The sequence below is a fragment of the Octopus bimaculoides genome, chromosome 1, assembly GCF_046866305.1.
Source record: "Octopus bimaculoides isolate indiv1 chromosome 1, ASM4686630v1, whole genome shotgun sequence".
Lineage (NCBI taxonomy): Eukaryota > Metazoa > Mollusca > Cephalopoda > Octopoda > Octopodidae > Octopus > Octopus bimaculoides.
Window position 1 is genome coordinate 948,278 of NC_142928.1, and position 72,089 is coordinate 1,020,366.

Genomic DNA, 72,089 nt, shown 5'->3' on the forward strand with positions numbered 1-72,089 from the left:
CCATGTGGTTCGTAAGCAAGCTACTTAGCACACAGCCACTCCGACACTTATATATATATATGATGAGCTTCTTTCAGTTTCCGTCTACCAAATCCACTCACAAGGCTTTGGTTGGCCCGAGGCTATAGTAGAAGACACCTGCCCAAGGTGCCACACAGTGGGACTGAACCCGGAACCATGTGGCTCGTAAGCAAGCTACTTAACACACAGCCACTCCTATGCACATATATATATATATATATACACACACACACACACACACACACACACTTTTCCATCTTATTTTGTATTAAATACGAAAATAGAACACGGTGTTAATATGACATTAGACGATTAAAACAGAATTATTAGCGGATTATACGGAAAATAGAAATAAAGTTTTGTATAAAACTTTATTTCAACTGGTTTATTGACACTTGAAATACCTTTTTTTGGTGTTTTTATTCCCTGCTAATAAATCTGAATTCAATTATTTCGTGTATTATACGAATACGAAACTCTAAGCGCGAAAAGGGAAGTTGGAAACTTCTTCTAAACATGGCGTCTGTCCAACGGATTCAATTCGTTTGAAAGAGTTTCTCTGCAATATTTAAGCTTTGGAAGGAAAGAATTTCATTCATACTCACTTTTTAATGTCTATATATTAAGGTAAAGGAAAAACATTTTGAAACTTTCCGTTTGAATAAGCCTTGTTTATTTAATTCGTAATTTTTGCTTTGTTTTCGCCGTAACTACAAAATTGTTGCCCTCCCCCGCCGACTTTGGAAGTTCATAACTTCCAGGAAAATGAATATTGTTTCGAAATGTACAGACATCAAAGTATATTTGTAGAAAGTTTCACGGAAAAATATTCATTTTCATGGAAGTTACGGGGGATTTAAGTGGACTCTGTTGGAATTTCTGGAAATTGTCCCCCATTCCAAAACACTTTCACCGCAAATTTGGCTGGTTTTCTGTCTTTTATACCAATTCCTTTGGCATCAATTCTAAAAATAGCCAAACACATACTGCTGCTGTCCAAAGGAATTGGTATAAAAGACAGAAAACCAGCCAATCTATTACAGTCTGTTAAAGTCTGTCATACCGGCCATGATGAAATACCACGAGGTATAGAAAATACGTATTCGCCTTTATATATTTAATCCTTTATATTGAACACTCAATATTTCATCTATTCAATAAGACATATTCCATATATTCAATAAGACATTCAATACTTTATTTCATTGTACCATCCATTTTTATTTTATATTATATATTGTATATTCCATATTCTATATCCCACATTGGTTTTTCAGGAATATAAATAAAACATAAAAAACAGACAGAGTTGGAACTCTTTTAAACAAAATTATATATATATATATATGTATGTATATATATGGCATAACTACACAATCGTACCCCGCCGATTTTGGAAGGTTAGAACTTCAAGGAAAATGAATATTGTTTTGAAATTTCTACATGCTCAGAATGTCCATACATCAAGGTATATTTGTAGAAAATATCACGGGAAAATATTCTTTTTCTAGAAGTTATGACCTACCAAAGTCGCAAGTGATATATATATATATATATATATATGGCATAACTACAGAAACGTACCCCACCGACTTTGGTAGGTCATAACTTTGAGAAAAATGAATATTTTTTAATGAAATGGGGGTGGGGGGACAATATAGACAGCTATAGTAGAAGACACCTGCCCAAGGTGCCACACAGTGGGACAGTTTTTCTTGAGTTGTTGCTTGTCTACAATAATCTGATAAATTCGATTGTCATTGAGTTTTCTCTCGACACAAATATCTAATCATTTTCTCCGTACTAGCATGGGTTGTTTGTGTCATGTTGATATCTGTTTCAGCTTAATTCCTTCTGCAATGTTTTTCATAAAATACAGTTATCCCTTGGGCTTACACAGTATTCTGTTTCCTAGTTTCACTTTAGTACAATTATGCTCAAATATAAAAGTAGTACTTGCTTAAGGTTTTCATTTTATTTTGTTCGATATTTCAATATCATTATCATCGTCATTTAATGTCCATTATCCATGGTGGCATGGGTCGGACAGTTTCATCAGGGCTGGTTGGCTGAGGTGCTGCAGCAGACTTCAGCCTGATTTGGCATTGTTTCTACAGCTGGATGCCCTTCCTAAAGTCAAACACTCCATGAGTGTTTTGGGCAGGGGTGTTTAAAAATTAATTGATGAGAAATTAATTACAATGTATTGTCTTCTCAAGCATGGCATGTCACCAAAGGTTTCGATCATTAGTCATTGCCTCCGTGAGTTCCAACAGTCAAACATCATGCTTTACCACCTGGTCCCATGCCTTCTGGAGTCTACTTCTTCCACAAGCTTCTCTCAACTGATAGAGATCGGCACTTCTTCAGTCAGCTGTCAAATCTACATGCATCGCATGACCATACCAGCTCAGTCATCTCTCTTGCACACTACACCTGTTGCTTCTTATGCCTAACTCTTCTCTCAAAGCATTTAGATTTTATTGTACATGCACACTGACCATTGCACATTTAGTGAAGCGTGCTAGCTTAAATTCCTCCAAGCCTATACACGTCCTCTGCAGTCACAGCCCATGTTTAACTGCCATGTAGCATAGCTATCTGCATACAGGCATCATAAATTTGCCTTTCACTCTGAAGGAGAGACCCTTATTTACCAACAGAGGAAGGAGCTCTCTGAATTTGCTCAGCCTATTTATATTCTCGCAGCCACACTCTTGGTTCATCCACCTCTGCTACTAACTCTGTCACTTTGATAACATAAGTTATCAACTGTCTCTATTGTACTCTTCTGGCATTTGATGAAGTCCATTTTTTGTGCTTGTTGTACCTGTGCACCTTCCACATACAAAAAGTATTTTCCCACTTTACCTTCCTCTGATATTGCTACACCTTATGTGTTACACCAAGTACATCTTATGGAATTTCTACCTACCCGTTTCTTACAGATTGAGCATTACCATCTACCTGATTTGTCTACTTTCCTACTTATTAAGATTTCGGTTTTTGGTAGGTTAACTCTGTGGCCTTTCGATTCTAGACCTTGCTTCCCCACGAGAAATTTGTTCCCTAGTTCTGGTAGTGATTTAGTTATAAGAAGGTCATCAGTAAATAAGTCTGAAAACTGTTTGCTTTCACAAACACTTTATGTACACAGATTGAAGCAATGAGAAAAAAAAAAGGTCCTCAGTATACCTGAAACGTGAAGAAAAACATGGTGGATAACGAAACGAATAATGTATGGCTAATTGAATGTAATGTGATAAATGATAATATATGTGTGTTTAGTTGTAATCCTCTATGCCATCCCCCAAGTCTTTTGAGGGAAGCAAAGAAGACTGATAATATGTATTAAATGGTTAACGGAAATGTGATAATTAGTGTGAGAGACAGTTAATGGGGTGACGATCAAGGGGCAATGTGTCCGTTGTGCGTCAGGCTTTTGTGTCCGTCTTCACTATTGTGCAGAGCGACAAACAAGTGTGTCTCGGTCAGGTGTATTTCTGTATTGTAGCAATGTGCGCTGGAAACTGTCTGTGCTAAGGAAGCCATTGGTGTCCGTGTTGTTTGTAACGAGGCGCTTTATTGTCTCAATACTGACTTCGAGGAAATGCAACGGAGGTGATTCTGTGGTGCACTCCCCAATTGTGGAAGAAGGTCCTCTGTCCAATATCAGCTCATAGCTGATGCTATATATCACAAAGATGTGGCTTAGGGTGGCGATAAGTGCTGGTGCGCCATTCGATGCTTTTTTCACAATGGTTTTCCAGACCTGTTGGGGCATACCACCATTATGTGTACCAATGAGGTTAGGCTTGACAAGTTGAATGTCCTGGTCAAGACCTGCTTTCACTTCCTCTTGCCAAGGAGCCAGAACTGGTATGATGGGTGACTGGTTTAGTTTTGGGATCTGCTATTAAGCAGATCGGTGTGCCAGACATCTTGGGGAGTTGCTGATGGTCGCAGACGTTGAATGTGCTGGAGCTGTAGTATTATAGCAGCCATTTCTCCAGGTGAACACGTTTTTCCTCAGTGGTCGGGAATGGTAGTGAAGTGTGAGGAGGGGTTGTATTTGTTGTAGGTGGTAGGCGCATACATTCTGTGTCATTGTCGCAGATGATCAATGAGGCTTGTTAGTACCCCACAGAGTGTTTACAGGCCAACTTGTGGTGCAATCGGTTGCAGGATGGAGTACGTTGGTCATGTTGACTGGCTTTTTGTCATAAATAAGTCTGACAACTGTTTGCTTTCACCAATACTTTACGCAGATTGAAGCAATGACAAGAGGGTCTTCAGTATACCTGAAATGTGAAGGAAACAGATGATGGATAATAAAACAAATAATAAATGGCGAATTGAATGTAATGTAATAAATGGTAATATATGTGTGTTTAGTTGTAATCCTGTAATCAGCATAGAGGTGTTCCTAGGGTCTGCCTGTATGACTATGATATCAACAAAAGTCAAGTACAGAGGTTTATATTTGGTTAGGTAGTTCTCCTACCTAGTTGTTTTACCAGAAATATAGCATCACTGGTGCTTCTTCCTGATACAAAACCAAATTGCATCTCATCTCGATTAACTCTCTTCCTAATCAGTTGGCCTATGATCCCCTCTGTGACTTTCATCATCTGAAGAAATTAGCGCCGGTGCAATCACTATTTTTAAAGCACACATCATGCATATGTTAACATAGTATCAATGAGAAAGTGCTCGATTTTTTAAAATTGAAAATAGAGTCCAATATTACAAGAGATCGATGTCTATCTATATACATACATATATGCGGGGTAGTCATGTACTTTCTCTGCAGCAACACACCTCTATCATACTACAGCTGAGGATGAAGCCACCTCTCTCACTACTAGCAATCTACTCTGCCTTGAAATTTACTTGGTAATTTTACTAGTGTCAGTGTTACCAAAACTTTTACTCAGACATAGAGAACCATGTCAAAACACACATTAGAGCTAAGTGTAGTAATTCGTCTCAGATCATGTGAAATAGTCCAACCCATGACAGCATGGAAAACGAATGTTAAATGATGATGATGGTTACACATACACATTAACTGTATTTCTTATTTTCATTGCAATAATTAATTTGTATTATAAATAAAACATCAACTTCATTTCGCATGATAATGATCAGTTTGAGGACTTGTGGATGCAATGTACTGTGTGAGTATAAGGACAACTGTATTTAGTAAACAAGTGTATTTCATGTTTCGACCCCTTAAAAAAAAAATTGACCCTCAAATGTTGTTGTTTGATATTTTGCTCGTTGTTTGCATATCATGTTTTGTATTATAGGGGGCAAATTGCCAAAGGTAAGTGGTTTTTCTTATTTTGTTGAGGGTTTGTTGTTAGGATTGGGGTTCAGGACTTTAGACCATATTAGGGGTTAGCTTGGGGATTTGTGAACGGTTTTTAGAGAGATTAGTTAGGTAAGAGATCAAAGTTTGAACTAGGGGTTAGGCTTTGTGGTGATGGGGAGGGTAGAGATTAAACAGCATCAGTATTGAAGATGAAGGTGTATTGTGAGTGTTGATCATGGTTTAATGTTGGGTTTAGCAGTGAAAGACAGGGATGAGGGCTAAGGTGAGTGTTTTGTGCGATCATGCCTCATCCCCTACTAGAATAGGAGAAATATAACCACGGAAAGCATCATATAGTTTGTTCTTCTATCGTTAACCATAATTCACAGGACATCGTGGTGTCCAGGGCAGGTAGGGGTTACCCATAGGACACGTAATGCCACACATCTGCAACATTGCTTTGCTATGTAGACGTCACTACCAATCAGAATGCCTGGCAACAGGCAGCTTCAATGAAAGTATCACCCGACAAGGTCCGCCGCCCTATCATCACTTGATGTCAGTCGTGCCTGGCTGAGAGAAGTCTCCTATGGAAACAGGGCCTGGACCAGCGTCAACGAAACCTGGTCAATATGAAATTGATTGCCGCTCACATCAGCTCTATAGATCTCGGTGCCGTGACCCTACAAATATCTGGGACTGCTCCATCATCTGCAAAGTGCACGTCCCGTCTATTTGCGTACATCATTCCTTCAAGTGACAAACTTGTTTTTCTCCAAGGACGTGCGCACCACTCTCGTGTTAGTTATCCCCACATCTCCAGAACTGGAGAATGGTGTGTCAATGTAGGCATTCCGATGGAAACATTTCGAAACTCTGTTATCTGCTTCTTATTGACATGGATTGGAAAAGGGAAAAACAACCTATACTATTGCGTTCTGTTGTTTGTTTAGACACAGATAGATATATGTAGCTTGCTTACCAACCACATGGTTCAGGGTTCAGTCCCACTGCGTGGAACCTTAGGCAAGTGTCCTTCTACTATAAGCCGCGGGCTGACCAAAGCCTTGTGAGTGGATTTGGTAGACGGAAACTGAAAAAAGCCCATCATATATATATATATATATATATATATAGGTGTAGGAGTGACTGTGTTAAGTAGCTGCTTATGAACCACATGGTTCCGGCTTCAGTCCCACTGTGTGGCACCTTGGGCAGGTGTCTTCTACTATAGCCGTCTATATTGTCCCCCAACCCCATTCCAAAACACTTTCACCGCAAATTTTGTATAGTCAGAATCTCCATAGAGACAGACAGAAAGAAAGAAAGGGTGGAGAGGGAAGGGGAGAAGAAAGAATGCAAAGAGAAAGAGTGAGAGAGAAAAGGCAACAGGGAGGAGGAGGTAGTGGAGGAATAGAGACAGACGGTTCCAGGTTCAGTCCCACTGCATGGCACCTTGGGCAAGTGGCTTCTACTATTGCCTCAGGCCGACCAAAGCCTTGTGAATGGATTTGGTGGACGGAAACTGAAAGAAGGCCCACCTATATATATATATATATAGGTGTAGGCGTGGCTGTGTGTTAAGTAGCTGGCTTACCAACCACATGGTTTTGTGTTTACTTACACGTTTATATGTTTGAGAGGGCGAGACAGGAAGAGGTAGAGAGAAGGGGTAGAAAGGAATAGAGGTAGTTAAAAGTTTCCTTATGACGGCTTCTCTTCACTGCCTATCATCATCATCATCATCATCATCGTTTAACGTCCGCTTTCCATACTAGCATGGGTTGGACGATTTGACTGATGGCTACACCAGGTTCCAATCTGATTTGGCAGAATTTCGACAGCTGGATGCCCTTCCTAACGCCAACCACTCAGAGAGTGTAGTGGGTGCTTTTACGTGTCACCCGCATGAAGACCAGTCAGGCGGTACTGGCAACGGCCTCACTGAAACTGGTGTAGAGTTTCTTATTAGGATTGATTGGGGTTCAGAATTTAGACCCTATTACGGTTAGCTTGGGGATTCGTGAAAGGTTTTTAGAGAGATTAGTTAGGTAAGAGATCAAAGTTTGTACTAGGGGTTAGGTTTTGCGGTGATGGAGAGGGCAGAGATTAAACAGGATCAGTATTGAAGATGAAGGTTTATTGTGAGTGTTCATTATGGTTTCAAGTTGGGTTTGTGGGGGCACAATGGCCCAGTGGTTAGGGCAGCGGACTCGCGGTCATAGGATCGCGGTTTTCGATTCCCAGACAGGGGCGTTGTGAGTGTTTATTGAGCGAAAACCCCTAAAGCTTCACGAGGCTCCGGCAGGGGATGGTGGCGAACCCTGCTGTACTCTTTCACCACAACTTTCTCCCTGTTTCTATGGAGGCACAATGGCCCAGTGGTTAGGGCAGTGGACTCGCGGTCATAGGATCGCGGTTTTCGAGTCCCAGACCGGGGCGTTATGAGTGTTTATTGAGCAAAAACCCCTAAAGCTCCACGAGGCTTCGGCAGGGGATGGTGGCGAACCCTGCTGTACTCTTTCACCACAACTTTCTCCCTGTTTCTGGCACCTTGGGCAAGTGTCTTCTACTAAAGCCCCGGGCCAACCAAAGCCTTGTGAGTGGATTTGATAGACGGAAACTGACAGAAGCCCATTTTATATATATATATATATATATATATATATATATATATATAGGTGTAGGAGTGGCTGTGTGTTAAGTAGTTTCCTTAAGAACCACATAATTCCGGGTTCAGTCCCACTGTGTGGCACCTTTGGCAGGTGTCTTCTACTACAGCCCCGGGCCGACCGAAGCCTTGTGAGTGGATTTGGTGGACGGAAACTGAAAGAAGCCCCTCCTGTATGTATATATATATATATATATATATATATATATAACTTGCTTACCAAGCACATCGTTCTGTGTTTACTTGCACGTGTATGTGTTTGAGATGGCGAGAGAGGAAGAGGTAGAGAGAGGGGGAAGAAAGGAATAGAGGTAGTTAAAAGTTTTCTTATGACGGCTTCTCTTCACTGCCACCCGCACAAGAGCCAGTCCAGAGGCACTGGGAACGATCTCGCTCGAAAATCCTACGAAGGCCAGTCAGGCGGTACTGGCAACAGCCTCACTGAAACTGGTGTAGAGTTTCTTATTAGGATTGATTGGGGTTCAGACTTTAGACCCTATTAGGGTTAGCTTGGGGATTCGTGAAAGGTTTTTAGAGAGATTATTTAGGTAAGAGATCAAAGTTTGTACTAGGGTTTAGGTTTTGCGGTGATGGGGAGGGCAGTGATTCAACAGGATCAGTATTGAAGATGAAGGTTTATTGTGAGTGTTCATTATGGTTTCAAGTTGGGTTTGTGAAGGCGCAATGGCCCAGTGGTTAGGGCAGCGGACTCGCGGTCATAGGATCGCGGTTTTCGATTCCCAGACAGGGGCGTTGTGAGTGTTTATTGAGCGAAAACCCCTAAAGCTCCACGAGGCTCCGGTCGGGGCTGGTGGCGAACCCTGCTGTACTCTTCCAGCACAACTTTCTCCCTGTTTCTATGGAGACACAATGGCCCAGTGGTTAGGGCAGTGGACTCACAGTCATAGGATCGCGGTTTTCGAGTCCCAGACCGGGGCGTCATGAGTGTTTATTGAGCAAAAACCCCTAAAGCTCTACGAGGCTCTGGCAGGGGATGGTGGCGAACCCTGCTGTACTCTTTCACCACAACTTTCTCCCTGTTTCTGGCACTTTGGGCAAGTGTCTTCTACTACAGCCCCGGGCCAACCAAAGCCTTGAGAGTGGATTTGATAGACGGAAACTGATAGAAGCCCATCTTATACATATATATATATATATAGGTGTAGGAGTGGCTGTGTGTTAAGTAGCTTGCTTACGAACCACATAGTTCCGGGTTCAGTCCCACTGTGTGGCACCTTGGGCAAGTGTCTTCTACTATAGCCTCGGGCTGACCAAGGCCTTGTGAGTGGATCTGGTGGACGGAAACTGAAAGAAGCCCGTCGTATATATATATATATATATATATATATCATCATCATCATCATCATCATCGTTTAACGTCTGCTTTCCATGCTAGCATGGGTTGGACGATTTGACTGAGGACTGGTGAAACCGGATGGCAACACCAGGCTCCAGTCTGATTTGGCAGAGTTTCTACAGCTGGATGCCCTTCCTAACGCCAACCACTCAGAGAGTGTAGTGGGTGCTTTTACGTGTCACCCGCACGAAAACGGCCATGCTTGAAATGGTGTCTTTTATGTGCCACCCGCACAAGCCAGTCCAGGGGCACTGGCAACGATCTCGCTCGAAAATCCTACAGGAGCCAGTCAGGCGGTACTGGCAACGGCCACGCTCAAAATGGTGCATCTCATGTGCCACCCGCACAAGAACCAGTCCAGGGGCACTGGCAACGATCTTACTTGGCTTGCCGGGTCTTCTCACGCACAGCACATTTCCAAAGGTCTCGGTCAGTAGTCATCGCCTCGGTGAGGCCCAATGTACGAAGGTCTTGCCTCACCACCTCAGCCCAGGTCTTCCTGGGCCTACCTCTTCCACGGGTTCCCTCAACTGTTAGGGTGTGGCACTTTTTCACGCAGCTATCCTCCTCCATTCTCACCACATGTCCATACCAGCGCAATCGTCTCTCTTGCACGCCACAACTGATGCTTCTAATGTTCAGCTTTTCTCTCAAGATGTTCAGCTTATATATATATAACTTGCTTACCAACCACATTGTTCTGTGTTTACTTGCACGTGTATGTGTTTGAGAGGGCGAGAAAGGAAGAGGTAGAGAGAGGGGGCAGAAAGGAATAGAGGTAGTTAAAAGTTTTCTTATGACGGCTTCTCTTCACTGCCTATTATCATCATCATCAACACCGTTTAACGTCCGCTTTCCATGCTAGCATGGGTTGGACGATTTGACTGCGAAAACCCCTAAAGCTCAACGAGGCTCCAGCAGGGGATGGTGGCGAACCCTGCTGTACTCTTTCACCACAACTTTGTCCCTGTTTCTGTGGAGGCACAATAGCCCAGTGGTTAGGGCAGTGGACTCGCTGTCATAGGATCGCGGTTTTCGATTCCCAGACCAGGGCGTAGTGAGTGTTTATTGAGCGAAAACCCCTAAAGCACCACGAGGTTCCGGCAGGGGATGATGGCGAACCCTGCTGTACTCTTTCACCACAACTTTCTCCCTGTTTCTGGCACTTTGGGCAAGTGTCTTCTACTATAGTCTCGGGCCGACCAAAGCCTTGTGAGTGGATTCGGTAGACGGAAACTGATAGAAGCCCATCTTATATATATATATATAGGTGTAGGAGTGGCTGTGTGTTAAGTAGTGTCCTTGCGAACCACATGATTCCGGGTTCAGTCCCACTGTGTGGCACCTTGGGCAGGTGTCTTCTACTATGGCCGTCTATGTTTTCCCCCTACCCCCGTTCCAACACACTTTCACCGCAAATGTTTGTATATTCAGAATCTCCATAATAAATAATATTTGCATAGAAAAGTTCATTAAAAAATATTCATTTTTCTCAAAGTTATGACCTTCCAAAGTCGGTGGGGTACAATTCTGCCGTTATCTGCATGGTTTCAAAGGGAGATAATACTTAAACGCTTGTTATTTTAAAGTCATGGCAAGAGTTACCTCCCCTGAGAGAGTGAATTATGTTTTTGAATTGAAAAATATAATTTTGTACCCCACCAACTTTACAAGGCCATAACTTTCAGAAAAAGCCTTGTGAGTGGATTTGGTAGACGGAAACTGAAAGGAAGCCCATCGTATATATATATATATATATATATATATATATATATATATATATATATATAGGTGCAGGAGTGGCTCTGTGTTAAGTAGCTTGCTTACGAACCACATTGTTCCGGGTACAGTCCCACTGCATGGCATTTTGGGCAAGTGTCTTCTACTATAGTCTTGGGCCAACCAAAGCCTTGTGAGTGGATTTGGTAGACGGAAACTGAAAGAAGCTCATCATATATAAGTGTAGGAGTGGCTGTGTGTTAAGTAGCTTGCTTACGAACCACATGTTTCCAGGTTCAGTCCCACTGTGTGGCACTTTGGGGAAGTGTCTTCTACTATAGCCGTCTCTATTGTCCCCCACCCAGCATTCCAAAACACTTTCACCGTAAATTGTTGTATTATTGGAATCTACATCATAAATAATATTTGCATAGAAAATTTCATTAAAAAATATTCATTTTTCTGAAAGTTATGAAGCTGTGGCCCTCATCGAGAAGTGTCCGTTTCCATGTGTTTGCATCGGAGCGACTGTGCGAGGAGGACATCTCTGTGTTTTCTCCGAAGATTAACAATGAAAACCTCACCAAATGCCTGCAGAGCCTTAAATACCTCTATACTGACCTCGACAAGAAGAAAAAGATACGCTTCGACACAGAGGCAGAGTTCCGTTCCTACATGGTCCTGATGAACCTCAATCAGGGTGATATCCTCAGGTAAGTTGGGTTTAAACAAGTTAAAGCAGAATGAACCATTGATACAATAATGATGAGGTATGATAAGGATGAAACATGTCCTTGTTATCACTGAATAATTTTATCTTTTTTTGTTGAATCATGTTCTTCTTGTGGTTGTTGTTGTTATATAGTGAGCAGGAAAAGTGCTTCCAAGTGTTGTGTAATGAAACTGTAGATCCCTCCTGATAGAAAGTGGTTGAAGCTAGCCATTATAAATTGACCAGTGGCCGGTCGTCCAGAAGGGATCGAGAGTCAACAGTTCTAGTCAATGTCTTGTGGAGCTATCAGCGATAGTACGACAGAAGTTAGTGTATTGCTCTTCTGGTACGAAGAGATACAATGGTATTGCATGACTGGTAACTGTCGTGGCTACTTGCGTAAAAGAGCAACTACAGTACAATGGCAGTCACACATCCCACCAGTTTACAAAGATACACTCAAAGATTCACTGAAATGCTTCCAGATCAATCCTGACATGTGGCAAACGCAGGCACAGGATTTCCCTGCCTGGCTTAGCTGCACTGACAGAGGTGCCACCTCTTACAAACAGAATCGGATCGAAAAAGCACAGAGAAAATGTGAGCTGTGCAAGTCGAGAGCCAACTGCTTGTCTTCATTCTTTGCAGACCCCAAGTGCTTGACCTGTGGTCGTACGTTCCGGGCACACAGCCTGGTCGTCCACTGCAAGCCATGCTTTGACCCATCTTCTCCCATGTCACGTCCTTGGTCATCATTGACAACAAAGGATGGACATTATTATTATTAGGGGTTATAATTGTTGTTTAACCCCAGGTTGATCCTGATCCAGGCAGACCTATGATCAAAGATGTTCCAGCTGTGACCATCCCGTCTTTTATTCAGGCATAGTGTATCTAGGACTACATTATCCAGAATGGCTGCAATCCACTGTAACAAGTAATAGAGTAGAGACACACACACACACACATTTATGCATTTTTATACGTTTAACTCATTTCTGTTTCTTTCTGCCTTTTCCAGAGAAGTCCAAACTCTTTGACCGGAAGTAAGGACTTCCCCAGAAATCCACTTTGCTCTTCAGGTATACTCGGCCCTCAACAGTAACAATTACATCAAGTTTTTCAAACTGGCCCCTACGGCCACCTTCCTCAGTTCCTGCATCATCCATCGCTATTTCATGCAGGTTCACAGTAAAGCGTTGAGGATCCTCCGCAAGGCTCTCACCTTTGGAATGAAACCCGTTGCCGTGAGTGAACAACAATTGTTGCCTTTATTTGTTTGTTTATTTCCTTCTTGTGGTTGGCTGACCATTCAGCACCACCGCTTCTACTACCACCACCACCACCACCAACACCACACCACCTCCTGCACTACCACCACCATCACCACCAATACCACTACCATCACCACTACAACTTGGCCCCTTACCTTGAGTGCACCCTTACGACCATAGCAATACACCTCCACCACCACCACTACCATGTTCTCTCTCTTTCTCTCTTACAGTACCCCCTCAGTGAACTGGTACGTACCCTATGTTTTGAGTCCACCAGTGAGGCTGGAAGCTTCTGCAGGCATTACGGTTTCACAGTCGAAGGTTCGGACGTCCTCCTTGACCGCTCGTCATTTATTGAGCCTGAGGTTGCTCCGTGTCTGGTCCGAGCAGTGAACTTCATAGAATCCAAATGTACCCGACCAATTGGTGAGGTGAGTATGAATGGGCTTTGCTTCAGGGCAGGTTTAAGGTGGGGCTTGAGTTCAGGATGGAGTTTGGATTTAGGGCAGGGCTTGGGTTTAGGGTGTGGCTTTGGTTCAGGGCAAGGCTTGAGTTCAGAACAGGAAGGTGGGTATGAAAGAAGGGGAAGGTGTATATATATATATACATACATACATACATACAATGTGGGTACTGAAACGTTCCTGGCTTTAAGAGAATTATGAGATGCCTTGTTTGAGGGTCACCTTTCTAAGTCCTTTTACAGGGCTTACAAAAACTGAAGGACCCCTACAATAAGTGTGTGAATCTGAGAGGGAAATATGTTGAATCGAGTCATCTTCCTGTGTTTTTGTTTACTCAAAGCCAGGAACTTTTCAGGATCTCCTTGCATATGCATGTGTGTGTGTATGTGTGTATATAAATCTACATATATTTATAACGTGGATATTTTGAAGCATGACCTTGTATGACCTATCTTTGTGTCTCTCTCTTTACAGGTGATCAATGGAGGTCCTTTACAGCCTGTCAAACTCCCAAACCCCATAAACAGCTTTGACGAAGATGGCAACCTGAAGCAGGAAGCGCTGAGCAAGGAAGGTAACGTCTGTGGCTTTGGGTTTCCTTACATCATGTGACAACACATGGTGCTAGTTGTCTTGGCTCACTGTCACACTTCTTCCTAGTCTCTTGAGATATATATATATAGCAATTAGAAAATGGAGGAGAATATGTGGTACCCATCGACTTGCAGACAGTGTATTCCGTTGAGTTAACTTATTTTGTAACTAAAATGACAAAAACAACAACATACAAATGCTTATGACATACCATGTTATATGATAGATACTATCCCTTAGTGGGTTGAATCCTCAACCCCTAACTCTCTTGCATTATATATATATATATATATATATATATATATATATATATATATATATATATGTACATATATATATATATATGTATGTATGTATGTTTTTATGTATATATATATGTATATCTGTCTATGTATATCTTGACAGATGCTCACCAACTGAATCTGTTCCCTTCACCACATCCAACATCTTGTCATTCCAGTATTGCAGGCCCAGAAGGACTCTGTCACGATGGAAGCAGAACCATCCGAGGGTCCAGACACAACCCAACAGCTTCCGCCTGAAACGACGAAGCCAGCTGCTCCCTGCAACATGCAGCTGGCTGTTTCCTCAGAGGAGCCCTTATGGCAGGGATCCGATCTTGTGGCTTCCAATGCTGAAGTATCTTTTGACCCTGCACTGGACACTGGGCAACAGCAACTGCGAGAACAACACCAACAGAAGGCATCTAAATCAACAGCACTGTTACTGGTATGTAGAATCATATTTATGTGTGTGTGTGTGTGTGTGTTTGCAGAATTGTCAGCATGCTGGGCAAAAGTGCTTGGTAGCATTTCATCCATTTTGACATTCTGAGTTAAAAATCCATGATGACCCTTCTGTTTTTCGTCCTCTCAGGATCGATCGGGTAAGTACCACTTGAACAGTAAGGGTTGATAAAAATTTGATAGCATTTTGAAAATTCGATGGCATTTTATTTGTCTACTTTTCAAATTCCACTGAGGTCGACTTTGCTTTTCATCCTGTTGGGATTGATAAAATAAGTACCAGTTGAGTACTGGGGTCAATGTAATAGACTTACCCTCCCTCTCGAAATTGCTGGCCTTGTGCCAAAATTTGAAACCTATATGTATGCATGTGTATCATCATTTAACATCTGCTTTCCATGCTGGCATGAGTTAGGTGGTTTGACTGGAAACGGTCAAGCTGAGAGCTGCCTCAGGCTCTAATCTCTTTTGGTTTGGTTTCTACGGCTGGATGCCCTTTCTAATGTCAACCACCTTCTGGAGTGTACTGCATGTCATGTAAAAGGTACCCTGTACACTCAGTAAAGTAGGTAGTGTTAGCGAGGGTATCTATGTGTAGAGACCATACCAAAAGAAAGTAGCCTGGTGCCTCTCCTGTCCATACCAGCTCCTGGTCTTAACATCCAAGACCTGCCAGAATGGCAAATAGACATTAAATGGTTATGATGATGATGGTAATGTACACCAATTAAATTTTTGTTTTTAAAACTAAAAAGACAACTTTTTATATCGTTTCAGATCAAGGAAATTGCCAAGGATTTGTTTTCGGAGGTCATTGCAACATTTGCAAGAGAAACCTCACAGGAATTTTACCAAAAGTCTGAGCAGCTTCGAGATGTTGCTTCCGATGTCCAGCGAAGTCTTAGTGATGATGTCGTGAACAGAGAGATGCGGTAATTGGCATTTGTTATGCACACACGTAGATATATGTGTGTGTGTATATATATATATATATATATATATATATATATGCACACACACGATGGGCTTCTTTCAGTTTCTGTCTGCCAAATCCACTCACAAGGCTATAGGAGAAGACACCTGCCCAAGGTGCCATGCAGTGGGACTGAACCTGGAACTATGTGGTTGGGGAGAAAGCTTCTTACCACACAGCCACCCCTGCGCCCATATATATATATATATATATATATATATATATATATATATGTGCGAGTAAAAATAAATACAAAAAAGGTGGGGGTTTTTTGTATGATTGTGTATAGAGGAATATATTATTTTGCTTAAAAGAGTTCCAACACTGTCTGTTTTTTATGTTTTATTTATATTCCTGCAGAACTAATGTGGGATATAGAATATGGAATATACAATATATAATATAATATACAATATACAATAAAATAAAAATGGATGGCACCATGAAAGAAAGTATTGAATGTAGATGAAATATTGAGTGTTCAATATAAAGGATCAAATATATAAATATATAAAGATAAATATATAAAGGCGACTCGAGTTTCTGGGCTATTTCCCTTCGTCATGGCCGGTATGACAGACTTTAACAGATATATATATATCATCATCATCATCATCATCATCGTTTAACGTCCGCTTTCCATGCTAGCATGGGTTGGACAATTTGACTGAGGACTGGTGCAACCGGATGGCTACACCAGGCTCCAATCTAATTTGGCAGAGTTTCTACAGCTGGATGCCCTTCCTAATGCCAACCAGTCAGAGTGTAGTGGGTGCTTTTACGTGTCACCCGCACGAAAACGGCCACGCTCGAAATGGTGTCTTTTATGTGCCACCCGCACAAGAGCCAGTCCAGGGGCACTGGCAACGATCTCGCTCGAAAACCTTACAAGGCCAGTCAGGCGGTACTGGCAACGGTCACGCTCAGGATGGTACATCTTATGTGCCACCTGCACAAGAGCCAGTCCAGGGGCCCTGGCAACGATCTCACTGGCTTGCCGGGTCTTCTCATGCACAGCACATTTCCAAAGGTCTCGGTCAGTAGTCATCGCCTCGGTGAGGCCCAATGTTCGAAGGTCTTGCCTCACCACCTCAGCCCAGGTCTTCCTGGGCCTACCTCTTCCACGGGTTCCCTCAACTGTTAAGGAGTGGTACTTTTTCACGCAGCTATCCTCATTCATTCTCACCACATGTCCAAACCAGCGCAATCGTCTCTCTTGCACACCACTACTGATGCTTCTTATGTTCAGCTTTTCTCTCAAGATACTTACACTCTGACGGGTATGCACATTTACATTACACATCCAGCGGATCATACTGGCTTCATTCCTTGCAAGCTTACGCATGTCCTCAGCAGTCACAGCCCATGTTCCACTGCCATGTAGCATGTCTGTTCGTACACATGCGTCATACAGTCTGCCTTTTACTCTGAGTGAGAGTCCCTTTGTCGCCAGCAGAGGTAAGAGCTCTCTAAACTTGGCCCAGGCTATTCTTATTCTAGCAGTTACACTTTCAGCGCACCCACCCCCACTACTAACTTGGTCACCCAGATAGCGGAAGCTATCAACTACCTCTAGTTTTTCTCCCTGGAATGAGATAGAAGTTGTTTCCTGTTTGTTTACAGTGTTTATTGCACCTGAACATCTGCCACATACAAAAACTAACTTTGTAGTTAGTCTGCCTTTGATATTGCTGCACCTCTTATGTGTCCATAGCTTGCACCGGGTACATCTTATAGAGTTACTACCTACTCCTTTACTGCATACTGAGCAGGGCCATCTACCTGAAGGGGTTTGTGTTTTATCTACCTTCCTACTTATTAGGATTTTGGTTTTTGCTAGGTTGACTCTAAGGCCCTTCGATTCTAGTCCTTGCTTCCACACCTTAAACTTCTCTTCTAGTTCTGATAGTGACTGCGGAATTAGTGCAAGGTCATCAGCATAGAGGAGCTCCCAGGGGCAACCTGTCTTGAATTCCTCTCTGATCGCCTGGAGGACTATGATAAATAGGAGGGGGCTGAGGACGGAACCTTGGTGGACCCCTACCTCTACCCGGAATTCATTGCTGTACTCATTTCCAACCTTCACCTTACTGACAGCATCTCTGTACATGGCTCGCACAGCTCTCACTAACCATTCTTCTGTCCCAAGTTTCCTCATTGACCACCAGATAAGGGATCGGGGGACCCTGTCAAAGGCTTTCTCCATGTCAACGAAGGCCAGGTACAGAGGTTTATCCTTGGCTAGATATTTCTCCTGCAGCTGTCTCACTAGAAATATGGCATCAGTGGTGCTTTTACCTGGCACGAACCCAAACTGCATCTCATCTAAATTGATTCACTCCCTAATTAGTTGGGCTATGACCCTCTCCGTAACTTTCATAACCTGATCTAACAGCTTGATGCCTCTGTAATTATTAGTGTCTAAAGCGTCACCTTTACCTTTGTAGCAGTTTACTATGGTGCTGCTACACCAGTCATTGGGTATGACTCCTTCGTGTATCACCTGGTTCGTAATACGGGTGACTAGGCTGTAGCCAACACTGCCAGATATTTTGAGCATCTCTGCAGTGATTCCTGATGGGCCTGGGGCTTTCCCTGTCTTCATACTCTTAATTGCTTTATCTACCCTGGTACTATCAACTCGGATAGCTGGTCCCTCTGTTGGGTCGACATACGGCAGGCTCTCTTTCTCCCATTCATTCTCTTTATTAAGCAATCTATCGTAGTGGCATCTCCAGACCTCTTTCTTTGCAGCCTCATTTAGTGCAAGCGTACCATCATCCATGCGAACTCATTTCTCTCCTACAACATCACTATTCTCTCTCCTACACTGTCTTGTAACACGAAATACCTCGAGTCTTTGGTTCTCACGGCGCAGAACATTGGCAAATATTTTCTTATTTGCTTCCCCTCTGGCTAAATAAACCTGTCGCCTAGCTTCCCTTCTGGCAGATTGGTACAATTCCCTGCTACCACCGTTCTTCCAGTCCTTCCAAGCCTGTTTCTTTTGTCTAATAGCCCCGTCTACATCCTTGTTCCACCACCACGTTACTCTGGGTCGAGAGGGGACTTTACACCAGCCACAGATCTGGTCTGTGGCTCTCAACAGGTTGTCCCGCAGAAATCTCCAATTGTCTTCCACATTGTATGATGCTATATCCCCTTGTATTTCGTCAAATGCTTCAAGTAACTTGTCTCTAAGTCTCTGTCCATTTGCAGGGTCTTTAAGTTTCCATACCCTTCTCCCCCAGGCCAGTCTACTTCTGGGCACCCATATTGCCTTGATCTCGAAGTCGCTAATTACTAATCTGTGTTGGGGTGTACATTCTTCGCCAGGGAGGGTTTTGGCATTTATAAGCCTCCCTCTTTCTCTAGTTCTGGCGAGGATGTAGTCGATTTGGCTAGAGTGTCTGCCGGATTGGTAGGTGACTAGGTGACAGACAGGTTTCCTGAAGTTGGTATTGCAAACCATAAGATCGGTTGCATCACAGAACTCCAGCAGTCTGGTTCCCTCCTTGTTGTGGGAACTGAAGCCATAGCCTCCATGTATGCCATGGAAGCCTCCAGTACGACGTCCGACATGACCATTGAAGTCACCAGCCACAAAGAGAAGGTCTCTGTCTCTTGTCGATGAGGTAGTTTGCAAGAGGGTGTCATAGAATTGGTCTTTCAGCCCATCCGGGAGCCCCGGTTGAGGGGCATAGGCTGAGATGACAGTAGCTAGCCTATGATGAAGCACTAGTCTAATCTTAAGTACTCTGTCACTTACTCTAACGACCTCGATTACCTTATCCACCCATTTCTCCGCTAGAAGTATTCCTACACCCCCGACTCCGTCAGTATTCCCTACCCAGAAAAACTTGTACCTGTGTTCTTTGCCTGTGAGGAACCTCGCAGAACCTCCTTTCCATCTTACTTCTTGGATGCAGCACAGATCTACGCGTCGCCGTTCAAGTATCTCGATATATATATATATATATATATATTTTTTTATTTATTTATGGGTTTCAGCCAAGTGGCTGCGGTCAAGCTGGAGCACCACCGTGATTTTCTGTCTTTATGCTTTGCTCTCTTCACGTTCCTTGCATGGCTCTTCTCCCCCACCTGACATGGTCCAATCAAGAGTTTTGATGGCACATCTGGTGTATAAGAGAATTTGACATCGCTGCCCTAAACTGCGTCTCATTACGAGCCATTGGTTCGTCTGGTATCGTGGAGAGGAAAGCGTCAAGTTTTGTCTTGAAGACCTCCGCATCCATGTCTTGCATGTCTCTCAAATGTTTTGGCAGGGCATTGAAGAGCTGAGGTCCTCTGAAACCGAGGCTGCTGCAGTATTTCGTTCTTATGTGAGATGCAGTGGACGGCACCTTTGGCACCATGCAGTGGTGACCCGTGCGGGCATTCCTGTAGTACTTGATGTCAAAGTTTGGCACCAGTCCTTCCAGTATTTTCCATATGTATATTATTACATATCTCTCCCACCTGTGCTCCAGGGAGTAGAGACCTAGTGCCTTCAGTCGCTCCCTGTAGTTCATCTGTTGGACTGTGGCGATCTTTTTTGTATAGTGCCGCTGAATTGCTTCGAGTTCTGCTGTCCGCTTAACACTGTGTGGTGACCACAACTGAGAGCAATAGTCTAGGCGGCTCAGGACAAATGTCTTCCATAGAGTCAACATGACTTTTTGATCCCTTGTACGGAAAGTCCTCAGTATCCACCCTCCCAGTTGTCTGCACTTTGCTGTCAACTTGACAATGTGCATGTGAAATGATGCATCACTACACATGTTGATGCCCAAATCTCTTACTGCTTGTGGTTCTGGGATTGCAGTACCTCCAGGCCCTGTGTATGCCAGTTGGGAGGTACTTGTGGTCTTGTAGCGCAGTACTTGAAATTTTTTTGCATTGAACTGCATATTATTTTGCTCTGCCCACTCATATATTGCATTTAGGTCATTCTGCAGGCTTACAATATCATCAGGATTCTTTATTGCCTGAGATATCTTTGTGTCATCAGCATAGCTAGTGACAGTGGCTCTCCGAGTGACCGTGGGCATGTCCAGAAGGGCCACTATGAACAGTAGTGGCCCCAGAACAGTTCCTTGTGGAACACCGCGCGATATTTGTGTTTCCCTAGATTGTTCTCCATTGGCTGCAACTGTCTGACTTCTACCATTCAGGAAGTCATGCAGCCACTCTCCTAATTTACCAGCTATGCCAAGGTTTCGCAGCTTGTGACATATCAAGCCATGATCAACTTTGTCAAAGGCTTTTGCAAAATCGAGATATATCACATCAACATTTGAATGGTCAAGTAGCTGCTTCAGGACCCAGTCATAATGCTGCAAGAGCTGCGTGAGGCAGCTTCTACCTGGACGGAAACCATGCTGGGTCTCATTCAGCAAGTCATTTTCTTCTAGGAACGCAATCAATCTCCTTCTGACAATTCGTTCCATGACTTTGCTAATATGTGAAGTCAGAGAGATGGGCCTGTAGTTCCCAGCCTCTGCTCTGCTTCCACCTTTATGGATAGGACATATGGTGCCTTCCTTCAGCTTTTTGGGAAGTTTACCATTTGCAAGGAAACTCTGGAAGAGTATCCGGAGTGGTCCTGCTAATTCTTGTTTACACGACTTTAAGAGGACAGCTGGGAAACCATCGGGGCCAGTTGCTGAATTTGAGCTCATTTCATTTATGGCAGCTATCACATCTTCCTCTTCAATGTCGATGTAGGTAATGGATGCAGTCTTTTTCTGCTGAGTGGTATTGTCAAAGAAATCAGCAGGGTTCTTTATCTGCATGTGACTCGGAGGAGAAGTGAAGACACTCTTGAATTGTGTACTGAGCACTTCACTTATCCATGTGGGATCTGCAGTCAGTGAGCCATTAGGCAGGAACAGGGGTCCTATCTTATACTGCACCGTAGCAGTCTCCTTTGCAAATCTATAGAAAGCCTTGGGGTTTGTTTTTATGCTTTCTACTGCTCTCTTCTCCTTCTCTGCTCTCTCCTTTTCATGGGAGAGTTTAATTTTGTTTTCTATTTCTAACAGTGTTAGTTTTAATTTAGCCCTTTTCCTATCCTCCAGTTCTCTATTTAACTGGTTTGAGACCTTTGTTCTGTGTCTCATAAGGATTTTCCTGTCTCTAGGAATTCTATTGGCATGTTTGCTGGTCTTTCTATATGGCACGTATTTGGTGCATATGTCTTGTATGGTTGACATAAAATGACTTAGTTTGAGGTCATTGTCTTGTATAGAAAGGCTGTCATGCCAGTTTTGATTTCGAATCTCTCTGCGAATTGACTTCCAGTCCGCCCTGTGGAAATTCAGGTTGGCTTTGTTCATGCAGTGACATCCCAGAGAGGATGTGACCTTCAGGCCATTTAACATTTGGGAGGTTAAAGTCGCCTAGGAAAAGTATATTGATGTGTTGGTCCAGATTTGTCAGGACCTCTTCTACGCATCTGAGGCTGTCCTCAAATTTACCCTCCTGCTTTGCGGCATTTGGTGGACGGTATGTTGAGCATACAACTACACCAATTTGTTTTATGTGTACTATTAAAGTATCACATACAGAGTTTGAGTGTGATAGTAGTAATAGTGGTGTGACATCATCTCGGATGTACATTGCAACTCCCCCATGAATTCTATCCCTTCTGTCTATTTGGAGTACGGCATACTCTGGTATATTTATCCCCGCATCTGCTATATTAGGTGTTAGATGCGTTTCAGTAAGCACCATATATATATATATATATATATATATATATATATATATATATATATATGTATATGTATATATATATGTATATGTATATATATATATATATATGTATATATATATATATATATATATATATATATATATGTATATATATATATGTATATGTATATATATAAGTCAGTAAATAGTGGGGTTGTGTTAACCGCACGTGGAGAAATAATAGGAAAATGTAAAAAAGCCAGAATGCTGAACTGGGAGCATAATTTAATGAAGATTTTTTCTAACCGGTTTTCATTGCGATGAAGCAAATTATCAAGAAGGAGAATGAAAATGTTTTTTTACAAAGAAGTACAAAAAAGTACAAAATGAAGAAAATAATATATAAAACAATAATATATAAAAAAAATAAATATACCCATACATTATATTGTCTTTGAGCTTTTGTAGTTCAATAGTAGTTCATGTATAAATTGGTAGGAAAAATAAGGATGCATGAGAGTTGAGAGTTTTGTTAGGTTTAAAAAAAGGGTTAAAAGTTTGTGTTAAGCAGGAAATGTGGTGTCAAAACAGGAAGTGTAAGGGGAGACAAGTGTTTTTAGTTAGAGTTATGAACTCTTTTTTTCAAAACAGGAAGTTTGTGTCTGTTCATAGAGAAATAAGGTCACTGAGGGGTGTGTGTGTTAAGAAATGGTTGGAATTTCTCTATGAAAAGATTCTCCTTGTTGATTCTTTCTTGTGTGGAGATTCTGTCTTTACATTGATAGAAAGGGAATATAATGAATTTAGGGTTTTTGTTTCTGGCGCAAGAGTCTATGTGGCCACTGAGTGGAATTTGGCGGTATTGAGGGAGGTTTATTTGTTCCTTATGGACAGCTACTCTTCTACGTAATGGGAGGCTCGTCTGTCCGATATAGAAGTTTTGGCAACCTGCGCAAGTAAGGACATAAATGAGGTTACTCGAGGAACAAGAGAAATTGGTTTTAATTTTAAACTTTGTTCCTCGTTTGAAGGTAAATTCAGAGCCTTCAAGTAGGTAAGGGCAAGTAGGTTCAAATATTTGGTTAATATCAATATTTCAGAGCAAATGTTTCACAGGAATTCTTCCACATATTTGTAGAAACAATGTTATACATCTCTTTTAAATAATATTTTCGTTTAGTCTTTCAAACGTGGTAGATATTGAGGATGCTTCTTCTGTCATCTGATGTTCTGAAATTATAGAGGAAGAACAGTGTAAAATGTAGAGGCAACTTAAAGAATACAGATTCATTTCTATTGAGATAAACTGTAGAAACAAACATTTCTTTTAACAACTGAGCTGGATGCCAACAGTTCCATGAAGAAGTGGCGATCTCTCAAAGAAGCTGGAAGATGTGGAAGCAGGACACCCAAGAAGACATGGGATGAAGTGCTGCAGAAGTATTCAAACTCATCCTTCTAGTGGCCTAAAGCACTTGTGACCTTTCTTCATAAATTGGACATGCAGTGCCATGTTAAAGTGCCACTACATTAAAGCAACTGTCTGGTGGCGCATAAAAGTGCCTGTACAGTCCCACATAATAGCACTCAGTGAACAATATGGTTGCTAGCAGGAAGGGCATCCAGCCATAGAAGCCATAAGAAATCAGACAAGAGTCTGCTGCAGCCACATAGTATGCCAGAACTGTTAAAAACCATCCAACCCATTTCATCATGGACAACAGCCATTAAAAGATGAGCGGTTAGAAGTGTGTTTGGCGGGGGGGGGGGCGTATCCCTCCTTCTATAATGGCGAACTTTGTGCTTATTTTTTACCCACGTTTTGGTGAAATTGTTGTGTGACTGCTTTGTGCCCTGGCTTACCAAGTGAATTACCGAGTTGGCCAGGAGTACCAAGACGGCCAGAAGAATAGTTTGCTCTGTTTTTGAACTGTTTTCCTTTCTTCTTCCTTCCTTCCTTCATTTTTGTTTTTTGTTTTTTTGGAACTCTTTCAACTTTTGTTTTTCTGTGGACTTTTTTCCTCCAAAAACATGGCAAAAAAAGATGAACAACACTGCGTTGGAGTGGGAGATTATCGCACCCAAACAGTGGATAAAAGACTTTGAAGATTGGACGGTGGTGTTGAGGACTTATTCAAAGTCGTTCGACACCATCGCCCTCTTTAAAAAGATACAAAATTGAAAAAGAGTTGTCGGAGTATCTGCCATCTATAAAATTCATCTCCAGGGGGGAGGTCAAGTACTAACACTCTGCCGGCATGTCCCGAAACCCCATAGGTGGGAATTGTGCCACTGACAGAAGAAACTGTGGCCCCTTCCTATGTGATAGATGAGGAATTTCTAATCCTCTTTCACAAGGGAGGGGCTTTAGAGCACTTCGTAAAGAAGGTGAAAAAAAAAAGGGGCCGGAGGGAAAAGGTTCTGTCCTGCACTGAGGACCCTGATTGGCCTCTGCAGGTGACTGCTGAGGTCATAGGGGAAACTGACTTGTGCAGAATAATGAACTCCTTCCCTGAGGATATATTTAAATTTGTACTAAAGTGCCCCGACTTGACACCGTCCAGGGGCTGGAATGAGGCAGGGTGTGCCTAGTCGGGCAAGGAAGTAAGAAGCCTTAAGTTGTGACCCTTTTTTGAAAAAAAGGGTAAGAGGCTTAATGCCTCATTTTGTAAGGACGTAGAGTCCATTTGTGAATCAATGTTTGAGGTTCATCATCTCATTTGTGTTTTTTTAATTTTTTATTCAAAAGACATGGACATTAAAGGAATCAAGGAGAAAATTGAAGCCGGGGACATTGAAGGTGCGAAAAGCATGATAGAAAGATGTTCAGACAGAGTAAGTTGTTCCTTGTGTTGGCTTCTCAAAGTTGGTTATTTGTTGATCATTTGACAAAACAATTCGAAATCTTCCTAACTAACCACATGTATTTCTCCATAATATTTTCATATCTTTCTTCACCTCTTTCTACCAATTCCCACCGTTGGTAGTCTTTATAAATACTGAACCAAACCTGGAAGCATTCCAGAGTTGATGGAATGTGAGGGAGAGAGAAGCCCATCATCACACACCCTGCAACGGGTGTATTCTGGCAGGAAATATTGAGTCCAAGAGGCAGACGGAGTCATTCGTTGGGGGATAACTGTGTCAAGAAGTTCTCTTGCCACAGACAAGGATTTCCTGATGGCAGGGCCTACACGATTTCTCTTACAGAAGTTGTCAAACATTTGAAAATACTGGTGAGTCTCATCGGAATCAAACCCCAGCTTGATCTAGCTTTATACAACCGTGCTGGTGTTCATTGAATAGACAGAGAGAGATTTTCTCCCACTTTTTGTCTCTTTTAAGGGACAAAGATGATGGTTGTTTATGACTTTTTACTTCAAAACTGAAAAATTGATTGTCAGCAGATGGGATACTGTCTGCAAGAATATAGATCAGGGTTTCTCAAAGAGGGTAGTTACAACCCATGGGAATAGGCTGTGGAATGGAAAATTTTATAAGGACTGGGGACTCTCTCTCTCTCTCTCCCTCTCTCTCTCTCTCTCTCTCTCCCTCTCTCTCCCCCCTCTCTCTCCCTCTCTCTCTCCCCCTCTCTCCCTCCTTTGATATATTTCAAAAGCCTTCGCTTTCTTCACTTCAGATTAACCTAAGAGATTCAAACGATAAAACTTACCTGATGGCTGCTTCAGAAGAGGGCAACACCATTTTAATAAACTTGTTAATAAAAGCTGGAGCAGATTTGGACAAGAGAGACACAAGAGGTCGGACAGCTTTGTATCTGGCTGTCATGGAGTAAGTTCAGAATTCACTAAAATCTCCAGATCTGTTTTTGTTTCTAAATTTCTTCCAATTCCAGACAGGTTAAATATCCAAACACGCCATAGTAGTGACACTGTGACATGATGACAACATGAGACTAGCAACAACGTCTTATTTTTATCCATGTATCCAATTCATTATTCATTATTGAAGCATAAAAACTTTTTCTGAGATTTGCTGTCAAAACAAATTATTTTTTGATTCGGAGATAATCTTTGAACGGCAACAATTCTTAAGACTGACCCAGTGTGATGTAGCGTCCTCTGCTAATATTGATTCACCACTGGGCCATTGCGCCTCCTGAATATTGTATATACATGCATCAATATACACATCTCGATGTTTTTATTGTATGTTAGTCATATATATGCATGTGTGTGTGTGTATTTATGTATGTATAGAGAGAGAGATGCACACTCACACAGAGTGTATATATATATGTATATTTTTGAAAGCTTAATTTTTATTTATACACTGTTCGATGTAAATGTTTTACCAACGTCTGTGATGTTTGTCTTTTACTCTCAGGCATCAACTTCAAGCTGTGAAGATATTATTATCCCGGGGCAGCGATGTGAAAAGGAAGGACACCAATGGATTCACTCCTCTCCATTTGGCTGCAGGCAGGGGGAACAAATGGACAGATGTGCTCGCAGAATTACTACAAACAAAGGGAGAGACCGTCGTTGAGGTTAGTGACTATATATATATGTGTGTGTGTGTATGTCTATATGCATAAAATGTGTGCACATATAATGTAAATTGTGATGTGTGTATGTTTGTGCTTCATTCGTTTTTTTTTGTTTTTTATTCATGTTAAATTCCGAAATAATCCTACTCAACTCCAAAACGGTATTCTAGAAATTTTCATAAAAATTTATCCATTTTTCTGAAAAATAATGAGGAATCTAAGTGAACTCTTGAGAATTTTTACTAAACTCCTCTCCTGATCTTCAGGGCACGCTGATGTAGATACGTATAGATATATATATATATATATATATATATATATATATATATATATATATATATATGTATATATTGTACATGTCTATAACACCCACATGCGCACACACACACACATATATACAATTATAAATATAATTTAGATTCAGCTGAATTAGGGTCTTAAATTGAGGCACCTTACCAGTTTGGTAGAATTCACACAGCTCCTATATTATCATCGTCATCATCATCATCGTTTAACGTCCGCTTTCCATGCTAGCATGGGTTGGACAATTTGACTGAGGACTGGTGAAACCAGATGGCTACACCAGGCTCCAATCTGATTTGGCAGAGTTTCTACAGCTGGATGCCCTTCCTAATGCCAACCACTCAGAGAGTGTAGTGGGTGCTTTTACGTGCCACTGGCACGAAGGCCAGTCAGGCGGTACTGGCAACGGCCATGCTCGAAATGGTGTATTTTATGTGCCACCTGCACAGGAGCCAGTCCAGCAGCACTGGTAACGATCTCGCTCGAATGTCTTTTCACGTGCCACCGGCACAAGTGCCAGGAAGGCAACGCTGGTAACGATCACACTCAAATGGTGCTATTTACGTGCCACCGGCATGAAAGCCAGACAGCTGATGCTCTGGCAACGATCACGCTCGAACGGTGCTCTTAGTGCTCCACTGGTACAGGTGCCATCACGATTTCGCTTTCGCTTGCCCTAACAGGTCTTCGCAAGCCAAGTTTAGTGTTCAATGAAGGAGACGTTGGCATGGGTGCCAGTCTACAAATTTAGTTCGATTTCAGTTGCCTCAACAGTTTAGTGTCCAAAGAAGGAATGTAGCGCATAAGTGGGCTGATTTAATTACCCCTACCCCAATCATTCCACTTGTTTAAATAATTTGATTTTTTTCTCTTCTTTTTCTCTCTGCATTTTTTTCTTTTAATGATTCTCCCCCCACCCCGACCCTTCAGACAACCATTTTTAATGTTTTTATTCTTTTTCTTTGTCAGGTGAATCAACAAGATAACTCCTTTGGTGCCACGCCTCTCCACTTTGCCTGTTTCCAGGGACACACAGACACCGTTCGCCTCTTATTGAATCACAATGGCATCGATTCCAATGCGATGGACAAAGATGGTGACACACCTCTGCATCTGGCAGTTCGAAAGTAAGTCCCCAATGGATTTGGATTATCCAAATCTGTTTCTATTTCATTGAGTCAGTCATGTCATAATCCCACCTTGGGGTTGTTGTCATTCTACTCTCTTTCACACCATAATGTAACTAATCTATTTCATTAATTAATCATCACCATAATTGTTGTTGTTGTTATCTCACTAGTTTCTTTACTTTATCTCATCCTCCGTTACCTAAATGTCACAAGTTCAAATCCTCCCTTTTCTTCCTTTCATCCCATGCAGAACTGCATTCTCTTTCTCTCTCTCTTTTTGTTTCCCCCTTTCCTCTGACCCTGGGCTAAATACAGAATCATCCCCTTACAGTATTTACATTTGTCTCTTTATGTTCCATGTTCAAATCCTGCCAGAATATTTATTATCACCCTGGGGTCAACATAATCTGTACCAGTAATATCCAGGGGTTTATTTCATAAACTATCCTCCCTCTTTCCTCTTGTTCTTGCGCCTTATTACTGTTGGACAAACTACCTTGTGGTATTTATTTACGACTCTTTATGTTCTGAGTTCAAATCTTGCCAAGGTCAACTTATCCCTCCATCTCTGCAAGGTTGATAAACTACAATACCAGTCATGTACTGGGGTCCATATAATGAACTGTAGCCCTTCTTTCCCTCCTAAATTTCATGTTTATATAAGTTGTTCATTGTACCATATATACATTTCTGTGTTTACTCAGGTGTGTATATATCATTTTTGTACTGTGTAGAGTGTGTAAAAAAAAATAAATGCGCCCTTTTAAAGCCTAGCCAGGCTCATGGCCCCGGTTTCCCGGTTTCAATGGCCTATGTGTTCCCCAGCTGGACGGGACGCCAGTCCATCGCAGCGTTACTCATTTTTGCCAGCTGAGTGAACTGGAGCAACGTGAAATGAAGTGTTTTGCTCAAGAACACAACGCTTCACCCAGTCCAGGAATCGAAACCACAATCTTACGATCATGGTGCTGACACCCTAACCACTAAGCCACACGCCTCCACGTGTAGAGTGTGTAACAATTGCTGTAATTAGGTTATGGTAACTCAATTCCTTTTATTTTCTTTAATTACCTAATAATTATTAATTATCTCAATCTCTGTGATGTTTGTATTTTTCATGTTTTTCTTTACTCTTTCCATAACTTTCAGGCGACACTATGATGTGGTGACTTTGATGCTGTCCAAGGTTAGTTCACAAATACATATTACATTCACTCTCTAGTATTTCATAGAACTGTTTAATATTAATACCATCAAGGTACCAGTGAAATAATGGGGTTAGATTTAATCATCTGTACCTCCAAACCCTTTAAATTACATGTGTTGGGTCTGTGGAGGAACTGTATAGTGATCATGATAATGATGTTGGTATTGGTGGTGGTGACAGTCCAACTGGCCACCACCACTGACAATAGTATCTTTAAAACGATCGGATGAAACATTATGAAATTAACCAAACATATTTATCATGCCTCTAACACATGCACAAAGCAAGTTACAGAGGGTCAGAATAGAAGTTTGGTTTCACCGATAAACATGAAATGTATCTGAACAGTTTGATCCAGTCCTCAGTAGAAGACAGTTATGACACATTGGTATCCATTCTAATTTTCATTTTTTGTTTTTACTTCCTCAAAGAATTCAGTGAAACTGGATAAGAAGAATCATAAGGAAACGACACCATTGCTTGAAACCGTCTCCGAAGGCCACCTCGGAATGATGCACAGGTTAATAGACCGAGGTGCAAGCATAAATGTTGTCGATGGTGAAGGCAACAGTTGTTTGCACCTTGCTGTTAAAAAAGATGTGTTTGATTCCGAGGGCATTACGATGGATATTTTAGATGAGGTAAGATTTAAAATTGTTTGTGGATATTGTTAGTTGTCAGCTAATCTAAGACAGAATTAGAGAAATAAGTGACTGTGACTTTGATAAATGAATGAATGTGAATGTGATGACATGGTAATGAAATAGAAAGGACTAAATAAGGGGTTTATGATCTGCGCAGAACTAGAAAAGTAGATGAACGAGGTTGAAAAGAGAAAACTTCTTTTATCTGAGCATCTTCTGAGATTCGTATTTCTTTGGCAGAGGTATTAAAATCGAGTAGAGGAATCAGAGAGCGTGCGTTAATTTGTATAGGGTGTTGGTGGTGGAGGAAGTCCTGGTGAGGCGAGTGGTAATCGAAAGAGAGAGAGAGAGAGAGACAGAGTAAGGCACAGAGAGAGAGAGAGAGAGGGGTTGGAACACGAAGGAGCAAAATATTCTTTTCGGATTTGTGTAGCATAATTTAACGAAACAGCAAATGTTGATAATAGTGTATATATATATATATCATTATCATCATCATCATCATCGTTTAACGTCCGCTTTCCATGCTAGCATGGGTTGGACGATTTGACTGAGGACTGGTGAAACCGGATGGCAACACCAGGCTCCAGTCTAATTTGGCAGAGTTTCTACAGCTGGATGCCCTTCCTAACACCAACCACTCAGAGAGTGTAGTGGGTGCTTTTACGTGTCACCCGCACGAAAACGGCCACGCTCGAAATGGTGTCTTTTATGTGCCACCCGCACAAGCCAGTCCAGGGGCACTGGCAACGATCTCACTCGAAAATCCTACGGGAGCCAGTCAGGCGGTACTGGCAACGGCCACGCTCAAAATGGTGCATCTCATGTGCCACCCGCACAAGAGCCAGTCCAGGGGCACTGGCAACGATCTTACTTGGCTTGCCGGGTCTTCTCACGCACAGCACATTTCCAAAGGTCTCGGTCAGTAGTCATCGCCTCGGTGAGGCCCAATGTACGAAGGTCTTGCCTCACCACCTCAGCCCAGGTCTTCCTGGGCCTACCTCTTCCACGGGTTCCCTCAACTGTTAGGGTGTGGCACTTTTTCACGCAGCTATCCTCATCCATTCTCACCACATGTCCATACCAGCGCCATCGTCTCTCTTGCACACCACAACTGATGCTTCTAATGTTCAGCTTTTCTCTCAAGATACTTACACTCTGATGGGTATTCACAATGACATTACACATCCAACGGAGCATACTGGCTTACTCTTTTACTTGTTTCAGTCATTTGACTGCGGCCATGCTGGAGCACCGCCTTTAGTCGAGCAAATCGACCCCGGGTCTTATTCCTTGTAAGCCTAGTACTTATTCTATCGGTCTCTTTTGCCGAACTGCTAAGTGATGGGGACATAAACACACCAGTATCGGTTGTCAAGCAATGCTAGGGGGACAAGCACAGACATACAAACACACACACACACACACACACGCACACATATACATATATAGGACGGGCTTCTTTCAGTTTCCGTCTACCAAATCCACTCACAAGGTTTTGGTCGGCCCGAGGCTCTAGTAGAAGACACTTGCCCAAGGTTCCACGCAGTGGGACTGAACCCAGAACCATGTGGTTGGTGAGCAAGCTACTTACCACACAGCCACTCCTGCGCCTATATGTATGGTTATTAATTATTTTCAGAATCCATCAGACTCAAGGTAATTTAATAATACTTTCTGTGATAGGCACAAGGCCTGGAGTTTGTCGGGTGGGGGTACGTCGATCACATTGACCCCCTACATTTAACCGGTTCTTAATTTATCGATCGCATTTATTGTCAACTGTTGCAGAATTCAAAACAACTCCCTGTTTCCCATTTTCGATAAAGATCCCTATACTTCAGACTTCTGTGTATCGTTGTAATGTCTACTTTGGTGGAAAAAAAAACAAGACCTACTCTTGTAACCAACTACCACTGCTTCTTTTGGAATCTTTTATCAGACTAACAGTTTGAACAATTTATTAATTATAACGTGTCATTGTGCAACCTCAACTCTGACACCAATTCCTACTTCTTTTACTTTCCCTTCATCATTCAAAGATGTTTCTTGTTTAATTATGAAAACATAATTGCTATGTTTGGTTATGTCTGTGTGGTGTTGATTTTGTCAATAGGCGCAGGAGTGGCCGTGTGGTAAGTAGCTTGCTTACCAACCACATAGTTCCGGGTTCAGTCCCACTGCGTGGCACCTTGGGCAAGTGTCTTCTACTATAGCCTTGCACCGACCAAAGCCTTCTGAGTGGATTTGGGAGACGGAAACTGAAAGAAGCCTGCTGTATATATATATATATATATATATATATATATATATATATATATATATATATATATATATATATGTGTGTGTGTGTGTATATATGTTTGTGTGTCTGTGTTTGTCCCCCTAGTATTGCTTGACAACCGATGCTGGTGTGTTTACGTCCCCGTAACTTATCAGTTTGGCAAAAAGAGACCGATAGAATAAGTACTAGGCTTCCAAAGAATAAGTCCTGGGGTCGATTTGCTCGACTAAAGGCGGTGCTCCAACATGGCCGCAGTCAAATGACTGAAACAAGTAAAAGAGTATGTGATTTTTGTTTGTTTGTTGTGTTATATTTATATATACAATACCCTTCCCTAAATATTTCTTATGTTATGGCCACTTGGCCTCCTTTATCTGGCCACTTGGCCTCCTTTATCTGGCCACTTGGCCTCCTTTATCTGGCCATTCGTATTGAGAGGTTCTTCTTGGTTTGTTGTTCCTATATTTTGATGCTATTTTACATTGTTTTGTTATTGAATATATTGCAGTATTTGTAATTAACAGGTAAATATTTGCTCATTAAGTATCAATAAACTTGATGTTAATCAATAAGATTTCTCCTGCTCAATATAATGACAAATATGCTTAAAAAATATGTAATATTGAAAATAAAGTAAAAACAAATGAAAATAGGAAATGGTCTAAATTAGAGTTGATGTAGGAAGTTAATATTTTCTAATTGGTTTAATTACTGGATAAACAATCAATGAGGAAAGTTATTCTCTTCTAGTGCCTTATAATTTAACACACTCACCGGTAAAATTTCCACTTATTCCCTTCTTTATTTTTCTAAAATTATAAGGCACAAAAAGGGAATGACTCTCCCCAGAGATAACAGAATATGCTTCAACACACGAACTCACATAAAGAATCTTGCAAACCAAATCCCAAAACGTAATCTATGATTAGATTTATATGAACTGTTGTGGGGGCATCTGTTATGAATATTTGTGTAATGTCGTTATCATTTTATATTTCATCATTTGTAGTACTGCAATGAGTTGGACCTGAGAAAGGAAGACAGGCTCTCTGGCGTTGTGGTCGCGAGATATCTAGCCAGCCAGGGAGCTGACTTTTACTATAAAAATGACAAGAATAACACACCATTGGACCTCATTAAGGACCCAAATTTGAGAGAAAAATTACAAACATTTTTACCTCCAGTGTAAGTATTTCCTGGCAATGAAAAGATAAACCGGTATATTTTTTTATTTCCTAAATAATCATGTTTATATGTTTATTTAGTTTTAATTTATTATACTGTCACTAGGTTTTGCTCAAAGGCCACACAATAAATGATCTGTAGTTGTTAGGTGATCAAAGAAAAAAACATTTTGATTATATTCACAGAATTGGTTTTTATCAACAGAAGTGCCTCACTGTCAACCCACACCTAGCTCTCTTCATTCCCAATTTTAACGAGTTGTGACTAATTGGAAAATGTAGAACTAAATAATGAAGTGTTTTGAAATTGTTATTTAGAAATAAGTGGAATTTATCTGTCTACCAACATGCTTTTCTCAATCTTCAATGTCCCAATCAGTCATTATTATGAAAGATTTCATTAGGAACTAACCTACACTAAATGTCCCCTGAATAATATCTACTTCTACATCCACCGTAACTTGCCTTTTCCCCTTCTATAGTTGATTAAGTAATTTCCTTCCCAGTAATTACTGCTTGAGTTGCTTTGTATCACTAGCTGCTTTGCCTTATATCCGACCTTCTCCTTATGAGCATGTATATTGTTGTTATTATTATTATTATTTCTCAACAAAACACCCTGTACCTCGTTCTTCCATTGAATAGTGCTAACATAAGTATATTAACATATCACAGGGTAATGGTGTTTCATTTATCATGTTTATATTCTTCGCTTCAAATCAGTATGTTATTAATCTTAATATTTTTATAATCTTAAACAAAACACATATGTATGTATATGTATGTATGCATATGTGTATATGTAAGCGTGTGTGGGTGTGTGTGTGTGTATGTGCATGTATGTATATATACAGGAATGTATGTATAGGTGTGCATATGTGTATGTGAAGGTGTGTATATGTGTGTGTATGTGTGTATATATATATATATATATATATACTTCTGCCTCATTCACTACTAGTGCTTTATTTTCCCCTTCTGCAGTTAGCTAAGTTATTTCTTCTTAGTAATGCCACACAGGCTGTTGATCGTACCTCCGGTGACTTCAAATAAGTATTTCTATTCTTCTTGTAAACGTGAATATTATTATCATGATTACTTCTCCAATAAATATCCTGAACCCTGTTTTACCATTAACTAATGTTAATATCCGTATAATAATATATAATATATTACTAGGCTATGATGTTTTATTTTTATTCACTTTCTTCACTTCATATAAATATGTAATTCGTTTTCCTTATATAGTATATGTTTAATTTGAGGTTTTCCCGTAGTTCTCTCCCTTACTCCATTTTTAGACTCAGCAATTTTCCTCCCCACATTTCAATCATTCATTTAATTTAAACCTTTAGCATCACGTTTACAACCTCCTCCCTTTTTATCTCTATGTAAACAAACGTTTCTAACGGTCACTGACCATGTAACATCTTAGCTCGTAAGTTACCTCATCATTTCGTATTTGGCTTGCTTTCATATGTTTATTTGTGGATTCCCTTGAAGAGGAATATATGAGGAATTCCAGCAGCTCTTACTTCTTTGTAGAAGGGCTCTCTCATATATTTTGAAACATGTGTAGGAATTAAAGGAACTTTTATTTATATGCGTTTTGCTCCATTTATTATTATTATTCATATATATATATATGTATATATATATAATATATATATATGTGTGTGTGTGTGTGTGAAAAAGTGCCACACCCTAGCAGTTGAGGGAACCTGTGGAAGAGGTAGGCCCAGGAAGACCTGGGATGAGGTGGTGAAGCACAGCCTTTGAACATTGGGCCTCACCAAAGCAATGATTAGTGACCGAGACCTTTGGAAATATGCTGTGCTTGAGAAAACCCGGCAAGCCAAGTGAGACCATAACCCGTGGCCTATGCCAGGGGTGTAACCCGCCCACTTAGGCATACCTTTCTTTCGTTGGGCACTAAACTCTGCTTGTGAAGACCTGTTGAGGCAAGTGAAATCGAAATCAAATTCGATGACTGGCATCTGTGCTAGTGGAGTGCTAAGAGCACCATCCAAGCGTGACCATTGCCAGAGCAGCTGACTGGCTTCCGTGCTGGTGGCACGTAAAAAGCACCATTCGAGCGTGATCGTTACCAGCGTCGCCTTACTGGCATGTGAAAAAATATTTGAGTGAGGTTGTTGCCAGTGCCCCTGGACTGGCTCCTGTGCAGGTGGCACGTAAAAGCACCCAATACACTCTCGGAGTGGTTGGCGTTAGGAAGGGCATCCAGCTGTAGAAACTCTGCCAGATCAGAATGCCAACCACTCCGAGAGTGTACTGGGTGCTTTTACGTGCCACCACCACAAGGGCCAGTCACATGGTACTGGCGACGGCCATGCTCAAAAAGGTGTATTTTACGTGCCACCTGCACGGGAGCCAGTCCAGCGGCACTATTTGTTATAAATGAATATTATCGGTTTGATATGTTTGTATTTTGTTGCACAGATGTTTGCGGTGCAGAAATACGGCAGCAACAATGAAATACCATCCGTGTGAACATCTTTTGACATGTAAGCAATGTTCAGTCGTTCCACTTAAACGATGTCTGAGGTGTTGGAAACCTGTAACAAGCAAAAGTGAAGTTGGTAAGAATCCTCTTTGATGATCTGTCTGTGTGTCCTGCTTGTCTCATTGACTCTATTGTGTAGAATAATGTACTTCATGTTGTGTAAGACCCAGGTCAGTATGATCTGGCAGATTTATCTCAAAAGGTGTTCCTCGTGTCGCTTCTCTGTGATAGTATATCTATCACTACATCCACTAAGTGGAGGTGCAATGGTCCAGTAGTTAGGGCAGCGGACTCGCGGTCATAGGATCACGGTTTTGATTCCCAGACTGAACGTTGTGAGTGTTTATTGAGAGAAAACACCTAAAGCTCCACGAGTCTCCGGCAGGGGATGGTGGCGAACCCTGCTGTACTCTTCCACCACAACTTTCTCTCATTCTTTGTTCCTGTTTCTGTTGTGCCTGTAATTCAAAGGGGTCAGCCTTGTCACACTGTGTCAAGCTGAATATCCCCGAGGACTACGTTAAGGGTACACGTGTCTGTGGAGTGCTCAGCCACTTGCACGTTAATTTCTCGAGCAGGCTGTTCCGTTGATCGGATCAACTGGAACCCTCGATGTCGTAACCGACGGAGTGCCAACAACAACAACAACATCCACTAAACATTGTCTTCATCCAAGTAAGGAACTTGTTACACTTCAACGGGGTTGTAGTCTGCAACAAAACGAATGGAGGATAAATTGTGTACTTACAAGGGCATCATTGCCGTCTTTGGTAAAGTATTAAATTCAGCAGATTTCAAGGGAGTAAAACTATGTGTTTCCAGTTTGAGAGACTTTAACACACAACCCCTTGTTGGTTTTTGTGGTGTATGCGTGCGAGTAGAAGTAATCGGCTTACCTCGGTTTGACTTCCTTTGCACGAGTCTGTCCTGCGGAATCCGATCCTCGCGGCTGGCCCGACCCGAAGAATGCTAGAAATAGCAGCTGCTTTTCCCAGAACCTAGACGATCGCTTGGCAGGCACGTCCTCTTGTCACAACAACCCTGTTCGAAAAGGGCACGAAATCCCGATGGAAGCTCCCTCTGTCCTTCTTCCTCTTCCGGTCAGCTCGCTGTTCCGGTCAGTTCAAGGTTCCGGTCAGCAGTCAGTTCACAGTTCCGGTCAGCGGTCAGCTCCCCAGTTGCTGACGTCATACCACAGATATTAAAGCCAACAGAGGCACAGTTTTGTTTGTCTCCCAACTTTTGGTTTTGGTTCTCACTTGATTGTTATGATCGAATCGGATCCTGGAACCTTCAAATATGTCCTGGATACGATGACATTCTGTGGATTGTTAAAATTAATGATTATCAGAAGCAACTTTTAACAGAGAGATCAGGAGTATGTTTATCTTTCTTAAAGTGGTGTCACATCTGCTTGTGTCTAGATCTTTGATGAATTACTTGGTTGATATTGGAATTAAGCAGGTCGTTAGCAAAGTCTAGAGCTTTGAGAAGAATGCCATGTAAAAGATTTGGCACAGTTACAAGAAAAGAAACAGCACAACTAACATTCAATCTGATGTTGAGTGATAATTAAATGTGATAATTGCTACATTGTTAGACTATGTATGTTGTTGTGGTAGAGAGAAGAGGTTTAGGAAGGTCAATGAATTTTGTTTAGGACCTAAATACTGGGCGATGACATGGAACCACTGTTGAAGTATACGAATATTGACCAAAACCATAATGATCTCTGGTTGATGTTACAAATGTCTCACAATGATGAAATATAGAATCTCTTTTTTTTTTTTTACTCTTTTACTTGTTTCAGTCATTTGACTGTGGCCATGCTGGAGCACTGCTTTTAGTCGAGCAAATCGACCCCAGGACTTATTCTTTGGAAGCCTAGTACTTATTCTATCGGTCTCTTTTTGCCGAACCGCTAAGTTACGGGGACGTAAACACACCAGCATCGGTTGTCAAGCGATGTTGGGGGGGACAAACACAGACACGCAAACATATACATACACCTACATATATATACGACGGGCTTCTTTCAGTTTCTGTCTACCAAATCCACTCGCAAGGCTTTGGTTGGCCCGAGACTATAGTAGAAGACACTTGCCCAAGGTGCCACGCAGTGGGACTGAACCCGGAACCATGTGGTTGGTAAGCAAGCTACTTACCACACAGCCACTCCTACACCTATTAATAGATATAAAAAAATCTTTGCTATAAAGTATAAAACTTGTAAACACATATTTCAGAGACTGCAAAGGTGGAAAAGATTGAAGTGCGGACTGTGACAAGGACAGTTGGTGAGTATAAAAGAACAGCTCTTAATTGATTTCTATACATTTTACCTTCACCTGAGCTATTTTGTTTATTAGAATGGTGGAGAACACATCCCATTTCTAATTTCCATTTGATTGGTTAGATGTAAACTTACTGCATTAAAAATATTACTGACAATTTATAAGATCAAGGTTAACATGGATAAATTAGAAGTCAAAGTAAAGTTAATATTGTCTTTTGGAAGAGGGAACTAAAATTTATTTTTGTTTAGATGTAAACTTGTGAGTTAATAAGAAAGTTGTTTGTTTTCCCGCTAAGACCTTTCGTAAGTTTTCTGATATGTTGTTGTTGCTGTTATGTAGTCAGATGTCTGTCGTAATCATCATCATCATCATCGTCGTTTAACGTCCGCTTTCCATGCTAGCATGGGTTGGACGATTTGACTGAGGACTAGTGAAACCAGAGATTCTACAGCTGGATGCCCTTCCTAATGCCAACCACTCAGAGAGTGTAGTGGGTGCTTTTACGTGCCACCAGCACGAAGGCCAGTCAGGCCGTACTGGCAATGGCCACGCTCAGAATGGTGTATTTTACATGCCACCTGCACAGGAGCCAGTTTGGCAGCACTGGCAACGATCTCGCTCGAATGTCTTTACATGTGGTATCTGGCACAAGTGCCAGGAAGGCGATGCTGGGCACAGGTGCCATTGACGGTTTCGCTTTTGCTTGCCCCAATAGGTCTTCGCAAGCCCATTGACGGTTTCTTATTGGGGCAAGTAATATGTTGCTCAATCTTGAGAATGGAGGTAAAGAAAGGGATTGCTGCCAAATTGCAAAACACTGTTGTGGGGTCCAACAGGAATGAAACCAAAATTATAAAACAAAATTATAAGAATTATAAAATTATAAACAGAATTCAAAATTTGTACATTTTTAACACATTTTAAACATGATAAACATAAATAAAAGCGACTTTAAAAAATGCGTCTGACTTCACTCAGTTCATAATTAAATCTGGGACACTCTGTATTTACTCGTCCAACTAAACGGGGGGGGGGGGGGGACACAAGGAGGACTAATTGTAGGTGACAAGCGTAGCTTCCAGAAATGGTCACACAGTCAAACTCGAATGACTGTAATTCACAACAGTTAATTTTTCTCGTATGGACATTTTGCATTATATGGTTCAGATATGGATGACATAGAAAGCAGACATGCTGCCGGGCCATGCTGTCGGGCCATGCTGCTGGGCCATGCTGTCGGGCCATGCTGCCGGGCCATGCTGCCGGGCCATGCTGTCGGGTCATGCTGCGTTGTACAGGATTGGAAACGTGAAACATCAACAGAGCACTTCTGGAGAATGGATGACTGGGTTTGTTGTGCTTTTACCAAGCCGCGTACACACAAGTACATACACACCGCACACACATACTCATGTATGCATTTACCCAGCCGCACAGACACACAGACACACATGCACATGGCCCAGTGGATAACAGGCAAACATTTTAATGTTTTTCTCGTTTTCTCTGCCAAATTGGACAAAAATGTTTTCATGAAATATTATACACTACTTATAACGCATTAATACTGTCAATATTTTATCTGCAGAAAATGGCTTAAAACAACAATAAAACCCAGTGCAGTATACTCAAATCTGATTAATCTGCATTTTGTGGTGGGGGCCCGTAGTTGGCGTCGGAAATTTTTTTAGTCAGCAATTTGAGGAGCCTGAATAATGTTTGTTGCAAATTTGGAGGAAAGCGGCCGGAGACTTGAGTTACGGGCTTTAACGCTGCCAAAATGCTTTGAAATGCAGTTTATCTGCCCCTGGGCCTGCATTTGGCAAGAAGTTGGAGACTTTTTTGGCCCATGGCACCACTTACTACTGTTCCATCCGTATAAATCTAACCATTACACACCTGAAGAGAAAACTTCTTTATTAAGGAGTCTTCAGATGTTTCTTGACTCAGATAATATTCTGGTGAACTGTGGTGCAGCAAGATTACCAGCTGCAGTGTTTAACAAAGAGAGCAAGGGTGTGTTTATCCTTGCTGAACTGGTGCATCATGTATTTATATATTTGGCTCGGATCCTCAATGACTGACTCAGTTGACAATGAAACTAAGCTGAAGAGGAGAAGAATGTTTGTTAGTGAAGTATAGAGTAGACAGGACAATGACACAGCTATAAGAAAAAGACAAAACTAAGGGACCAAAGTGGGGAGGTTTAGGAAGGTTAGTCTACTTAGTTGTGGATCTAAATGCTGAGCTGTTACACAATCCCAGCATTTAACCATTGATGATAAGAAAGTTTCACAATCATGAAACACTTGTTACCCGGGGTAGTAACTGGTATCTCCTGTCTGCTTAACCCGAGAATGTATGGAAAATGGCTAATATTTGCTTCAAATTTTGCTTTTACTCTTTTACTCTTTTACTTGTTTCAGTCATTTGACTGTAGCCATGCTGGGGCACTGCCTTTAGTCGAGCAGAACAACCCCAGGACTTATTCTTTGGAAGCCTAGTACTTATTCTATTGGTCTCTTTTTGCCGAACTGCTAAGTTACGGGGACATAAACACACCAGCAACGGTTGTCAAGCGAAGTTGGGGTACAAACACATATATACGACGGGCTTCTTTCAGTTTCCGTCTACCAAATCCACTCACAAGGCTTTGGTCGGCCCGAGGCTATAGTAGAAGACACTTGCCCAAGGTGCCACCCAGTGGGACTGAACCCAGAACCATGTGGTTAGTAAGCAAGCTACTTACCACACAGCCACTCCTGTTATATTTATTTTTTTTTAAATCCCCAAATTCCCTCTTAACACATAGCTATGATGCTCCCTCACTACTCCTGCTCATGATCAGAGATGTACATATTGTCAGTCATGAAGGGACATGTTCAAGTGGTTATGGTCAGGCAATTGATAAACAAATTTGTGGTTTTAGAGCAGAATACGATATTTCTGCTTTTGAATCTGTCTCAGAGGTAAATTGGTCAATTGGTCAGTTTCAAATCGTTTATGTCCCGGTCAGAAAGACAAAGTTTGAAAGGAATAGTAGCCATTTCGTTTGATTTCTAATTTGAATCAAATAGAAAATAACATTTACTGACCAAAGACAAAAAAAAAGTGTTATTTTGACACAAATAAGAAAAATTTGAATTTAAAGCTTGGAAATATTTGTCTTATTTCAGAGAGTCCAAAGTTTAAAGAGAAGGGGGTCCAGACGGTGGTAGAACCATTTGGTGAGTATAAAATGGTAGTACCGAATTGCTTTGTGTAACTTTTACCTTCACCGCAGCCATTTTGTTTTGAATACTTGAAAATAGATTCCGTTCATAATTTCTATTTGAAAGGTTAGCTGTAAATTGTGTTGGCACTCCATCGCTTACGACGTTGAGGGTTCCCAGTTGATTCGATCAACAGAACAGCCTGCTCGTGAGATTAACGTAGTTCTCGGGGATATTCAGCGTGACACAGAGTGTGACAAGGCTGACCCTTTGAATTACAGGCACAGCAGAAACAGGAAGAAAGAGTGAGAGAAAGTTGTGGTGGAAGAGTACAGCAGGGTTCGCCACCATCCCCTGCTGGTGCCTCGTGGGGCTTTAGGTGTTTTCACTCAATAAACACTCACAACGCCTGGTCTGGGAATCAAAACAGTGATCCTATGACCGCGAGTCTGCTGCCCTAACCACTGGGTCATTGCGCCTCTACATAGCGTCTATATAATCTGCTGTACTCTTTCACCACAACTTTCTCTCACTCTTTCTAACCGTTTCTGTTGTACCTGTAATTCAAAGGGTCAGCCTTGTCACACTGTGTCAGGCTGAATATCCTCGAGAACTACGTTAAGGGTACACGTGTCTGTGGAGTGCTCAGCCACTTGCACATTAATTTCACGAGCAGGCTGTTCCGTTGATCGGTTCAAGTGGAACCCTCGATGTCGTTACGCGACGGAGTGCCAACAAAAACAACAACAACAAATAGACACTCTACAGATATTTGGTATTGAAGTCGCAGGTAGTGTGTCATTGCACTGCTTATATACTCAAAAATAATGAAATACAGATTGTTAATAAAGATAAAGTAATCATACAACAATGTGTAAAACTCCAAAGTATTTATTTCAGTGAATCCAAAGTTCATGGAAAAGGAAGTCCAGACAGAAGCAGAACCAGCTGGTTTGTATAAAATAACGACACCTCTTTGGTTTCTATAAATTTTACCATTACCTGATCTTTTTTGCATATCATAATGATTGAGAACAGGTTCCATTCCTACATTTAAATTGAATGGTTAACTGAAAAGTAATTCTGAATATTGAGCTCTTGTATGGTACCATTGTAAAACGTATAAAAATATTGGGCAAAACCGTAACGGTAACCTTGGTGATAAGAATATCTAATAATAATAATAATAAAATATGTTTTATTCTTTATTCTTTTACTTGTTTCAGTCATTTGACTGCAGCCATGCTGGAGCACCGCCTTTAGTCGAGCAAATCAACCCCAGGACTTATTCTTTGGAAGCCCAGTACTTATTCTATCGGTCTCTTTTGCCGAACCACTAAGTTACGGGGACATAAACACACCGCCATCGGTCGTCAAGCGATGTTGGGGGACAGACACAGACACACAAACATACACACACACACACACACACACACACACACACATATATATATATATATATATATATATATATATATATATATAAAAATTAAGGTACTCAGAAACCTGGATGTTTGTACATTTACAGATTTTTATTAATGTCACATATTAAATGAAGCGCTTTTCACCTAGTCATGTAGGTTTTTCAAATTGTTTTATATATATACATATATATATATGACAGGCTTCTTTCAATTTCCGTCTACCAAATCCACTCACAAGGCTTTGGTCGGCCCGAGGCTATAGTAGAAGACACTTGCCCAAGGTGCCACACAGTGGGACTGAACCCGGAACTATGTGGTTGGTAAGCAAGCTACTTACCACACAGCCACTCCTACGCCTATTATTATGTTATTAATAAACATTAAAAAAAATTTACTGTAAAGTGTAAAAAATGCAGGTATTTATTTCAGATTCTCAAAAACTGGAGGAGAAAGATCTCCTGAAGGTGGCACATCGGTTAAATGGTGAATGGTGGAAAGTTGGTGAGTCTAAAATAACAATACTCATTGGTTTCTGTGAATTTTACCATCAGCTGAGCTTTTGTTTGTCAGAATGACTGAGAACAGGTTCCATTCTTAATTTCCATTTGAAATGTTAACTGTGAAGTAATTCTATTAAAGCTATAAATGAAATTCAATAAAATTGAGGTTAGAATGGCTGATAAAATGGATAAATTAACAAAACATGGACATATGGCGTAGTGGTCAAGAGCGTGGGCTACTAACCTCATGATTCAACTTCTCTTATTTTTGTCATCATCCTTAGAAATAGAAAACATTGTCTTATATTTTTCATGTTTCTTAACCATTTCTTTAATTCTCAATAGTTGTAGTTTCTTGGTTATATTTATAACAACCGTGGAGGTGCAATGGCCCAGTGGTTAGGGCAGCAGGTTCACAGTCATAGGATTGCGGTTTCGATTTCCAGACCGGGCATTGTGAGTGTTTATTGAGCGAAAACACCTAAAAGCTCCACGAGGCTCCGGCAGGGGATGATGGCGAACCCTGCTGTACTCTTTCACCACAACTTTCTCTCTCACTCTTTCTTCCTGTTTCTGTTGTGCCTGTAATTCAAAAGGGTCAGCCTTGTCACATTGTGTCACGCTGAATATCCCCGAGAACTACGTTAAGGGTACACGTATCTGTGGAGTGCTCAGCCACTTGCACGTTAATTTCACGAGCAGGCTGTTCCGTTGATTGGATCGACTGGAACCCTCGATGTCGTAAGCGACGGAAGTGCCAACAACAACAATTATAACAACCTACAGTACACGTCTTTCATATTATTTTTAATGTTGTTGCAATTATTTCTTATATCTTTTGCAGGCATTTTCTTGGACATCAAAACTTCTGAGCTGGAAATTAGCAAGCGTGACAATAGTAATGACATTGTGGAACACAGCTATCAGATGCTGTACAAATGGTTCACAAGTTGTGATCCAAAGAAACGTACAGCGGAAACAATAAAAGCAGCCCTTGAAGAAGCCCAGTGTTTTAATGCCCTTGAATGTCTATTGTTAGACAAAAAATGAATCTCTGTGTAGTTGCTGTTCTTATTAAGTCCAAGGTCTATCTTCGCCAACGGAGACCCACGATCAAATGCCTTCCATTGTTTGGTGTCTGAAAATAAAAACACATTTTGGATTCCAAGACATTCCTTTTATAACAGTAAGCCCATAGAATTGTTTTGAAAGGCTGTCGGAATCTTTCAGTGCACAGAAGCAATCTCTTGAGAAGCCGACTCACTCAAGGGGCAGAATTAAATCCTTAATGGAATATTTTGAAGCTGATGGTGAAATACTTGTATTCCCAGCAGCAACGGAAACAACAGGAATTATGTGTGGAAAAATTATGCAAATAAATCGGAAAGTTTGTCCATCAAATAATATTGTTGGTAGTTTCATTTTAGAAATTAATGCGGATTAATTTGAGTAAATTTTGGAAAATTTAAAAAAACATATTTCATGCACACAGAGCAACACCTCTCTCTCTCTCTCTCTCTCTCTCTCTCTCTCTCTCTCTCTCTCTCTCTCTCTCTCTCTCTCTCTCACACACACACACATTTTCTGTCTCGCACCCCACCCCCATCAACACATACATGCATCCATGTCCATTTCTTCTCTCTTTCATTTTATGCTTCTTTCAATTTTCACCTACAAAAATAAATATAGGCGCAGGAGTGGCTGTGTGGTAAGTAGCTTGCTTACCAACCACATGGTTCCGGGTTCATTCCCACTGCGTGGCACCTTGGGCAAGTGTCTTCTACTATAGCCTCGGGCTGACCAAAGCCTTGTGAGTGGATTTGGTAGACGGAAACTGAAAGAAGCCTGTCATATATATATATATATATATATATATATATATGTATGTATGTATGTATGTATGTATGTATGTATGCGTGTATGTGTTTGTGTGTCTGTATTTGTCCCCCCAACTTCGCTTGACAACCGATGCTGGTGTGTTTATGTCCCTGTAACTTAGCGGTTCGGCAAAAAGAGACCGATAGAATAAGTACTAGGCTTACAAAGAATAAGTCCTGGGGTCGATTTGCTTGACTAAAGGCGGTGCTCCAACATTGCCGCAGTCAAATGACTGAAACAAGTAAAAGAGTAAAGAGTATATAAATAAAAATTTTTTATGGAATTTACCAAACGCTGTACCTTAACAGCTGATAAAAAGTGGCATTAAAATGATGATGATGATGATGAAAACAACAGTTGTTGATAACAGCTTCCCTGCATTATATCTCCATCTATATCTACATTCTTGAGATAACTTACAGCTGTGATATTTTTAATACAAATAATTTATTACAAATTTTGAATTTATGTTTCAAAATGTTTAATCTGACAATGTGTCTTGACACCAATTTTGTTACATTTGTGAGGAGTCATTATTAATATTGACTATAAACACACACATGTACAATTGTTTTTGAACTTCTACTTTACAATGCCGTAAGGGTCAGACGAGGATGTTGGGGCAGAGGTTTCTGTGGTCAGGTTCCCTTTCGGCTGCCAACTTCCATTTGTTGCAAGTCAAGTAATAAATCTCCCAATCTTTCGACAAAAGAGACAGACCTAAGATGGTTCTATGGAGAACTGGAAACCGAAGACACCACTTCAAACAGCCCTTCATTCACAAAGGTCGTACAGTATGTCTGTACATGTGAAGGAACCTAGACATGGTTACAATGTGCAATGCAGGTAAACGACGCCTCTGAATATTAATGGAGACAAAGGGATATACTGTGTGTATATATGTGTATATATAACAGGAAAATAGAAATGCTTTTGGTATTATTTATTCTCCATGACGTGTGTTTCATTTTCTGCTTGCAATTACAAAGGTTTACGTGTTATGTAGACATGTAAGGAATTTCCCATTAGAAACAGTTTTCATGATACGAAAACACATTTGGGTGAAGCATTTACATTTAGATATTAACCAGGAGCATCACCGATAGTCCTCAAGAGAGAAGGAAGGAGACATAAACACAGTTTTGTGCAGACATTCAAACACATACATCAGTCGTCAGATTGATATCAGTTACACATGCCAATGTGTGAATAATATTCTTAAGGTCAACTTTTACTCACTCACGGCCAATTTGATGCTTTAACACTAATTCAGTTTTTGCTCAATCTTAATTAGGTTTTTTGCACTATGATGAACCAGTGGTAAACTACTTTTTCACATAAAATAATCGAAATTTGGCTCAGTAGAAAACAAATTGACCGGGTAGAGTTAATGTTGTTCCGTAAAAGAGTTCAGCAGGAGAATATTGTATATTTTCTTTAACAGCACTTATAATTCCTAACAATACCACTGGTAAAGCTTCTAACCAACTGCTAGAATCAGAGTAAGTTCTTAATGAAGATTTTGGTTGTCTTTGAAATCTCTCTACCATGCCGTTAGACTGTGGATGATGATAAGTCGTACGGATTCTTTTAATCCCCAACAATTTATTGAATTCTGTGAAAACAGTAGACTCAAAGGTCAAACAAAAAGCATTTGACCCAGTGACAAAAGTGAAAAAAAAATAGTCTGATAGGTGTAAAACAACTTGCTGGGAACGAATATGAAGAAAAAAATGTAAGAACGTGCCTGGCGCCGAAAGAACGTGTCTAGAGCCGTAAAAACGGGCCTAGCTCCTCAAGTACGTGCCTGAGGCCGTATGTACGTGCTAGGGGACGAAACAACGAGCCTGGGGCCGTAAGTACGTGACTGGGATGGCAAAAACGGGCTCAGGAACGTAAGTATATGCCCGGCACAGCAAGAACGTGTCTGGCGCCAAATGAACGTGAATGGGGACGCAATAACGTGTCTGGAACCGCAAGAAAGTGCCCAGGGCGGCAAGAAGGTGTCTGGCGCCGAAAGAATGACCCTGGGGCCGCTAGAATATGCCCGGCGACGAAAGAACGTGTCCGGCCCCGCAAAAACGTTCCCGAAGCCGCAAGAACGTGAATGGGGACGCAATAACGTGATGGAACCGCAAGAACGTGCCCACGGACCCAAGAACGTGCCTGGCGGCGAAAGAACGAGCCTGGGCCGCAAGAACGTGCCTAGGGCCGCAATAACATCCCTGGCTCCACAAGTACGTGCCTGGGGCCGTATGTACGCGCCTGGAGTCATAAGTACGTGCTTGGGGCCGCATGAACGAGCCTGGGACCGTAAGCACGTGAATGGGGCGGCAAAAACGGATTCGGGGACGTTAGTATGTGCCTGGCGCCGCAAGAACGTACCCAGCAACGCAAGAACGTGCCCAGCGCCGCAAGAACGTGATCGGCCCCGCAAGAACGTGTCCGGCACCTCAAGAACATACACGGCGCCGAAAGCACGTGCCTGGAACCGCCAGAACGCTCCCAGGGCTGAAAGACCGTGCCTGGGGCGGCAAGAACGTGCTCGGCGCCGAAAGAACGTGTCCGGCGCCGTAAAAACGTTCTCGGATACGTTATTTCGGCGCCGGGCACGTGCTTGGGACGCCAGTCACGTTCTTGCGGCGCCAGGCAACGTCTTGCAACCCTTAGCAGTTTCTTGCGGTTCTAGGCACGTTATAGCGACCCCAGTCACGTTCTTGCGTCGCCGGAGTCGTTCTTGCGGCTTCGGGAACGTTTTTGCGGCGCCGGGCATGTTCTTGCGAATGCGGGCACGTAAGTACGTACCCCGGTCTTGTTCTTGTGGGCCAGGCATGTACTTGCCGCCCCAGGCGCGTACTAACTGCCCCGGGCAACTTGTTGCGCGTCAGGCAGCTTTCTGTGGTCCCAGGCACGTTCTTGCAGCCCTAGACACGTTCTAGCGGCCCCAGGATCGTTCTTTCGGGGCCAGGACCTTCTTGCGTACCCAGGCACGTTCTTGCAGCGCCGGGCAGGTTCTTGCGGCTTCGGGAACGTTTTTGCGGCACCGGACACGTTTTTTCGACGCTGGGCACGTCCTTCCGAAGCCGGACACGTTTTTGCGGCCCCAGGCACGTACATACGGCTCATGGCACGTACTTGAGGAGCCAGGCACCTTCTTACGGCTCTAGACACGTTCTTGCGGCTCCAGGTCCGTTCTTTCGGCGCCAGGCACGTTCTTGTGGTTCCAGGCAACGTCTTACAGCCCTGCGCAAGTTATTGCGTCCCCAGTCAAGTTCTTTCGGCGCTGGGCACGTGCTTGCGTCGCCGGGCACGTGCTTGTGACGCCGGGCACGATCTTGCGACGCCAGCTAAGTTCTTGTGGACCCTGGCACATTCTTGCAGCCCTGGGCACGTTTTTGCGGTTCCAGGCATGTTATTTCATCCCAAGTCACGTTTTTGCTGCGCGGGACACGTTCTTGCGGCTTCGTGAACGTTTTTGCGGCGTCGGACACATTCTTTCGGCGCTGTGCATGTGCTTGCGGTGACGGGCACATTCTTGCGGCGCCAGGTAAGTTTTTGCGGTCCTGGGCACGTTCTTGCCGTTCCAGGTGCGTTAATGCATCACCAGTCACGTTCTTGCGGTTTCGGGAACGTTTTTGCGGCGCCGGGCACGTGCTTCTGATGCCGGACACGTTCTTGCGGCCCCAGGAACGTTCTTGCGGTTCCAGGCACGTTCTTGCGATGCTGTGCACGTTCTTGCGGAGTTGGGCACTTTCCTTTGGCGCCGGGCACGTTGTTTCGGAGCTGGGCACGTTTTTGCGGAGCTGGGCACGTTGTTGAGGAGTTGGGCACGTTGTTGCGGCACCGCACACGTTCTCGCTGTGCCGGGCACATACTTACGTTCCCGAGCACGTTTTTGCACCCCCAGTCTCGTACGTACGGCCCCAGGCCCGTTCTTTCGTCCCCAAGCACGTACGTGCGACCCCAGGAACGTACATACGGCTCCAGGCACGTACTTGAGGAGCCAGGCACGTTCTTACGGCCCTAGACACGTTCTTGCGGCCCCAGGCACGTTCTTTCAGCACCAGGCACGTTCTTGCCGCCCTGGGCACGTTCTTGTGGTTCCAGGCACGTTATTGCGTCCCCAGTCAAGTTCTTTCGGCGCCGGGCACGTGTTTGCGACGCCGGACAAGTTCTTGCGACGCCAGCTACGTTCTTGTGGCCCCAAGCAAATTCTTGCAGCTCTGGACACGTTTTTGCGGTTCCAGCCACGTTATTTCGGCGCCGGACACGTTTTTCCGGCGCTGGGCATATTCTTGCGAATGCTCGCTGTTCCCGAGCACGTTTTTACCTCCTTAGTCACGTACTTACGGCCCTAGGCTCGTTCTTTCGTCCCCAAGCACGTATGTGTGGCCCCAGGCACATTGTTGCAGTCCTGGACACGTTTTTGCGGGTTCCGGAACGTTTTTGCGGCGCCGGACACGTTTTTCCGGCGCTTGGCATATTCTTGCGCATGCGGGCACGTAATTATTGTACCGGTCGCGTTCTTGTGGCCACAGGCACGTACTTACGGCCCCTGGCATGTACTTGCGGCCCCAGGCGCGTAGTTACTGCCCCGGGCTCGTTGTTGCGGCGCCGCACACGTTCTCGCTGTGCCGGGCACATACTTACGTTCCCGAGCCCGTTTTTGCCGCCGCAGTCACGTACTTACGGCCCAAGGCTCGTTCTTTCGCCCCCAAGCACGTACGTGTGACCCCAGGCACGTACATACTGCTACAGGCTTGTACTTGAGGAGCCAGGCACATTCTTACGGCCCTAGACACGTTCTTACGGCCCCAGGCACGTTGTTGTGGTTCCAGTCACGTTCTTACGGTGCCAGGCAATGTCTTGCAGCCCTTGGCAGCTTCTTGCGGTTCCCGGCACGTTATAGCATCCCCAGTCACGTTCTTGCGCCGCCGGTGTCCTTCTTGCGGCGCCGGGCACGTTCTGCAGCTCTGGGTACGTTCTTGCAGTTCCAAGCACGTGCTTGCGGCGCCGGGCACGTAAGAACGTGCACAGGTTTCGTTCTTGTGGACCCAGGCACGTACTTACGGCCCCGGGCAACTTATTGCACGCCAGGCAGCTTTTTGTGGTCCCATGCACGTTCTTGCGGCCCTAGGCACGTTCTAGCGGCCCAAGGCTTGTTCTTTCGGCGCCAGGCACGTTATTGCGTCCCCAGTCACGTTCTTGCGGCGCCAGGCAGGTTCTTGTGGCTTCGGGAACGTTTTTGCGGCGCTGGGCACGTGCTTCTGATGCCGGACACGTACGTGTGGCCCCAGGCACGTACATACGGCTCCAGGCACGTACTTGAGGAGCCAGGCACGTTATTTCGTCCCCAGTCAAGTTCTTGCGGCTCCGTGAACGTTTTTGCGGCGCCGGACACGTTCTTGCGGCTTCGTGAACGTTTTTGCGGCGTCGGACAAGTTTTTGCAGTCCTGGGCACGTTCTCGCGGTCCCAGGTTCGTTAATGCGTCACCAGTCACGTTCTTGCGGCTTCGGGAACGTTTCTGCGGCGCCGGACACGTTCTTTCGGCGCAGGGCACGTTGTTGCAGTTTCAGGCACGTTCTTGTGGAGCTGTGCACGTTCTTGCGGAGCTGGGCACGTTCCTTTGGCACCGGGCACTTTGTTGCGGAGCTGGGAGCGTTGTTGCGAAGCTGCGCACGTTGTTGCGGAGAACGTGTGCAGCGTCGCAACAACGAACCCGGGGCAGTAACTACGTGCCCGGTGCCGTAAGTACGTGTCTGTGGCCACAAGAACGCCATCGGAACAATAATTACGTGCCCGCATTCGCAAGAATATGCCAAGCGCCGGACAAACGTGTCCTGGAAACACAACAACGTGCCCAGGGCAGCAAGAACGTGCCTGGAACCGTATGTACGTGTCTGGGGCCACACGTACGTGCTTGGGGACGAAAGAACGAGCCTGGGGCCGTAAGTACGTGACTGGGGCAGTAAAAACGGGCTCGGGAACGCAAGTATGTGCCCGGCACAGCGAGAACGCCTGCGGCTCCGCAACAACGTGACCAGCTCCCCAACAACGTGCCCAGCTCCGCAACAACGTGCACAGCTCCACAAGAACGTGCCCAGGGCTGCAGAACGTGCCTGGGCCCGCAAGAACGTGTCCGGCATCGGAAGCACGTGCCCAGCGCCGCAAGAACGTGCCTGGGACCACAAAAAGATGCCTGGCGTGCAACAAGTTGCCCGGGGCAATAAGTACGTGCCTGGGGCCGCAAGTACATGCCAGGGGCCGTAAGTACGTGCCTGGGTCCACAAGAACGAGACCGGGGCACGTACTACGTGCCCGACGCCGCAAGCACCTGCCTGGAACTGCAATGACGTGCCCAGAGCTACAGAACGCGCCCGGCGCCGGAGAAACGTGTCCGGCGCCGCAAGAACGACTCCGGCACCGCACAAACGTGACTGGGGACTGCGGTTCCAAGCACTATAACGTGCCTGGAACCGCAAGAAACTGCCAAAGGCTGCAAGACGTTGCCTGGCGCCACAAGAACGTGACTGGGGCAGCAATAACGTGCCTGGCGGCGAAAGAACGGACCTGGGGCCGTAAGAAGGTGCCTGGCTCCTCAAGTACATGCCTGTAGCCGTATGTACGTGCCTGGGGTCACACGTACGTGCTTGGGGACGAAAGAACGAGCCTGGGGCCGTACGTACGTGACTGCGGCGGCAAAAACGGACTCGGGAATGTAAGTATGTGCCCGGCACAGCGAGAACGTGTGCGGCGCCGCAACAATGTGACTGGGGACGAAATAACGTGCCTGGAACCGCAAAAACGTGCCCAGGGCTGCAACAATGTGCCTGGGGCCACGTAATTATTGTCCCGGTCGCGTTCTTGTGGCTACAGGCACGTACTTACGGCCCCGGGCATGTACTTGCGGCCCCAGGTGCGTAGTTACTGCCCCGGACTCGTTGTTGCGGCGCCGCACACGTTCTCACTGTGCCGGGCATATACTTACATTCCCGAGCTCGTTTTTGCCTCCGCAGTCACGTACTTACGGCCCCAGGCTCGTTCTTTCGTCCCCAAGCACGTACATGTGACCCCAGGCATATACTTGAGGAGCCTGGCACCTTCTTACGGCCCTAGACACGTTCTTGCGGCCCAAGGTCCGTTCTTTCGACGCCAGGCACGTTCTTGTGGTTCCAGTCACGTTCTTGCGGTGCCAGGCAACGTCTTGCAGCCCTTGGCAGTTTCTTGCGGTTCCCGGCACGTTATAGCGTCCCTAGTCACGTTATTGCGGCGCCGGGCTCGTTCTGCATTTCTGGGCACGTTCTTGCAGTTACGGCCCCGGGCATGTACTTGCGGCCCCAGGCGTATACTTACTGCCCCGGGCAACTTGTTGCACGCCAGGCAGCTTTTCGTGGTCCCAGGCACGTTATTGCGGCCCCAGACACGTTCTTGCAACGCCGGGCAGGTTCGTGCGGCTTCGGGAACGTTTTTGCGGCGCTGGGCACGTGCTTCCGATGCCGGACACGTTCTTGCGGCCCCAGGTACGTTCTGCAGCCCTGGGCACGTTCTTTCGGTTCCAGGCACGTTCTTGTGGCGCTGTGCACGTTCCTTTGGTACCGGACACGTTGTTGCGGAGCTGGGCACGTTGTTACTGAGCTGGGCACGTTGTTGCGATGCAGGGCACGTTGTTGCGGCGCCGCGCAAGTACTCGCTGTGCCTGGCACATAAGTATGTTCCCGAGCCCGTCTTTCGTCCCCAACCACGTACGTGTGGCCCCAGGCACGTACATACGGCTCCAGGCACGTACTTGAGGAGCCAGGCACATTCTTACGGCCCTAGACACGTTCTTGCGGCCCAAGGTACGTTCTTTCGGCGCCAGGCACGTTCTTGTCGCCCTGGGCACGTGCTTGCAACGCCGGGTACGTGCTTACGTTCTTGTGACCTCAGGAACATTCTTGCAGACCTGGGCACGTTTTTGCGGTTCCAGGCACGTTATTTCGTCCCCAGTCACGTTGTTGCAGCGCCGGACACGTTCTTGCGGATTCGGGAACGTTTTTCCGGCGCCGGGCATATTCTTGCGAATGCGGGCACGTAATTATTGTCTCGAACACGTTCTTGTGGTCACAGGCACGTACTTACGGCCCCGGGCATGTACTTGCGGCCCCAGGCAGCTTCTTGCGGTCCCAGGCACGTTCTTTCTGCCCTAGACACGTTCTAGCAGCCCCAGGATCGTTCTTTCGGCGCCAGGACCCTGCTTTTGAAATGAATTATTTTTTACTGAATTTTTTTCAAATCACCAGCATTTAAGAGACAATAAACAATAAATATGCTGTAATTACAGGATGCAATATTCAAGAAGGAATAATGTGTAGGGTTATCAGGAGGAGGAAATTAGGTATAGAGGTCCTTACATCATGGAAAGTAAATGCATGAGTGGTGAAGAAAGGAGCAGGAAGTCATAATTTCCATTGCATAAACCACTGGAATATGAAAATATAGCGAACAAGAAATTATAAAAACTACACTTTTGCTTTCTTCTCTGTATGAACATGCTTCTGTGACATAAGGCACTATTTTGAGAGAATGATTTACCACAAACATCACAGTGATATGGCTTCTATCCCGTATGAGTACGTTTGTGTCTAGTTAAATGAATATTTTGAGGGAATGATTTACCACAAACATCACAGTGATATGGCTTCTACCCTGTATGAGTACGTTTGTGTCTAGTTAAATGAATATTTTGAGGGAATGATTTACCACAGATCTCACAGTGATATGGCTTCTCTCCTGTATGAACACGTTTGTGTTTTGTTAATTTGTTGTTTTCAGAGAAAGATTTACCACAGATATCACAGTGATATGGCTTCTCTCCTGTATGAATACGTCTGTGGGAATTTTGGTTACATTTGAGAGAGAAGACCTTTTTACAGATGTCACAGTCATAAGACAATTTTCTTTTCTCTTTCATTTGTTCAGAGGAAATCAATTCTTTAAGCTTCTCTCTCTTTTCCATTATTTTCCTCTCAAATCCCAGTTAAAATTATTTTCTTGTTTTATTCTTATACTTAATTCCTTACAAATACTTCTGCTGTTGTATTTCAATCCAGTGTTGCCTTTCTCTAGCAGCAATTACATAAATTTATCCAAGTTTCATCAGCACAGAAGCTCCTCTTCTTCACACTCCAGTCAGTGTTGTTCAGAAACTTGGCTAATAGTATTATTTCAGAGCAAATGTTTCACAGGAATTCTACAACAGATTTGCAGAAACAATGTCCTACTTCTGTTTTGTATAATTTTTTCCTTTAGTCTTTAAAAAATGGTAAATACTGAGGCCGTTTCTTCTGTTAAATCAATGGCATCTGATGTTCTGAAATTATATGGAAACAACAGTGTAAGATACAGAGGCTATGTCAAAAATACAGATTCATTTCTGTTGAGATAAACTGTAAGAATAAGTATTTAACAGCTGAATATTTTAATTTATTAAAATTTACATCACAGAATCTTGTGTGAAGCTTACATATCCACACAGTATACATACAGTGTACATACACACACACAAGCATCAATGCATACATATGCGTGTGTATATGTATTTATACATGTTTGTTTCTGTGTATGCGTGTGTATTTATCTGCTGCGTACATGGATCTGTTCCTGCCTTTCTGGGAATTTACATATATACATACATATCGGTGCAGGCAAGAAGCAGGCTTCTCAACCATATGATACTGGGTTCAGTACCACAGTGTGGCACCTTGGGCATGTGACTTCTAATATAGCCTCGTGCCAAGAAAAGCCTTGTGAGTGGATTTGGTAAGCGGAAACTGAAAGAAGCACATCATATATATGTATGTATGTGTGTGTGTCTGTATTTGTCCTATCCTCACTGCTTGACAACCTGTGTCGGTGTGTTTACCTCCCTGTACCTTAGCAGTTTGGCAGAAGAACCGATAGAATAAGTACTAGGCTTAAAAAATAAGTGCTGGTCTCGATTTGTTTGACAAAAATCCTTGAAGGGGGTGCTCCAGCATGGCCACAATTAAATGAGGGAGCTAAATAAAAGAATATATATAAATTTCTACATGTTAAATCTAATTGCATTTTGGATGTACGCTCTTCTTTGTGCATCACTACAGACTTTCTCATTGGAAATGCCTTCCCTATAATATTGCACAAATGTAATTCTTTTCCCCCAAGTAATTGCACTTCATATTCCCTGGATCCAATAAAGCTCTAAGATGTTATTCAGGCACTCAACCAGGAGTCCACTGCATCTTTTAGTAGAAACAGCTGTAAGACAATGAAGTCCATAACATATCCATCTTTTCCCTTTGTCATCCTTCATCATCATCATCGTTTAAAGTCCGTTTTCCATGCTAGCATGGGTTGGACGATTTGACTGAGGACTGGTGAAACCAGATGGCTACACCAGGCTCCAATCTGATTTGGCAGAGTTTCTACAGCTGGATGCCCTTCCTAACGCCAACCACTCAGAGAGCGTAGTGGGTGCTTTTTACGTACCACTGGCAGGAAGACCACTCAGGCAGTACTGACATCAACCACGCTCAAATGGTACTTTTAGCGTGCCACTGGCATGGGAGCCAGTCAGGCAGCACTGGCATTGACAACACTTGAATTATACTTTTTATGTGCCACCAGCACAGGAGACCGTCAGGTGGTACCGGCATCAGCCACAACAATGATTTCACTTGCCTCAACAGGTTTTCTTCAGCACAGTTTATTACCCAATGACTGAGGGATACTCTTAAATGGGCTGGTCATACTACGCTGGCACAGGCCATGTTTACAGCCTCACTTGGCTTGCCGGGTCTTATCATATATATATATATATATATATATATATATATATATATATATAATGGGCTCCTCTAAGTTTCCATCTACCAAATCCCCTAAGAAGACTTTCCTCAGAAGTAGAAGTCACTAGTTCAAATTAACATGTAGTGGGGTGGAAACCAAGGCCATAGATTTGGAAAGCAAACATCTTAAGCACATGACCATCTAAGCTAATTAAACAGTAATATTTTACTAATCCTTAATTTTCTGATTATTTTCCTGAAATCAATTATTTAACACAAATTTAAACATTCATCTGGATTTACATATTATAACAACACCCTCTGTTTGTGTTTGCTAATCATGGAAGGTGGAATTTCAAAAGAAAAGTCCCATACCTCAAAGCAAAGAAGAGGATAATCTTTTTATTTTTAATCATCACTATTTAATGTCCACTGTCCATGCTAGAATAGGGTGAAAGTTGTGACCAGAGATGGTAAGCCAGGGAAAGAGGGTGCACCAGACTCCAGTCTGATTTGGTAAGGTTTCTACGGTTGGGTCTCCTTCCTAATGCCAACTACTTTACAGAATGTGCTGGATGCTTTTATGTGGCACCACATGGGCATTTTTACATGAACCACACAGGCACTTTCATGTGTTGCTCCACGGGTGCTATCACCTGTCTCCACACAGGGACTTTTACATGGTACCACCATGGGTACTTTACACAACCAGGTGTTCTTGAGTACATCCAGGTGCCAGATGTGTCAGTCCTTTGTTATCTCACCTGAAAGGGTGAGCTTCCTGAGGTTGTTCCTCAGTATTTCATCCCACGTCTTCCTGGGTCTCCAATTTCCATCCACTGGGAGGACAGTACTTCTTTACGGAGCTGTCAGCATCCATCCTTGTCACATGACCAAACCAGCTCAGTCTCCTCTCTCTTGCACACAGCAACAAATTCCTCTTCTGCCCAACTCCTCTCTCAACATACTTGCACTCTGTCAAACACGTACACTTACATAACACATCCTGTGGAGCATATTAGCCTCGTTCCTTTCTAACCTTCACTTGTCCTCTGCATTCAGGGCCCCTGTCTCACTACCATATATAGAATTGCTGGCCATAGACATGCACCATACAATCTTCCTTTCACTCAGAAAGAGAAACCTTATGTGGTCAACAGACGTAACAGCACACTGAATTTCCTTCATACTATTCTTATTCTAGCTGTCACACTCACTGTGCACCCTCCCCAACTGCTAATTTAGTCCCCTAGGGAGCAGAAATATACGAGGCAAATAACTTAATGTCTTACTAGTATTATCTGTACTATTAAATATCAGAGAACCGGCTGAGAGATCGAAAATGCCTCGCGGAAGACCGGCTGCACAACAACTTATTGTTCCTCAAAATGAAATCCTCACTCGTCAATTGATATTAGAAGAATATTGGAATATTAGTGAATTATGCAGCAGTTCAAGACACAAAATGTTGGAATGGTGTGCGCGCCGTCGGCTTATTAGGAATAAGTTTACCTGCGACGATTGTTTAGTACCATGCGGACTTGTTAAAAAACAAACAAACACGTGTGTGATTTATTTGAAGATTACCGTTGACTTATTTATCACCTTTTCATTTCTATTTACTTTTTAAAATACACTAAACTGAAATATTACCAAATAAAGAATTGGTTTTCAAACATTTCAGAGATTGGAGTGTATTTGAGAATATTTCTCAAACGAAAACACAACAAACGACGGAGAGGGAAGAAGGTAGCTTCCATAGCTAGAAATAGCAGCTAAATCTCAAACAAATCATAGACATATCCCTTTCGTAGCTAGAAATAACAGCCAAATCCCGAACAGATCATAGACATCTCCCTTCCATAGTTAGAAATAGCAGCCAAATCCCGCACAGATCATAGACATCTGTCTTCCATAGCTAGAAATAGCAGCTAAATCTCAAACAAATCATAGACATATCTCTTTCGTAGCTAGAAATAACAGCCAAATCCCGAACAGATCATAGACATCTCCCTTCCATAGTTAGAAATAGCAGCCAAATCCCGCACAGATCATAGACATCTGTCTTCCATAGCTAGAAATAACAGCTAAATCTCAAACAAATCATAGACATTTTTTCTTTCAAAGCTAGAAATATTCAACTAAATATCGCACAAATCATAGAATCTCTTTTTCGTTGCAGAAATAGCAGCCAAATCCCGCACGAATAAAGGACATTTCTCATTCATAAAACATAGAAAAGACAAAGAATTGAGGCGCCAAAAAGCGAAAGTCTACAGAATTAAAAACATTGAATATTTTCATTGTTTAATACTTACGCAAATGTTTCATAAAGGATAATGTTGTTTATATGTGTGTGTATGTGGCAGTTGAGAAATGCATTATAAATACATATTTTAAATATTATAAATCTATTATTATTTTATCTATTTATTTGTTATATCTTTGTCCGTTTTCTTCCTGTTTAGACGAACGTTTCTACCTTTTCGGACAAAACCTTTTGTAACCTTCGTCCTGTCTTTGTCCTTACATGTTTTTGATTGATATTAGCCCCTGTGGCCAATAAATCTATTATTATTATTATTATTATTAAGGGGAGCCACCCCACCAGAAAACAGTAAGTAGAGCTTTTTCTCCTCTAATACTTTCCTTTTAAAAAAAAACATGGTAATTCTCAGAATCGGAAGCATAAATGTGAGAGGCCTCGGGTCGCCTTGGAAACAAGGTCACCTGTTGAACGACCTGAGGTGTTACAGTGTAGATGTAGCAGCCATTAGCGAAACCAGGCTCTCCAACCCGCAGGAACACACAGCCCTTTTTGGCGGGTACGAGATTTTCCTATCTCCGTGTCGGCCGGGAGCGGGCGGTGGAGGTACTGCGGTGCTATTTCGGAAAGGCCTAGACTTGAAAATAAGGGCAGTCTTCCTGGATCCGGAAGGTAAGTTGGTGGTCCTGGACGTCGATAGTAGTGATGGCGCTGCTTTCAGACTGCTGGCTGCCTACGCTCCGACAGGAGCAGGGCAGTCGGATTATTTCAAACGTCTGGAGGTTTTCCTAGGTACTTCTCGCACTTTAGTGCTAGTTGGGGACTGGAACGCTGTCCTAGACGAACGTATCGATAGGGTCGGTGCGGGAGCATCTAATAGGAAAGGGGGATGCAAGAGCCTCGCCAACCTGCTCAAACGCTTTCAGCTGTCCGACAGGTATCGACTAGACAACCCGAATGTGCCAATGTGGACTTGGACTAATCGCATCGGGTCGTCTAGATCGTACTTAGATAGATTTTTCTGTAGGCCAGCGGATAAGGATAGCATAGGGTGTCCACAATTCAACATAGTCGGCTACACGGACCACAAATTCGTGATCTGTACGGTCGACTTAGATAGGCTCCATAGACAAGGCCCCGGTTACTGGAAGCTAAACACGTCGACAACGGCGTGCAAAGCCTACAGAGACCGGATTAGTTTATTAGTTAAGAGGGCTTTAACCGGGGCAATCATCAACAACAACTGGTGGTTCGCCCTGAAGCGGGCAATTAGAGCAGAATCAATTAGGTTTAGTAAGGCTCTAGCTGTAGAACGTAAGAAAACAGAGCGGGATTTAGTTAACAAACTAGACGAGGCTCTTGGGACAGGCATCGCAACCGACGTGTTAGCAGCGAAGTTGGCCCTCGACCAACACTTTGATGCCAAGCATGAAGGCTGCGTTGTCAGAGCTAAAGCACTTTCGGTAAGCGGGGAGGGGACTAAGGCTGCTCGATGGGCCCGCGTGGTTGAGGCGAAGCGTGGGAACAGAGCGACCATTCGGTCTTTGGTGGACCAGAACGACTGCGAGATTTCGGGACCGAAGCAGATGTGTTCGGCATTTCAGCAGCACTTTGCTCAATTGTTCGGGATGAACGGTAGGACGGACGACGGAACAGACTTCGGTGTGTACCTAGACGGCCTGCCGCAACTCTCGACCAGCGAGGCCGAGTGCTGCGAAGGACCGATATCTGCCTGGGAAGTACGGGAAGCGATGAAAGGCTGCACGAGAGGTAGATCGCCGGGTTTGGATGGTCTGCCTTACGAGCTTTATACGTCAATGCCAGACTTGTTTGCGGGCGTCTTGGCAAACGTCTACTGCAACTGGCAACAAAACGGGAGAATTCCTGCTTTTGTTTGTCGGGGAGTGGTGGCTTTGCTAAGAAAGGACCCAAACAAGGGGGACATTATAGGGAACTTTAGGCCCATCACTCTGCTCAACACAGAGTTGAAGATCTTGGCCAAGGTGCTAGCCAAGAGATTGGCGCCTGTCGTGAGCAAACTGATCGGCAAGGCGCAGACATGCGCTGTGCCGACCAGGTCTATCCACGACAACCTCCATCTCATGCGCTACATCATAGAGAGAGTGGGTAACGAAGCTGGCGCGGGTGGGGCTTTGATCAATTTAGATCAGTCTAAAGCCTTCGATAGGGTCGACCATCGATACCTGGCAGCTGTTCTCAAGGCAGCTGGTTTCGGTCCGGTCTTCCGCGGGTGGATAGCTGCTTTATACAGCGGCATCTGCTCGGTCATACGGGTGAACGGCCATCTATCGGAACCGTTCAACATCTCGCGTTCGGTTCGCCAAGGGTGTCCTCTCTCCTCCCTTCTGTATGTGTTGACTCTCGAGCCATTACTGCGGAAGTTGGAGGCTTTGAGGGGCGTCCCGCGTGATCTGGGATATGGAAGGAGCGTGTCTGCCTATGCCGACGACGTTACCGTGATGGTGTCGAGCCACAGGCATATCGACCTGATTGGCGAGACACTAAACGAGTATGAAGCGGTGACAGGTGCGAAAATTAACGCGGAAAAGTCAATGGGCTTGCAACTAGGCACCTGGAGGGGCAAGTCCATGCCGTCCAACAGCGTCGTAGGGCGCTGGACAGACGGACCCGTTAAACTGCTCGGGGTCTGGTTCGGTCCGGACCTCCAGTTGGAGAAAAACTGGGAAGAGGTGACGAACAGGGTGGCCAACCTCACCCAGAAATGGGCTGAGAGGAAGCTCTCCTTGAAAGGTCGAGCGGAGGTGGCGAATGCGTACATCGCACCCGTCATCTATTACCGTTTGACCGTCGTCCCTTGTCCCGACCGCTGGTTAACCAAGATAGTACGCTTGCTCTTCAACTTTTTGTGGAAGGGTCAGGTACCACTGGTCAGGCGCTCCATCTGCTGTCAACAGCCGCTGAACGGAGGCCTTGGCATGCCGTGGTTGCTGATGCGCAAACATGCGCTCAGGCTACGACATCTCAAGCTTTTCGTGGACGGTGAACAGGTGTGGTCGCCTTTCGTCAGACGCGAATTTCCGCAGCTCGTTTCTTTAACAGAGCTGCAATCCTGGATCAAACGTAGACCGAGAAAGGGCGCTTGGCACCTCGAGTGCCGCCAAGCTCTCACCGCCCTCAGTCAGGCGGGCAGTGCGATCGGTAGTAGCTCCACTCTAGCGTTCTATAGAGGGTTAGTGGGAGAAAAGTGCGACGACGTTCTCGGGGAAACTCTAGGCGTCGAGGATAATCAGCTAAGCAGTCTGTTCAGGAGAACTTTCGGGCCGGGGCCCATGGATAATTTCCAAAGGTCCCTCGCCTGGCAGTGCTACCGAGGTGCGCTACCTGTTCGAGATAAACTCTACCGACATGGAAGTGCCGTCAACCGGGCCTGCCCAAGGTGCGCTCGGGACGACGAAACCGTTCTGCACGCACTCGTCCAGTGCCCGAGCATTGCTGACCTGTGGGTCTATATCGAACAGCTACTGTCACGTGTAGGACGGATCCGGCTATCAGCTGAATCCATCGTGAGAATTGACCCGCCGACCTCCTTTAACCAGGAGGGCAAGGCAATTTTCCTATGTCTAGTGGCTGTAGCGAAAGAGGTGATATGGTGGACCCGTTTGAAAGGGCTAAAGACAGACACTTTCCTCTTTGGCCAAGGCCTCATCAACTTTTTCAAGTTCCACTTGAAAAGGAAGATGAGAGTAGAGAGGGAAGTGCTGTCTCATAGCAAATTCGTTGAAAGATGGGTGACTGTTGGAAGAATGGCCAGTATAAACGGACCAATTCTGAGAATACACCTGTAAAAAAGAAAGGTAATGTAAAAGGAGAAAGGGCTCTATACCCCTTTCTTATTTTTTCTGACCAGGCTCCCGTGGTTTTATGGGGTTTTCCACGTATAACCTTTCCTCTTTCGAAGCGCCTCCCCCTTTGGGAGTTCTACTTATTTATTTACCTATTTATTTATCTATTTATTTATTATATCTTTTCTCCGTTTTCTTCCTCTGTTTAGACGAACTTTCCTACCTTTTCGGACAAAACCTTTTTGTAACCTTCGTCCTGTCTTTGTCCTTATATGTTTTTAATTGATATTAGCCCTTGTGGCCAATAAAACGAATTAATTATTATTATTATTAACTGATTAAAAGAAATTCATTCAAAAGACATCAATTAGCAAGCACTTGCCATGCGCATGCGTATCTCCTCTCCTCAAATACTGAAGCAAAAAAAAAACAACTAATTATCTCCCTTTACGTATAATTATTTTGCTCTTGAAGTGTGTTTGTCTAAATATGTGTATATCTGACTGGTATTGATCATTTATCAGATATCGACCTTCTTATCGGATGTTATACATCGCTGTTCACTATGCCCTTACAATTCTTTCTGGTTTCGACCATTTTTTGCCATCTTGGCCCAAATAATTCAGCTCCGTCGTGATATCTGTTGTTTCTAGCATATTCTATGACCACTTTCCTCACTCTGATGTTTTTCAACATCGCCCCCCCCCCCCCATTAATAGCATAAACTCCTTTATGGTACTAAAAAATTCGCTTTTCAAAATGTACGATTTTTATCAACCTTGAACCTTGAAGGTCTTGGGATATGTTAGAAACAAACTTTTTTGCCTAAAAAAATATGTATTTTTCTTTTTATTGTTCTTAGTGAAAAGGTTTTACCTATAGATTTGAAGTGCATAGTGTCCACAAAATCGACCACAATCGGTCCAGAGAAGGGAAGAAGGGTTTTTTTTGTAGCAACATCCGATAAGATGGTCAAATTCAAACAAGCATAAATAGAATTCAAGCATAAAAACAGAAAGGGATTTAAGAAGAGTTATCTTTCTTAAATATTTCGGAAGGGGAGATGCGCATGTGCATTGAACGTACTTCCTCTTTGAAGTCGATAGTCAGTTAAATGTCCTTTGAATGAATTTCTCTTAATCCGTTGATTATAATACTTAAATTACGTACTTATAATGCGTTTCTCTATTACCACATACACACACATATATAACAATACTTTATGAAACATTTCCTGTGGTCTTGTGTTGAAGACGGAAGTGGGACGAGGGCGTCCCTGAGTACGGAAGGGCGCAAAAGAGCACGTGCAGTGAAGGGTGGACGTGTATGACAAACAAAAGGCAACGACCACGTGGATTGTGGGAGAACATTTCCCCCGCGAATGGACAGGTAAGAAAGATTCGATTCCCCTTTCTCTGTTTTCTCTCTTCATACTACAAGCTATTTCGCCCCCTCCCCCAAAGATCTATTGTCCATGGTAAAATATGGCATCAAAGATTAGACTCGGCAACATGTTGAGACCATTCTCTGGCCAAGGCGATGTGGTGGTCTGGATTAAGAAAGTGAAGGGTCCAAATGGACTATATGTAATTTGAACCTTTCCCCCCTTATTTTTATGTTATCGCAGTTTTGTAAGATTTGGCTGTTATTTCTAGCATGTAAATAGCCTGCCTGGGGGGGGGGGTGAAATTTTTCAAACAATTTTTTTTCAGAATCGGAGTTTCCATAGCCTAAAACGTGGGATTCCGTGAAAAAAAATTAATAAATAAGGGGGGGGGGGGTCAGATTACATAAGACGTATAGGAAGCAGGGATCAGGAGATTGGTAGCTACAGACGTAAACGGACTCCTCCCCTCTTTAAGATTCTTATTTCTTTTTAGGGAATCCCACGTTTTCGGCTGAGGAGATTCCGATTCTGAAAAAAAAAAAACATTTTTCAAACCTCGCAACTTCAGGATTGCCATGTCCCTTCGCGCCCCACCCCCATTTCCTCATCTTTTTTTTAACCTTTTTCCGGAAATTTTATTTTTTTATGATTTCTGAAAAATTGTTTGTAAAATTTCAATTTTGTTGGAAAAACAAAACACACCAACCCCGTCCCCTCTCGATTCTACGGCTTCCAGCAGGCTAGAAACAACAGCCAAATTTCACAAAACTGTGATATCATCATGAAATAAATATACAATCAATTTACTCACCTTTCTGCAAAGATTCCTTTCAGAGTAATTTCCTGCAGTAATTTGACAATTTTCTTGCAAGTTACTAAAAATATGAATGCAGAAATAACACCAAACTCTTTTGAAACAATGAAAACAGCAAAGAAATACTGTGAAATTAAGATGTTCCTTTTTTTTTTTTGTACAACATATGCTCCGGTGGAATTTAGTGGGAATAAACTTTGGCAATGTGTTTGAGAAATATATAGAAATTCTGGAAATTCCATACATTTCTCCATAGATTTGTTGACGCCGGACCAATTTATGATCACCCAATGGTCTGGTGACATAGTTCAACCTTGTTTTGATTCAGGACCGATAGGCCTCAGTGTGCTTTGTGCAAGCGCCGGTCTCAGGGTCAGCGAAGTTCTTGTCAATGGTTTACTGTTTGGTGAATATAGCCAAGTTACTGTAAATTCCTATTGCTGGCCCATTTATCGGGCAACACATTTTCTGTTACTACAGCTTCCAGTTTTGCTGCGTTTCTGTTGGGTATGTGTCATAATACCCAACAACCCACGTTTCATGGCCTCTCCTTCCTACGTTGCTCTTCCTTTTGAAGAGCAAACTCTCATCTATTTCTACTTCATAAACGGGACCATGGAGCAGGGCTTGGTCTCGAAGCATCTGCCCCAAACACACTTCTCGACAAAAGTTACATCACTGGTTCTTGGTTTTGTTATCTATGCCACCATATAAGGCCGCAGTTGTTACAGGTACCTCGAAAACAAAATGAAATAAACGGTTTAAAATTTTCTGTAAGGACAACTTTGACTTTTCCATGAAAGTGTTTGCCCTTACAGAAATATTTTTCTTGCAATTTCCACATTGGCACACAAATCCATCCACCAATCTGGCCGATGGCTTCAAATTCATATTGTGTGTGCAAACACACGTTTTACTTGTAGCAATAATGCTGTTTGTTTTAAAAAAATCCATTCTTTTCTCTGGAGCAAACTGCATTAAATTTCTCCTATGGGTCATGAATATTGAAGTTCATCGTAATCTTTTAATGTCTGTTGTCCTTGCTGGAATCGGTTGGATGGTTTAAACAGAGCTGGGTGGCTGCAGCACACTCCATTCTGATTCCTAAGGGTTTCTACAGCTGGATGCCCTTCCTGGTCCCAACCACTCACAGTACACATGGTGCTTTTATGTGGCACGATACAGTTGCTCCTATTTGATGACTCTTTTACATGGCCCTTCTCATCTGCTTTTATGAAGAAAGGTCGCCAGTGCTTTAGGCTACTAGAAGGATGAGTCTGAATACTTCTCCCGTGGAGTATGGGTCTTCTTGAGTGCAGCGAGGTGCCAGGTATCTTGGTCTTTATCATATCACCTGAAGGGTTCAGCATCCTGAGTTTGCTCATCAGCACTTCATCCCATGTCTTCTTGGGTGTCCTGCTTCCACATCTTCCAGCTTCTTTGAGAGATCACCACTTCTTCATGGAACTGTTGGCATCCAGCTCAGTTGTTAAAAGAAATGTTTGTTTCTACAGTTTATCTCAATAGAAATGAATCTGTATTCTTTAAGTTGCCTCTACATTTTACACTGTTCTTTCTCTATAATTTCAGAACATCAGATGACAGAAGAAGCATCCTCAATATCTGCCACGTTTGAAAGACTAAACGAAAATATTATATAAAAGAGATGTATAACATTGTTTCTACAAATCTGTGGAAGAATTCCTGTGAAACATTTGCTCTGAAATATTGATATTAACCAAATATTTGAACATCACTGCCTGGGTTGTCAAGAAGAGGAGCTTGTATGCTGATTGATGTTGGGTAAATTTATAGAAGTGTTGCTAAACAAAGGTAACACTGGACAGAAATCCAGTAGTAGAAGTGTATGTAAGGAAAAGTAATAGAAAAGAGAGAGAAAATTATAGAATTGATTTTCCCCTGAACACATGAGAAAAGAGATGACATCATATAACTGTGATATCTGTAGAAAGTCCTTCTCTGGAAAAGGTCACTTAACTATGCACAATCGCATTCATACGAGAGACAAACAGTATCACTGTGATATCTGTGGTAAAACATTCTTTCGAAATCGTAGCTTATCTAGACACAAATACATTCATATGGGAGACAAACCGTATCACTGTGATATCTGTGGTAAATCATTCTCTATGGGTATTACCTTATCTAGGCACAAACGTACTCATACAGGGGAGAAACCATATCGTTGTGATATCTGTGGTAAATCATTCTCTGAGAGTGGTACCTTAACTGGACACAAACTTATTCATACAGGAGAGAAACTGTATCATTGTGATATCTGTGGTAAATCATTCTCCCCAAAAAATAACTTAACTACACACAAATATAGTCATACAGGAGAGAAACCATATCGTTGTGATATCTGTGGTAAATCATTCTCTCAGAGTGGTCACTTAACTGGACACAAAATTATTCATACAGGAGAGAAATCATATCATTGTGATATCTGTGGTAAATCATTTTCTCAAAAATATAACTTAACTACACACAAAATTATTCATACGGGAGAGAAGCCTTATCATTGTGATATCTGTGGTAAATCATTCTCTCAAAGTAGTACCTTGTCTACACACAAACGTATTCATACTGGAGAGAAACCATATCATTGTGATATCTGTGGCATATCATTCTCTCGAAGAAGTCAACTTACTGCGCACAAACATACTGATACTGGAGAGAAACCGTATTCTTGTGATATCTGTGGGAAATCATTCTCTCAAAATAGTGAGTTAACAAGACACAATCGTATTCACACAGGAGAGAAGCCATATCATTGTGTTATTTGCGGTAAATCATTCTTTCAAAATAATGGTTTACAGAAACACATTCGTGTTCATACGGGAGAAAAACCATATCAGTGTGATATTTGTGGTAAATCATTCTCTCAAAATAGTGCCTTAACTCCACACAAGCGTATTCATACGGGAGAAAAACCATATCATTGTGATATCTGTGGTAAATCATTCTCTGTGAATAGAGACCTGGCAAGACACAATCGTATTCACACAGGAGAGAAGCCATATCATTGTGATATCTGTGGTAAATCATTCTCTAGCAATAGTTACTTATCTAGACACAAATATATTCATACTGGAGAGAAACCATATCATTGTGATATCTGTGGTAAATCATTCTCTCAAAATAGTGATTTAGCAAAGCACAATCGTATTCACACAGGAGAGAAGCCATATCACTGTGATGTCTGTGGTAAATCATTCTCTCAGAATATTGTCTTATCTAGACACAAATATATTCATACAGGGGAGAAAGAAAAACTGTAGTTTCTTGTTTTCTATATTTGCTTCATATTCCTGTGTTTTATGCAAAGGAAATTATGACTAAAATATTTCCAAACATTTTAGATTTGTTTTTGTTTTGTTTCTTTCCAATATTCACCTCCCACTCCTTTCAGTTTCCTTTCCATAATGTAAGGACCTCTATACCAGATCCCCTGTTCCTGACAACCCTACACATTATTCTTTCTTGAATATTGCATCCTGTAATCACAGTATATTTCATGTTTATTGTCTTTTAATTGCTTCACTCGTTAAATATATTATGCAATGACAAGTTATGAGTTTTTCATACACAAGAATATTGTAAAGTTTACATAGACAATCACTTCAAGTAGAAAGACAGAGAGGACCACAAGGGAAGAATACGAGCCATAAGTGTAGTTTAGTGCCCCACACCAGACTGATTCCTTGTTAGTTTCTGAATAATGTTTTCTTTAAATTAAACTTTGCAGAGGTAAGTTTTCAAATGTCCAGATTAAGATTATTTTCATAAAATTGAGAACGTTCGTTCTTACGTGCATACTACGTACGTTCGTTCGATCGTTCTTTCTTTCGTTTGTACGTACGTACGTTCGTTCCTGCGTGCGGACGTACGTACAAACGTCCATTCTTTTGTTCGTTCGTAAGTTCGTTCATTCGTTCGGACGTACGTACTTTCGTTCGATATTTCCCGATTACGTACGTTCGTCCTTTCGTTCGTTCTTTCTCTCGATTTTACGTACGTACGATCATTCATTCGTACGTACGTACGTTCGTTCATCGTTCGTAGTACTTACGTTCGTTCGTTTGTACGCTCGTTCGTTCGTTCTTTTGTGCTCTCGTTCGTTCGTACTTACGTACGTACGTATCTGAGTTCGATCGTTCCTAAGTTCGTACTTACGTACGTACGTACGTTTGTTCGTTTATACGTACGGGCATAAGGTACGTTCCTTCGATCGTTCGTACGTACATACTTACGTAAGTACGTACGTTCGTTTGTTCCTTGTTTCGTTCGTCTGTACGCTCGTTCGTTCGTTCGTTTGTTCTTTCGTTCGTTCGTTCGTACGTATAGACGTTCGTTCGATCGCTCGTTCGTCCGTACGTACGTAGGTACGTATCTTCGTTCGTTTGTACTTACGTACGTACGTACCTACGTACGTTCTTTCGTTTGTTCGGTCGTACATATGTAAGTACGTCCGTTCATTCGTTAGTTCGTTCTTTCATTCGTTCGTTCGCTCTATCGTTCGTACGTACGTACGAAAGATCGTTCGTTCCAATGTTCCTACGTACGTTCGTTCGTACGTACATACTTACGTTCGTACGCACGTTCTTTTTCCGTTCGTTCGTTCCTTCCTTCGTACGTACGTTCGTTCGTTCATCTTGTTCGTTCGCTCCTTCGTACGTTCGTTTGTTCGTTCGTACTTAATGACTCATGTACGTACGTTCGTTCGTTCTTTCATCCACCCTTACGTACGTTCGATCGTGCGTTCGTACGTACGTACGGACTATCGCTCGTTCGTTCGTGTGATCATTCTTACGTACGAACGTTCGTACTTTCGTTCGTTCGATCGTTCTTACCTGCGAACGCTCGTTCGTTCGTTATTTCGTCCGTACGCACCTACGTTCGTTCGTGCGTCCAGACGTACGTACGTACAAACGTTCATTCGTTTGTTCGTTCATTCGTTCGTTCGATCATTCGGACGTACGTACGTTCGTTCGATATTTCGTGTCTACTTACGTACGTTCGTCCTTTCGTTCGTTGGTTGGTTTGTTCGTTCATTCGTTCGTTAGTTTGTTCGATCATTCGTACGTACGTTCGTTCGTTCGTACGTACGTTCTTTCGTTCGTTCGTTCGTACGCAGGTACGTATCTTTGTTCGTTTAGACTTACGTACGTTCATTCGTTAGTTCGTTCGTTTGTACGTACGTTCTTTCGTTCTTTTGTACGCTCCTCCGTTCGTTCGTTCGTTCCCTCCTTCCTTCGTACGTAGTACGTTTGTTCTTTCGTTCCTTCGTTCGTATGTACTTACGTTCGTCCGTCCGTTCGTTCGTTCGTACGTACGTACTTGTGTTCGTTTGTTCGATCGTCTATACGTTCGTAAGTTCGTACTTACGTACGTTCGTTCATTCGTTCGTCCTTTCGTTCTTACGTACATACGTTCGTTGTTTCGTTGGTTCGTTCATTCGTTCGTTCGTATGTACGTTCGTTCGTACGTACATTCGTTCGTTCGTTTGTACGTACGTTCGTTCGTTCGGTCGTTCGTACGTACGTTCGTTCGTTCTTTCGTTCGTTCGTAAGTTCGTTCATTCGTTCGTTTGTTCGATCATTCGCTCGTTCGGACGTACGTACGTTCGTTCGATATTTCGTGTCTACGTACGTACGTAAGTTCGTTCGTACTTTCGTTCATTCGTACGTACGTACGTTCGTCCTTTCGTTGGTTAGTTCGTTCGTTCTTACATACGTACTTACGTACGTACGTTCATTCGTTCGTACGTATGTACGTTCATTCGTTCGTACGTACGGACATAAGGTACGTTCGTTCGTTCGATCGTTCTTAAGTACGTACTTACCTTAAAACGTACGTACGTTCATTCGTCCGATCGTTCGTTAGTTCGCACGTACGTTCGTTCATTCATTCATTCGTTCCTTCGTTCGTACGCACGTTCGTCCGTTAGTTCGTTCGTTCCTTTGTACGTACGTACGTTCGTTGTTTCATTCGTTCGATCATTCGTTCTTTCGTTCGTACGTACGTACGTTCATTCCTTCGTTGGTTGGTTGGTTCGATCGTCCGTTCGTTTGTTCGTACGTACGTACATTCTTCGTTTGTTTGTACGTACGTTCGTTTGTTCGTTCCTTCGTCCGTTCGGTCGTTCCTACGTTCGTACGTACGTTCGTTCGTACGTACGTATTATGTACGTACGTTCGTTCGTTAATTCGTTCGTACGTACGTACATACCTATGTATGTTCGTTCTTTCATGCGTTCGTTCGTTCCCTTGTTCATTTGTTCGTACGTACATTCGTTCATTCGATCGTTCGTTCGATCTTACGTACTTACGTTCGTTCGTCCGTTCGTTCGTTTGTACGTACGTTCGTTCTTTCGAAGGCTCGTACGTTCGTTCGTTAGTTCGTATGTACGTACGTTCGTTTATTCGTTCGTTCGTTCGTACGTACTTACGATCGTTCGTTCATTCGTTCGTTCGTTCGTACGTACGTACGTTCTTTTGTAGGCTCTTTCGTTCGTTCGATCCTTCGTTCGTTCGTACGTTCGTTCGTTCGTTCGTTCATACGTTCGTTCGTTCGTTCGTTCGTACGTACTTAGTTCGTTCTTTCGTTCGTTTGATCATTCGTTTGCTCGTTCGTTCGTTCGTCCGTTCGTTCGTGCGTACAGACATATGTTTCGTTCATTCGTTCGAACGTTCGTACGTACGTACGCTCGTACGTTCGTTCTTTCGTACGTACGTAGGTTCGTTCATTCGTTCGTACGTACTTTCGTTCGTTAGTTCGTTCGTACGTACGTTCCTTCGTTGGTTGGTTGGTTCGTCCGTTCGTTTGTTCGTACGTACGTACGTACGAACAAACGAACGGACGAACGAACCAACCAACGAAGGAACGAACGTACATACGAACGAACGAATGAAACAACGAACGTACGTAGGTACGAACGAACGAATGAACGTACGTACGTACGAACAAATGAACGAACGAACGCATGAAAGAACAAACGTACATAGGTATGTACGTAAGTACGAACGATTTAACGAACGAACGTACGTACGAACGATCGAATGAACGAACGAACGTACGTACGTTTTTACGTAAGTACGTACGTACGAACGTTCGAACGAATGAACGAACCTTATGTCTACGTACGAACGAACGAAAGGACGAAGGAACGAACAAACGAACGTACGTACAAACGAACGAAGAATGTATGTACTACGTACGTACAAACGAACGAAGAATGTACGTACGAACGAACGGACGAACGAACCAACCAACGAAGGAATGAATGTACGTACGTACGTACGTAAAAACGAACATGCGTACG

General features: G+C 43.1%; 3 protein-coding genes across 4 annotated transcripts; all 3 read left to right on the top strand.

Moving 5' to 3' along the window:
* Positions 1-1,010: 1,010 nt before the first annotated feature.
* On the top strand, positions 1,011-12,869 carry LOC149137386 (germinal-center associated nuclear protein-like). Its single transcript, XM_089347502.1, has 3 exons — positions 1,011-1,107; positions 11,555-11,798; positions 12,819-12,869. Exons 2-3 carry the CDS (start codon positions 11,557-11,559, stop codon positions 12,835-12,837), a joined length of 261 nt encoding a protein of 86 aa, XP_089203628.1. The 5' UTR covers positions 1,011-1,107; positions 11,555-11,556; the 3' UTR covers positions 12,838-12,869.
* A 2,804-nt stretch (positions 12,870-15,673) lies between these two features.
* On the top strand, positions 15,674-45,173 carry LOC128251325 (uncharacterized). 2 transcript variants are annotated; one of them, XM_089347492.1, is made up of 14 exons: positions 15,674-15,810; positions 25,300-25,385; positions 26,191-26,342; positions 26,898-27,060; positions 28,333-28,490; positions 29,643-29,679; positions 30,132-30,341; positions 33,638-33,813; positions 36,273-36,412; positions 38,583-38,633; positions 41,810-41,860; positions 42,746-42,796; positions 43,699-43,770; positions 44,614-45,173. In XM_089347492.1, the coding sequence occupies exons 2-14, from the start codon at positions 25,302-25,304 to the stop codon at positions 44,817-44,819; spliced, it is 1,551 nt and encodes a 516-aa protein (XP_089203618.1). In that variant the 5' UTR covers positions 15,674-15,810; positions 25,300-25,301; the 3' UTR covers positions 44,820-45,173. The 2 variants fall into 2 exon arrangements, with proteins under 2 accessions (XP_089203618.1, XP_089203616.1); XM_089347490.1 differs by lacking the exon at positions 15,674-15,810 and having other exon boundaries at positions 25,062-25,385.
* An 18,423-nt stretch (positions 45,174-63,596) lies between these two features.
* On the top strand, positions 63,597-68,126 carry LOC149137387 (uncharacterized). The gene is made up of 2 exons (XM_089347407.1): positions 63,597-63,932; positions 66,335-68,126. Exon 2 carries the CDS (start codon positions 66,673-66,675, stop codon positions 68,044-68,046), a length of 1,374 nt encoding a protein of 457 aa, XP_089203533.1. The 5' UTR covers positions 63,597-63,932; positions 66,335-66,672; the 3' UTR covers positions 68,047-68,126.
* Positions 68,127-72,089: the final 3,963 nt, after the last annotated feature.

Coding starts and splice junctions, on each gene's coding strand:
- LOC149137386 (XM_089347502.1), top strand. CDS start 11,557: ATGAAGCTGTGGCCCTCATCGAGAAGTGTCCGTTTCCATGTGTTTGCA.
- LOC128251325 (XM_089347490.1), top strand. CDS start 25,248: ATGTTTGAGGTTCATCATCTCATTTGTGTTTTTTTAATTTTTTATTCA. Junction 41,861..42,745: donor GACGGTGGTAGAACCATTTG/GTGAGTATAAAA, acceptor TATTTATTTCAG/TGAATCCAAAGTTCATGGAA. Junction 43,771..44,613: donor TGGTGAATGGTGGAAAGTTG/GTGAGTCTAAAA, acceptor TATCTTTTGCAG/GCATTTTCTTGGACATCAAA.
- LOC149137387 (XM_089347407.1), top strand. CDS start 66,673: ATGAGAAAAGAGATGACATCATATAACTGTGATATCTGTAGAAAGTCC.